Source organism: Mauremys mutica, chromosome 7 (assembly GCF_020497125.1).
Source record: "Mauremys mutica isolate MM-2020 ecotype Southern chromosome 7, ASM2049712v1, whole genome shotgun sequence".
Taxonomy (NCBI): Eukaryota; Metazoa; Chordata; order Testudines; family Geoemydidae; genus Mauremys; species Mauremys mutica.
In genome coordinates, this window is record NC_059078.1 from 63,102,332 (window position 1) to 63,172,993 (window position 70,662).

General features: G+C 50.6%; 1 protein-coding gene and 2 long non-coding RNA genes across 5 annotated transcripts in view; all 3 read left to right on the forward strand.

Moving 5' to 3' along the window:
- The first annotated feature begins 208 nt into the window (after window positions 1–208).
- On the forward strand, window positions 209–41,919 carry CALY (calcyon neuron specific vesicular protein). 3 transcript variants are annotated; one of them, XM_045024674.1, is made up of 6 exons: window positions 209–298; window positions 1,467–1,578; window positions 22,920–23,072; window positions 30,292–30,411; window positions 38,805–38,918; window positions 40,674–41,919. In XM_045024674.1, the coding sequence occupies exons 3-6, from the start codon at window positions 22,935–22,937 to the stop codon at window positions 40,875–40,877; spliced, it is 576 nt and encodes a 191-aa protein (XP_044880609.1). In that variant the 5' UTR covers window positions 209–298; window positions 1,467–1,578; window positions 22,920–22,934; the 3' UTR covers window positions 40,878–41,919. The 3 variants fall into 3 exon arrangements, with proteins under 3 accessions (XP_044880609.1, XP_044880610.1, XP_044880608.1); XM_045024675.1 differs by lacking the exon at window positions 209–298 and having other exon boundaries at window positions 1,245–1,578; window positions 22,923–23,072; XM_045024673.1 differs by lacking the exon at window positions 209–298 and having other exon boundaries at window positions 1,246–1,578.
- Window positions 41,920–49,206: 7,287 nt separating this feature from the next.
- Window positions 49,207–57,637, forward strand: LOC123373925. The gene is made up of 3 exons (XR_006580939.1): window positions 49,207–49,314; window positions 52,598–52,871; window positions 57,387–57,637. It is a non-coding gene; the product is annotated as an uncharacterized LOC123373925 (long non-coding RNA).
- A 7,658-nt stretch (window positions 57,638–65,295) lies between these two features.
- LOC123373869 overlaps window positions 65,296–70,662 on the forward strand; it is a 19,398-nt gene continuing 14,031 nt past the window's right edge. Inside the window, exons 1-2 of the long non-coding RNA XR_006580905.1 lie at window positions 65,296–65,806; window positions 69,290–69,399. This is a non-coding gene — a long non-coding RNA (uncharacterized LOC123373869). The remainder of the gene's footprint in view (window positions 65,807–69,289; window positions 69,400–70,662) is intronic.

Here is a 70,662-nt window from a genome sequence, read left to right on the forward strand (position 1 = left end):
ATCGATCCCTGAGAAATCGATTGCTACCTGCCGATACGGCCGGTAGTAAAGACGTACCCAAAGTCTCACCTCCTTGCTAGGACAGGCCAGAAGGCCCCACCCATGGACACCTGCATCCCATCCGAGCACTAATGACTGAGCTAAAGCAGGCATTTTAGTGAGCCACCCCATCTAAGCGCTGTCAGACATATTGCTAGCTAGATGATGCTAAGGTTAGCAGCATCCATTCAGTGAGCTCTGCTGAGGGCTGGAAGCTCTCCCAGCCCTACTCTCTGCCTTGCTTCCAGCTCTGTGAATGGTGAGTAGGGTTACTCTTTGGCTCAAGAGGTAGCAGTGTGTGCTGGGGTGATGAAGAGCTGGGTGTGAACCCCTTGGATAGCACAGAGAGGGGCAGTGAGAGGGGGATGAGGCCATCACACATGATGGAATTTCTTGGGGGGTTCAGTTTAGTTTTATTTTACAAATCTAGGAAATTCCCCCCAAAGAACTATGTTAAAAACATTGTTAAGGTTGCCAAGTCCGGCCCCAACTACTGCTTCCAGGGAGGTCTGGTTGCACTGCAGCCCCCAGTTCAGCCCCTGATTGAGACCCCCCAGGGGGCTTCATTTGCCCCATTTCTGGCATAGGTTCAATTTTCTTCTGAGCCCTGGGAATAAAGGGGTGACACACAGCGCGCTGGGAAGAGACAGAGCTGTATGTCCTGGCCCCAGTCACACAGCGGGGTCAATCCCTCCATCCCAGGACCAATGAGGCCCATCTCAGTGGGCCCCAGGTGCACAGTCAGCTCCCTGGGAAGCTGCGCTGCAGTAGGACCCCAGTTCAGCAAGGCAGTGGATTGTGCACTCAGCTACCAGCAACCAGTGAGCGGGGCTGCTCCTGTGCTGAGGCCCTTTGCGAGGTCGGGGGAAGAGAAGGGGACCAGGGAGCAGCATAAGCACAAAGGGCCAGAGGGCACAGTGAAGGCCCCAGGTTGGTGCTGCCGGGCAGTGAGGACTCATGTTGCCACCCTCTGGAAGCATGATGCCACCCGCAGCCTCCCTGGACCCAGGCTGAGCAGGTGCACAGAACTGTCATTCAGGCCCTGCAGTGGAACAGCCCAGCTCCTGCCCAGCCCTGTCCAGGAGAGGGCAGGCTGCACTTGCCTGTGCCAGGGGTGCACAGGGACGAGGGTGGCACTTTGTACCCGGCCCTCCTGGTCGGAGCTGCCCGGTCGTCAGTCAGAGCTACCAGAACCCTGCAGGGAAGGGCAAGAAGGTAGCATCCAGCCCTAGGGACAGCCTTGGGGTCCCTGTACCTGCCCCTGAATGATGCAGGAGACCAGTCACACCTGGGAGCGACAGCTGTTTGGGGCTTTCAAGGGCCTCATGCTTCAGGTCCTCAGCTGGCAGGGAGCCAGCAGGGGCTGTGAGCAGCTGTGCTCTTAAAGCGCCAGGCTGCTCCTTGAAGCTTTCGAATTCTTCCCACAGCCCTGGAATACATCACCTAGGTAACCAGTCTTAACCAGCCAGCCTGCCTTCACCCCAGCAGAGCATTTACAGGCAGAATCCTTGCAGGGAGAACAGCAGCGTTTTCCACCACGTAAGTGATTTCTGAATCCTTCCTAGCAGGCCGGCGGGGCTGGCGGGAATGGTCCCTGCGGAGCCGGGGCGCTGTGTCAGTTGCATGTTAATTACATAGATGGGGACTAGCCTGGTACCCCGGTGGCTTTCTCTGTCCTTTGCCTTTGCATCTAGCCGGAGGAGACAGGAGTGGTGTGTGGCTGGGTTTCAGGGCTGGGAGGGAGGCAGCAGCCCGGGCAGCATAGGCTCAGGGCTGGGGAATGATGTTGACACATCCAAGGGTTCGATAGGTGAAGTTTGGAGGAACTGCGGCACCATTGCCTCGCAAGGATTGAAGGGAATTGCCTTTCTCCAAAAGCAAGCTGCTATTGCAACAACACACGGGGACACAAGAAGGTTTGGAAATAGCCCACAGCAGAATATTTGCTCTCTCTTTCTACTGTCCTGGCTGGTGTTTTCACAGTGCCACTCCATGGGATTATAAACATGCTCTGTCAAACTTCTCTGTGCATGGGTGTCCTACACACTGTGCTCTCAGCCTCCGCCCTTGCAGAGCTCAGAGACACAAAGAGCTGGGGATGCTGGAAATTGATCAAATGAACCTGGATTTTCCTTGTCAGTGGCAGTCTACACCGAGACACCGTCTGGCTGGTATTTCTGCTATCCATGGCAGACTGCACCTCTGAGCAGCAGCCACTTTGCTACAGGCAATGAAATTGATGCTATTTGCTCCTTCTTAGCCAAAGGTTCAACCCCTCCCCCGTTTAATGGTTCTGGGATGCAGGACTGCGGCATGCGCTGGTGTGTGTGTGGCTCACTCAGGCTCTGTACGCCTAGCTGATGAAATGCAGAATGCCGACATGGGCTTTGTGTGTTTGCGCAGGAAAAGGCATTCACTTCTCTCGACTTCTACCTCTTCCCCTCTGCAATAACAGCCACTGGTGCTCTGTCCCCCGCACCAGAACGGCTAAGGCTGGAGAGCATTTTCATCGCTTCATGTCGTTATCAGCAAACCGTGATTCCTATTTTTAGGCGCTTTGCTTCCCTGCCCCTCCTTTCACTAGTGTGGTGGGTCTCAGAAATAACCCAAGCCTCGTTTGCGTCATGGGCGTGGGGCTGGGCCTTACTCACACAGCTGATGTAGGACGTTGGGCCGAAGCAGCAGATCCAGCTTGTTTCCACCCAGTCACTCACAAAGGAGTCAGTATGAGGGGTGTCTAGCCCAGGCTGCCAGCCCAAAGCAAGGTTGCCAGGAACTCTGTCTCTGTTCTGTTCCTTCACAGCCATCGTGTTAGGTTTGGACAAGTGCTTTGGTCGCATCAACTGGGAAAAAACAAGCAAGCATTGTGCAGCCAGCATTATCGCAGGTGCATGGAACTCTAGCATTATAACCGCTGCTCTCGGGGTCCCCCAGCAGTCGTGTTCTGTGCCCATTCTCACTGGCTCAGCATTGGAAGTGGGCCAGTAAGTGTTTCCCATGTGTTTTAGAGAGCACAGCCTGTATGTCTTCCAGAGGACAGATGTCACATACAGGTGGATACAAACCTTTAATGTATTCATGAGATTTTGGCCTGGCCGGAGGCTCCATGATCCAGGGTGTGTTGGATAACGGTGCATCACTGCTCACCTCTGAGCGGCCTGTGCTGGCTGGCCAATCAGATACCTGGACACGCCAGGCCCCCTGTTGCCTGGGAGCCAGCACAGCCAGAATTATTCACAAGCATGTTCCATGCACAGTGGCTGATGCCTGTCATGATGGAAAGGATGCCCCTGGGCCAGGCCTTGCCTGCTGGGACAGTTAGGGAGCAGACTTGCCTGATGCCAAAGCAACTGATCATGCTGGGCTCCTTTCTAAGGAAAGTTACTATTGGACCAATTTCATCCCAGGTGTAACTCCTTTGAAACCCACCTGTGGCTTTCCCCAGGGAGGAGGGCTTGTAGAATAGCCAAGAATATCAGCCAGGGCAGCTTTGAATTGGCTGGAAAGCATGGCAGTGCCCTAGAGAATGCCAGTTTCCCAGGGCACGTCCTCCTCTGCTCTCCCTTCCGGGGGGTTCCCAGCCCGTTGCAATCAGCTGTCTGCACTGCTGCATTACTAATGTTGCTAGCGAGCCTTAACTGGCAAAAACCAGCAGTGGTGTGGCATTTTATCTGGAACTGTACCCCTGCCTGGCCACTGTCACCTTTGCTCACCACTCACGTCCCCTCGCCTGGACGAGGGCTCTGCTGCCCTGACCCGCGGACTTTGCTGCTGCTGGGCGCCTGCACCCAGAGAAGCCGGTTGTGCCAGCCGAGCGGCGAGAGATATGAAGGGAAGCAAGGCAGTCTATATGAGACCACACAGCTTACACGCTACAGCCAATCCTGCCTCTGTCTCTCTCTCTGGCTTTGGCCTGATTACTGACCCCCCCAGTTCCTCATATATAAATGAATATGCAGGGCAGGATTTCCAATTAGGCACAGTAGGCCCATGCCTCGGGGTGCCGGCATTCTAGGGGCGCCTAAAAGTTAAAAGTGACTACATACAGCTCCCTTGTGGGCAGGCGGCCTCCTGGCATGGGCCAACTTTCTAATTGCACAAAACCAAACACCCCCGCCCCAGTTCCCACCCCTTCCCTGAGGCCCTTCCGCTGCCCCGCCCCTTCTCCAAGGCCCCACCCCTGCTCACTCCATCCCCCCTCCCTCTGTCACTCTCCCCCATCCTCACTCACTTTCACCGGGCTGGGGCAGGGAGTTGGGGGGCAAGAGGGGTGAGGACACCGGCTGGGAGTGCAGCTCTGGGGTGAGACCAGGGATGTGGGGTTTGGGGTGCAGGAGGGGGCTCTGGGCTGGGGCAAGGGGTTTGGGTGTGTTGGGGGGTGAGGGCTCCTGCTGGGGGTGTGGGCTCTGGGGTGGGGCTGGGGATGAGGGGTTTGGAGTACAGGAGGGGGCTCAGGGCTGGGGCAGAGTGTTGGGGTGTTGGGGGGATGAGGGCTCTGGGAGGGAGTTTAGGTGTGGAAGGGGACTCCGGGCTGGGTCAGGGGGTTGGGGTATGGGACAGGGTGCGAGGTGCAAGGTCCCAGCAGTGCTTACTGCGGCTCCCAGGAAGCAGCAGCCAGGTCCTTGCAGCTCCTAGGCAGAGGCGCGCCCAGGCGGCTCTCCATGGTGCTCGCTATCCTTGCCCCCACCAATGGGAGCTGTGGAGCCAGCACTAGGGGTGGGGGCAGCGGTCAAAGCCTTCCTAGATGCCCAGGCACATAGTGGCCACAGGGATCTGGAGGCCACTGCCGGGATCAGTGCAGAGCCAGGGCAGGTAGGGAGCCTGCCTTAGCCCTGGTCCCTGCTGTGCTGCTGACCAGACTTTTAATGGCCCGGAGCCTCCAGGGTCCCTTTTCGATCGGGCATTCCTGTTGAAAACCGGACACCTGGAAACTCTATGTCCGCCCAGCGTTTGGGGCTGAAACAGGGTAAGTGTCTGAGCCAGCCCACCTGGGGACACTGTGAGCCACGGCCGGGCGGGGCAGCTGCTGAAGGTGCAGGGAGCATTACAGCACCTTCCCAATCTCGACCGCCCCACTGCCTCCGCCCTGTGCCGGGGAGGGGTGTGGCTGGAACACCATTCACTTGCATGGGCAGAGTTGGGACACAGCTGCTGCGCCAGGCTGCAGGAGGGACAGAAGACACCTGGGGACCACTCACTGTGGGGTGTGGTACAGTCCCTGCCCCTTGTCCCTTGCCTGGGGTGGGTGGGCTGTGCTCCGACTTGGGCTGGGAGTGCAGTGCATGGCGGAGGGTCTCGTGCCTTCCCAGGTTATATTTCTTTTCCTTTCATTTTTTACGGAAGACACAAAAGTCAGCTGTAGGCATGGGGGGCGCTGAAGATGCTGTGCCTAGGGGTACGGAAGGTGTAAATCCAGCCCTGTCATTATGGGACATATCTGGCTACTAGATTGGGCCAGCTGAGTTGGGCGAAGGGGCTGTTTAATTGTGGTGTAGATGTTCCAGCTAGGGCTGCAGCCTGAACCCCAGGACCCTCCCGCCTGGCAGGGTCCTAGAGCCTGGACTCTAGTCTGAGCCCAAACAGCTACACTGCAATTGAACAGCCCCTTAGCCCGAGTCAACTGGCACAGGCCAGCCGCGGGTTGTTAACTGCAGTGTAGATGTACCTTGGGGGCGAAATTCCCAAAGGTCGTTTGGGCACCTGAAGACGCAGACAGGCACCGAAACACCTGTAAAAATCGGGCCCTGGGAGCCTGTCCAGTGTTCTGCCAGAAGTGATGGGAAAACCCACCTGGACCCTCAGACCAGCTCAACTCACTGCAAACATGGAGGCTGATCCTCAGAAGTTGGAAATCATCATCGCTCCATTGAAATCAATGGGCTGTGGGCATTTCAGCAGCTGAGGATTTGGTCCATGGTTTCTAACTGATCGTTGGGACTAGCTATAATAATAAATAAGGCAGGTCCCAACAGTCCTTTCTCAGAGTCAAATCAGCACCTGAATTTCTCCCAGGTTTAGCCCAGCAATGACAGCTACTGGAGAGTTCACAGACGCAATGTACCAGAGCCCATTTCTGTCCTGACTAATGCTCTGGGGAGCCCCACTGAAGTCAGAAGTGGATGGGTGGGATTTTGCTTTCAGTTTCACAGGGGTAAACCCAGGATAGTTCTACTGGGTTCTCTTCCTGAAAGAAATGCTCTAGCTCAACCACAAGATATAGGCTGGATGCAGGAATCACTGGGTGAAATTCTCTGGCTTGTGCTATGCAGGAGCCCATACGACATGACCATAAGGCTTGCTGCAGGCCTTAAATCTGCAACTTCAGTGGAGTTATTCCAGATTTGCACTAGAGAGCAAAATCTAGTGGGGTGTGCATGGAGAGAAAGCATACAGCAGTGCATGCGAGTGGATGCACCCAAACTTGCTCTGAAACAGAAGGGGTGATTTCCCATTGTACATAGCTGCTTCTCTTTGGGGGTGCTAATGGGGGGGATGAGCCATGTTCTTTGGAAATGTCAGCCAACCATTGTCAGAGGGTGGTTGCTTGGGGGGGTGTCATTGCTAAGCTGCCCCGGGGACTGCACCGCCTTGTATGGTTGATAAGGAAATCAGTCTCTCCTCTCTGGCTGGGGAGGGCCAGCCACACAGGGATGCATCATTAACAGATTGCCCTGCTCTGCACGAACAGATTAATACCCCAAGATTTAGAGGTGATGGATGGGCGCCTAATGAAGTACTTTGAGTATGAGCATGGGCACCATACAGTTAGCGCCAGTGAATGGGGAGTTACTGCTGGAATCTTTGTAATGAGCTGTGATTTCAGCACCGGTGCCCCACATCTGGAAACCCCAGGGAGGGAACTGCCTGGCCGTTACTTCCGTGGTGGCATTGAATGTTTTCAATCAATAACTGCGATCATCATTAAACATAGCTCTCTGGCCTTAGTTACACATGAATCCTGATTCCCCCAGGAGCTGGTTGCTAAAAGAGCAAGGGACGGTCACACTCATATCCTGAGACACAGGAGTGACGGTGGAATGCATTTCAGTGGTACTGTATTCAAAGTGTGCTGGGTGCTGCACAGACTAGTGTGGTGCGCCCACTGCCAGACAGCCAGTGTGCACCCACTGGCCCTCTCCGGGGGTGCCAGTGGAGGAGCCCACAGGCATCAGTGGGGTGAATGCTACACATATGTGCAGAACTGAGCCCTTGGCCATGGTCTGCCACTTACGTCCGTGCCCCCGGTGATCGGGCTGGATTCTTGCAGGCAGCCCATTGCCTCAGGACTCTGGAACCTGCTCTAGGTGCCAGATTGTCTCCAGCGGCCCAGCGGCCGGGCGCCCCGTCCTGTCATCATGCCATGGCACTGGCAGTTGGCTGGTGGATCCCAGGTCTAAGCCTAGAGCTGGCCTCTTCAGCGAAGTGTTCTCAGCAGTGCCGGTTGCTTCCCTGTGGCACTGCGCAGCCCCCCAGGGCTCTCTGCACAGCTCACCTCTGCTGGGTGGGGGTGGGCACGCACGAGAGCCTGAGCACAGAGGAGTAGCCTTGCAGAGGGGCTTTCGTGTGGTCCTTGGCCTAGTTGCCTCGTTTCTGGATAGTTTAGTAGGTTTTGTATCTGTGCCTGGACCTTTGCCTGGGCAAAGCTGAGATCAGTCCAGACAAATGAATACATAAAGAAGATCAAATGGTGCTAAGACCTCCCACAGCAGCTACTGCACTCGCTGGCCAGCACCGCACTATGTGACACCGTGCAGCCCTGGCTAATGCTTGTTACACCTACAGAATATTCTATTATTAGGAGCAAGGCTCTGTGTTCTCCCTCACCCTCCTGCACAATCCTTGGCCTCAGTGGGGCAGGTGAAATCAGAATCCAGCCCCATTCAAATGCTTTTAAGACAGAACTCTGCCCGGCTTCCAGCGCTCCCAGTGGAGATCCGTGCGCACAGGGGAAGCAGGGTTTCGGCGCTGATTTGTGCTGTGAGGAGCTGAGGGCAGAATGTGCCCACACGTCGAAGCCCTGCCCTCCAAGCGCCCCTGTCTGGGCTATCCAGCAGCAGCAGAAGGCTGCCATCACTGCTAGTGCAGCTGACTAGGAAGCCAGCTCTAAGCAGGAAGGAAGGGGTGAGTGCCCCACAGGTTATGCAGTATCTTCATCAGGATCACCAGCAGGCAGCTTTCAGCCTGAGAGTGGCTCCTGCAGCGTGCCAGCCCGCCCCCCAGTGCTGGCACAGAGCTGGCTCTCACTGCCAGGGGCCAGGTACGGGTGACTGTTTAAATGCGTCTGATAAATGCAGAGCATTGATCTGAACTGGATTTGCCTCCCGCTGCATTCAGACCACAGCCTGCTGCAGGGAGCTGGGAAAGCAGAGCTGTTCTCCACATGGGCTCAGGCTCAGTGGCTGAAGCCAAGGTTCATTTCAAGGAGGCTTTTCCGGAGCAGCCTGGGAACACAATGTAGTAAAACCGCATCCCATGGGCAAGTTAGTGAGAGGAAGCTCAGGGAGGTGTCCTTAGAACAGTAAAAATCGACACAATCATCATTTCAGTGGTGTCACCCTCTGCGGTGTGGCAGGGGAAACTCACTCCTTCCCCCCAGACCTTCTGGCTCCCAGTGCCAGGTCCTCCAGTTGGTGGAAATGTTGACAATACAATGTCATTGGAAATGGGTCCAGCTGGGTATCATGTGAAAGCCCTTTCTCCCACGAACACAGTGGTACCAAACATAACATCCTAGAACAGTTATGTAGATATGCATTTGAGAAAATGTTTAAAATCAACATTTATTTAATCGTGCTTTAACACAGGGATGTGTTGCTTCTCAAAAAAAGACACTGCTCTTTGGTAATCCTTGAGTAATTAGCCTTGACATGTAGGACTGAAAATGTGTGTTCACCAAAGTCATCATCAGTGTTGTGTTGTCTCTGGCTAGGGCACCACTGCTAAACACTCATACTGGTCCTCATCTGAGCCGAACTTGTATATTTCCATGCAAGGCAGGCTGCAGGTCAAACATTTGTAGGGTGATGAGCATCTGGTCTTTGCGCATGAGCATTTGGTTAGCTGAAGGATTGATTTGGAAACCACCATATTTCACACATAACTGATGTGATCAGTCCATCCTCCAAGCCCCATCCATGTCCAGTAGGGAAGGGTAGTTTGGTTGCAATCAGTCATCCCAGAGCCATTCCATTGCTTGATAATTTGCCCTCTTGAGAGCAGGTATAAATGCACCCCTTGCTGGTGGCAATTCTTTTCCATTTGTTTGTTTCTTGGAAAACATCCACCAGTGTAGCTTTGCAAGTGTCATACTGTTGATCTTCAAATGGTAAACTTGCCATAAGAACATCTCCAGTGCATTTATGATCTCATCCATGACTGTCCATTCCATGCACCTTCAGAGCAAGGAGAGAGACTTTGGAGGCTGAATCAAATGCCTTTCAGTAAGATAATTTGGTCTTTCCAGCCAGCCTTCCAGTGGTGTGACATCCTGAAAGAACATGGAGACCTGGCAGTGCAGTGGCTTTTAATGTCCTAAGTGATAGGAACACATCTCGGAGGGATATACAGCAATTCTGTTCCCCAGCATTAGGCACAAAAGCAGAATCGTGCAGAAGTCTTGGGTAGCATCTCACAGAGAACTCTAGAAAAACCTGTGTTTTGTGCAAAAATCCGGAGGTTAGTAGCTCCTCTCTGTGGGCACTGCTGGTTACTCATGGGAACTACGGAGAAACTCCACTGAACAGTGTATGGCAGCAGTTTCATTATAGATGCCTTCAGGCTTTTGCGGAGGAAGCAGGTGTTCTCAAAATTCATGCCATGGGACCTAGTATGAGGCAAGTCTCACCCACAACTGGCACTTGTGCCGGTATCTTCTACTTTTTCCTGACGCTCAATGCTCTTCCTCTCCAACTTTGCCAAATTCAGTTTATAGGTGCACTTCTTATTGCATCTAAGGTGCCACCAATGGTTGTGTTTAACTAGGTCCTCTGAGATGGTTTTCTCCAAAGGTTCAGCTACTAGTCAGTACTCTTTGTCTCCCTATTGATGCCTGAAAATGATCAAGCTCAAAGTAAAAATAAGGATTTTGTAGTAAATTACTTTGGGACTTTGCATTACAAAATGAATTAATGTGTGTTATGTAACCATGTGCATGCTGTTTGTGGATGGACTCCAGAAATTTCTGGCTGGATGCTGATGTTTTAACCATTTGTCTCATCACAACTCTTGGCACAATAAACAAAGCCAATAATCAATACCACTGAACCGCTTCTTTTTTTGCCAATAATGGCAAATCAACTTGAAGAGCTCCTTCCTTCCATTTATGGTAATCTGAAAGTTACAAAAATTAATCAGGTCTCATGTTCTGAGCATTAACTTGCTCCAGTCATCCCTGGCCAGTGGAGAGGCCTTTAGTGGCTTGCTCAGAGCAGCTTTGCCATCTTAACCAAATCAGTCTGGGCTGAGAGAGAGTGGAAAAGTGGCTTAGAACTGCTCCCCCTCCCCATGCCTTTCTCGGGTCCTGCAGTGAGTGCAGTTTGGCTGCACCCAGCCATTAGCCGCTGAGCCATTAGCCACTGTCTTTTTGCAATTCCTAGCAAATGGGAAAAAGATGCACATTTCTAACAGTGAGGGGAACTACCCATTATAAGAGCTCACCCTGTGACACTGTGGATTCCCCATCACTTGGAGTCTTTCAATCAAGATTGTACATGTCTTTCTAAAAAATATTCTCTAGCTCACCCAGAGGTGAGGGGGTCAGTGCAGGGATTCTGGGGTGAGGTTCTCTGCTCTGTGTTATGCAGGAGCTAGGTGATCTAATGGTCACTTCTGTCCTTAGACACGATCAAGCTCTGAATTATTCGTTGCAAACTTATCCTCCCTGTTTTGTTCTCAAACTGTTCATGAGCTGACCCCGATTTCTGAGGGGCTTGCTCGCTCCCCGCAATCCTCTGCCGAAGAGCTGAACTGCGTCATTTTCAGAGGGTCGTGAACTGTTCTCTTTGACTCTTTCTCATTTGTTACTCTGGGTGTGGGACTGATTACCTAAGTCACATGGTGGTGTTTCTGCACTTTGGAAACAGTAAACTCGTTTGAAGGAGAGAATAATGAACAAACTTGGCAGTCTCAGTCACAAAAATGTTTGCTGATCCATTTTTGTCATAGTAGACAAGCTTTAGAAATATATTTAGAAAATGTTAGGATAGTTTGGATCTTTTCCTGATCTCTTTTGCACAAAAAATAGCTTTATATTTCGCTCTATATGAGGACCGGGGTGTATGGGGTTGTCAGGGAGGGGTAGTACCTCTGATAGGGGAGCAGTCGTACTCCTAGGAGTAGCTCATCCACTTTGGTCCCCACTTGACACCCAGCTCTCACCTATGGCTCCAAGTAGCTGTCAGCATGCGACAGCGGCCACACCCTGGAAACCGTCTCGACTGGCGGGCTAAACCAGGGGAGGGTAGCCGATGAGTCTAAGACCCTCGGTGAGTTAGGGCCTGTCTACCCATTGCATGCGAAGGCTGGATCCGGCTGACTGAGGAAACCTGGTTCAATGGTCAGGAAGGCGGTGACAGCAAGCGTTGTGGAATGCTCAAGAGCACGACAAGACACATAGGCATCCTGGTCATCCACTGCGCCCTGCCCTATCTCCAGCAGTCTCGACTCTTGTCCTGCCACTGGATACAGATAGGAACTGGGAAGAGAGAGTGAGGTTGACGTTGCGCAACTCTCCCTCACTTTAATCCAATTCACGCGCAAGTCTCAACATCATATCATATCATATCACATCATATCAAGTCCTGTGGCGATGGGCGAGCGACGAAGCAGCAGGTGTGGATACACTGGGAGCTGTAGCCGCGGACCTGCACACAGGCGGCTCAGGTATAATGGTCGTTCCTCACTGACCGAAGCAGCGGTGGAGCTCGGCATCTTCTTGAGCGACTGAGCAGCCCTATTCAGGATTGCACTGCTCACCTCCATAGAATGAGGAGGGGGCTAGAAAAGGTGCCCTAAACATTGCCTGCTTCACCTTACCCTGGCCAGCATACCGTGGCTGGCAGGGATCCCATAAAAGCGGTCGAACAAAAACAAAACTTAGAGTGACACTGATCACCATTGGCACATGGAATGTGCACATGCTACTGGATAACATCACGGCAGACAGACCAGAGAGAAGAACAGCACTTGTCGCCAGAGAGCTCGCACGCTACAACATTGACATTGCAGCCCTTAGCGAAACTCGCCTTGCTAATGAAGGACAGCTGTCCGAGTCAGGCGGAGGCTATACATTCTTCTGGAGTGGCCGCAGCGGTGATGGGCGTCGCGAATCTGGAGTTGGCTTCGCCATCAAAAATCATCTTGTTCAGAAACTTGCCAGTCCCCCCAAGGGTGTGAATGATCATCTCATGACAATGCAGCTTCCGCTTCAAAATGGAAAACAAGCTACTTTGATCAGTGCATACGCTCCCGCAATGACCAACCCAGAGGATGTGAAGGATAAATTCTACGAAGAACTAGATGCTCCGCTATCATCAGTTCACCACACAGACAAGCTGATCCTGCTTGGCGATTTTAATGCAAGAGTCGGATGCGATGCCGCAGCCTGGGAAGGAGTCATCGGGAAAAATGGAGTGGGAAAGTGTAACAGCAATGGTCTGTTACTGCTGGAAACTTGTGCAGCACATGACCTTCTGATCACCAATACGGTCTTCCGCCTCCCTACCCGTAACAGGACTTCGTGGATGCATCCCTGTTCCAAGCACTGGCATCTGATTGACTATGTCATCATCAGGAGAAGGGACAGACAAGATGTCAGGGTTACAAAAGCTATGTGCGGCGCTGACTGCTGGACGGATCACAGGCTCATAGTATCTAAAATGAAGCTCCATATCATGCCGAAGAGACGACCACAAGGCTGTAAGGCTCTCAAAAGGATCAACGTGTCGAAGCTGAAGAACAGCCGCATCACTGAAAATCTAGCAGAAGACCTAGAGAACGAGCTTGCTGATCTTCGTATTGAGAATGACGCTGAGAGAGACTGGGAGCGATTCCACAACACTGTCCATACAGCTGCATCGAAGGTATTGGGGCCCTCCACACGCAGGCGGCAAGACTGGTTTGATGAAAATGATGCAGAAATCCAGGCCTTACTTGCTGAGAAGCACCGCCTGCATCGCGCATATCAGAACAATCCATCCTCAGCGGCAAAGAAGACTACCTTTATCAACGCTCGCAGAACAGTACAGAACCGACTGCGCAAAATGCGGGACTTGTGGCTGAGCGCCAAAGCAGATGAAATACAGGTGTACGCGGACAGGAACGACTATAAGCAGTTCTATGAAGCCCTCAACACGCTCTATGGTCCACAGGCTTCTGGGAGCTTTCCCCTCCTGAACTCTGATGGCACTGTGCTCCTTACAGAGAAGACGCAGATTCTCCAGAGATGGGCTGAACATTTTGAAGCAGTTCTCAACTGCCCTTCAGTCATCAATGATGAGGCCATCGACAAGATGCCCCAGGTTGCAGTCAATGACTCCAGGGATGCTTCACCAGAAGAGGACGAAGTGAAGAAAGCCATCAACCAGCTGACAAGTGGCAAATCCCCAGGGTCAGATGCCATACCAGCAGAGGTGTACAAAGTCGGTGGACCAATGCTGCTACGGAAACTCACTGAGCTGTTTCAGTCCTTCTGGAAGCAGGGATCCATTCCACAGGAATTTAGAGACGCGTCCATCGTGCACCTCTATAAGAGGAAGGGCAATCGCCAGGTATGCGACAATCACCGTGGAATCTCGCTGCTCTCTACAGCGGGGAAAGTTCTTGCACGGGTTTTGTTGAACCGACTGATCACTCACCTGGAGCAGGGCTTACTGCCAGAATCACAGTGCGGCTTCCGCAAGGGGCGTGGGACTATTGACATGATCTTCGCTGCGCGTCAGCTACAGGAGAAATGTCAAGAGCAGAACCGTGAACTCTACACAACTTTTGTGGACCTCACGAAAGCGTTCGACTCTGTCAGTCGCCAGGGCCTGTGGAGGATCATGTCGAAATTCGGCTGTCCAGACCGATTCATACAAATGGTACATCAATTTCATCACGGTATGATGGCTCGTGTCCTGGATAACAGTGAAACATCTGAGGCCTTCCCAGTCACCAACGGCGTCAAGCAAGGGTGTGTTTTAGCACCCACTTTGTTTAGCATGATAGTCTCTGCCACTCTGACTGATGCCTTTCAACACTGCACTGAAAGAGTAGGCCTGAAGTACAGAACCGATGGGAAACTATTCAATCTGAGGTGAGTGCGTGCCATCACCAAGGTGAAGGAAACTGTACTTCGAGACTTTCTCTTTGCCGATGATTGTGCTCTGAATGCTAGTACAGAGCCAGAAATGCAAGCCAGTATGGACAAGTTTTCATCTGCATGCAACAGCTTGGCCTCACCATTAACATCAAGAAGACTGAGGTCATGCACCAGCCAGCTCCCCACACTCTGTACTCAGAACCGTCCATCACTGTAAATGGACAGAGACTTCAGGCAGTGGACCACTTCACGTACCTGGGCAGTACCCTTTCTCGAGCAGTGTCAATCGATGAAGAAGTAAAGTGCAGAATTGCTAAAGCCAGCTCTGCATTTGGCCGATTGCGCTCCAACGTCTGGGAACGTCGAGGGATCAGCCTACCAACGAGGCTGAAGGTCTACCGAGCAGTGGTGCTTCCAACTCTGCTGTACGCCTGCGAGACGTGGACTGTCTATCGGAGTCATGCACGAAGGCTCAATCACTTCCACACTTCCTGTCTGCGAAAGCTTCTAAAAATCAGATGGCAGGACAAAGTGCCCGATACTGAAGTCCTTATCAGAGCCAGTCTGCCGTCAGTTCACACACTGCTGATGAAAGCCCAGACCAGATGGGCTGGACATGTCGTGAGACTGTCAGACGAGTGCATTCCTAAACAGCTCTTCTACGGAGAACTCGCCCAGGGAAAGCGCTCCCATGGAGGACAAAAGAAGTGGTTCAAGGACATGCTGAAGACCTCTCTGAAGTCCTTTGAGATTAACATCGCCACATGGGAAACCCTCGCACTGAACCGTCCAGCATGGCGCAGCCTCATTCACATAGGCAGTAATACCTCTGAGGCGAGGCGTACTGCTGAGGCTGAAAGAAAGCGTGAGCTGCGCAAGTCCAGAGCTGCCTGCACATCATCGACAGTGCCATCACATGTCTGCCCAACGTGTGACAGGACGTTCCATGCCCGAATCGGACTGATCAGTCATCTTCGGACGCACAGAGTCCGGTTATCGAAAGAATGAGTTGTTGAGGTCTTCATCGACAACGATGGACGAACATCATCATCATCATCATATGAGGACCCCAGATTTTAAAATAGCTGGGTTCCTTCCTTGCTGGTGGACAGAGAACAAATATGTATTTGCTTTCGAATAGATTTTACATTCTCTTTCCTCTTATCCCATTCCCCCCAAGGAAGTGGGTGGCGGTGGGAGGGGGAGAGTAAGGGTGGCCAGGAATCACTCCCAGCACAAGTACACCAGTTCACACATCAACACGCTCATTTGCACACACAACTGCTCATTCAGAAATGAAAGCTCCTTGCCAAATATCTGTGCAAACAGAATGTTTACAGAAAGCAACCCAAAAGGGGTCTGACAATATTCAGAGCAAATCCCTCATGGAACTGAGCAAACAGGTCTGTGATAACCCCGCCCCTCTAGTCAGCCAGCTGGAATGTATTATCCCTCGGCTTCTTCTAGTGTGGTTTCTGTTGCTGGTTTGATCCTGCAGCTGCCTGCACCTTGTTGTTGAGCAGATGTAGAATCCTCAGGCAGGGGGTAGCTTGCAAAATTGATTTCCTCTGGTTTTGTGTGTGTGTGTTCCTTTTTGCATAAAAGCTCTGCAGTCAGCGAGCAGTTCTGCCTTCACTGAGCAAAGACTTGTGGACAGCCTGAGGGACTTGCCTCATGTCTTCTCATTTCAGAGCAATTTTAGATTTGGTCTCTGCCCTCCCTGTTCAGAACTGTCATAACAGGACTAAAAAGGGTGATTTGAAAGCCAAGATCTACTATAAAAGGAGAGAGCTTAGTTGCTTGGTTTAAGTTGCTCTCAAATAGACACATATTAACCTTTGGTGCTGAAAGACACGTCTGTGCCCAGAAGACATTGTCTACATCCAAAGGCTGCACCATTTTAACTCAAATGAAGGTTTAAATTGCTGTCATGAAGCTGGTATGACCATCAGTGCAGACACACTCAGCTCAGAAACGACCAGCTCATATCCATGGAGCTTCACTTGTCCAGTTGGATTTCAGTGTGTCCAGGGATTCATCTAGGGCTGGACCTATTCCCATGGCAGGGCTGAGACACTTGCTATCAGTGCTGAGATCAGAGTCCTGCTGTGCAGATTCTTCTCTGTCCTGTTGCCACCTGTCAGTGCTGGAGGCCTCGCAGGCTGGCCTCTCTAGTGCAGGTTCTGCTGAGCCTCCAGCTCCGTCTGAGCCTTGCTGCAGGGGTAGCCTTAGCTAGGCCTCTGGGACAGGCAGCAGCTTCTCTCCTGGAGCTAGGCACTGCTCACATAGGCCCAAATTCATGAACACGTGCTTCAGTCCATCCCTAAAGAACGTAACATGTCTGCTTACAGCTAAGCACCTAGTACAGTGCTTTGCTGAATCAGGGCCCTGGTCCTGCACAGATACTAGGGCGACTGGTGCCAAGTAAATAAAAACACCAATGAAGGCTATGTGGAGTGACAGTACAGGTGGCATCAGGACTTGCCCCCAGCTGAACCCTAACAGCAAAGAAATCTTGAGGGAAGGAAAAGTCTCCTTCATTCCTTGCCATCTTCACATCCACACCCCACTGTCAATGCTGCTCACACCCAACCACACTGTCTGTGTGCCCCCACACTCCAGTCACACCTGGCAACACTGTAAGTGCTCTGACACTCTGTTCGTGCCCTGACAACACCCTGATAATGCTGTCAGCCCACTCCAACACTCCAGTCACATCCAACAACATGGGCAGGGCACTCTAACAGCCCAGTTACACCCGAACAACACTGTCAGTGCTCTGTAACACTCCATTCACATCCCAGCAACACTGTCTGTGCTCTCTGACACCCCAGTCACACCAGACAACACTGTCAGTGCTCTGTGACACTCCAGTAATGCCCCAACAGCACTGTCAGTGTTCTGTGACATTCCGGTCACACTCGACAACACTGTTAGTGATCTGTGACAACTTGGTCACACCCCAAGAATGCTGTCAGTGTTCTCTGATATTCCAGTCACACCACGACAACACTGTCAGTGCTCTGTGACAGTCCAGTCACACCCAGACCATACCGTGAATGCTGCCCATACTGCACTCACACCCAACAACATGGTCAGTGCTCGCTGGCACTCCAGTCACACTCCAACAATGCTGAGAGTGCACTTCAACACTTCAGTCTCACCTGGCAACACACAGAGCCCAACTACACTTTAAGCACTCTCTGACATTCCAATCACACCCCACAACACTGTCAGTGTCCTCTGATGGTCCAGTCATACCCCAATAATGCTATCAGTGCACTCGGACACTCCAATCACACACAGCCCACACTGTCGGTGCTCTCTGACAGTCCAGTCACACCCCAACAAGGCTGTCATTGCACTCGGACAGTCCAGTCACACTCTGAGAACACTGCAGTGTACTCAGACACTCCAACCACACGCAAACCACGCTGTCAGTGCACCCAGGCAATCCAGTCACACCCAGACAACACTGTCAGTGCTCTCTGAAATGAAAATTTGAAACATTTTGTTTCAAAAATATCACACCAAAATGTTCCAGCTTTTCCAAAATATATTTTCCTCCATTGTCATTGGGCCAAAAGTATTCACCAAATTGGACCCAAATTCACAAATAGTTCAATTTGACCAAAAAATGCATTTTTCAGGAATACTATTCACAGAAAGAAAGAAAGAAAGAAAGAAAGAACGAATATTCCCCAGCTCTGGTTGGCGAGTAGGCCTAACTGGTGGATAAAATAATGAGGTACTAGCCAAGGACCTGGGGTTTAGAACCCCAGACCGTAGAGCCTTGGGTAATGAGGGGTCCCTGCTTCCGGCGCCCCTGTCTGTGGCTGGGATCCCAGCTGGTACATACCCAGTGCTGGGTCATAGGGAGCACACATCCAGCACTTTTCAACTCTACAGAGGATGTGTGGCTTGTCGGGTCACTGCTGAGCTTCATGGGTTGGAGTAGTTCTGGGTGCTGGATGTGACCCTGGATGCTAAATAGCCGTCCCACCCATGCCCTTGTCCCACCTTCCTGTCTTGCTGTACACTAGAGCCAGCAGCTGGGATTCATTATCTAACATCCCATAAGGCCCTATAAGGAATCAGGGGGAAGGAGCATAAACAGATGAATGACTCTGCCTGGCACAAGCCGTCCTCTTTCTCCTAGAGTGGAATCTGATTCTGGACTGACCCTGTGACACTGCCCCAATCACAAAGGAGAAGGAAATTTATCAGTGGAATGGGAGGGTTGGGGGCCCTGAGCGCTGCTCAGGCAGGAGGACTATATGGAAATCGCCTATCAACAAATAACTGACAAGAGCAATTATGACAGAGCTCTGAACTGGGGCTGTTCTGTGCCTCAACCACCCCTACCCTGATCTCTTAAGCCCTTCACAGGGAGAGGGTGTGTTCTCTGGGAGTGAGGGTCTGAGAGTGCATATTAGTGGTTTAAGGATGAACACTTTCCCAGGGACGTTACAATTATTCCCTAAACAAGAATCAGAAACTCTGATCATTCAGAGCTAATCTTAAATGTGAAAGAATCTCAGAAGGTCGGGAAATGTGCGGCGAAGGTGCTCAAACGGCCATAACTGTGCCTTGCACTGGCCTCTGGTCCTCCTTTTTTTGTTCTTTTCTTATTTAAGCACTGACCCTATGACTAATGGTTTGAGCTATTGGAGGTGGGGGTGGACAGCTTTCATTTAGGGCTTTAAGAACTCGTGGATGATGGCAGGCCACAGCCTGAGGCCAGGTGTAGCCTGGAAACTTTTGTCAGTATAGTAATGATGGTCTAGCTAGTTGGTAAAAAGAAACAAAGAGTCCTGTGGCACCTTTAAGACTAACAGATGTATTGGAGCATAAGCTTTCGTGGGTGAATGCCCACTTCGTCAGACACATGGCAATACCCTCTCTAGTGTAGACAAGACCTGAGTTCGGAAAAGTCTGTTTCCAAAAAGACATGGGGGGTGGAGGGTTGGATAATCAGCTGAATACGAGCACAGTCCAATGCTGTGACCAAAAGGGCTAATGCGATCTTTGGATGCAAGAACAGGGGAATCTCGAGTAAATGTAACAGGGTTATTTTACCTCCATATTTGACACTGGTGCAACTGATGCTGGAATACTGTATCCAGTTCTGGTGTCCACAATTCAAGAAGGAGGTTGAAAAGTTGGAGAGGGTTCAGAGAAGAGCCATGAGAATGATTAAAGAATTAAAAAACCTGCATTATGGTGATAGACTCAAGGAGCTCAATCTATTTAGCTTAACAAAAAGGTTAGGGGTGATGCAATTACAGTCTATAAGTACCTACATAGGGAACAAATATTAATAATGGACTCCTCAATCTAACAGAGAAAGGCATAACGTGATCCAATGGCTGGAAGTTGGAGCTACACAAATTCAGACTGGAAATAAGGCGTACATTGTTAACAGTGAGGATAATTAACCGTTGGAACAATGTACCAAGGGTCACGGTGGATTCTCCATCACTGGCAATTTTTAAATCAAGGTGTGACGTTATTGATATTATCTGGGACCATATAGAACATGGTTGCAACCAAAGTCCTGTAGTGGCACCAAATCTTATGTAAAGGGGGTCATATAAGGTGTCTAAGACCAGGTTATGGGTTTCTGGTTATGATTATGGTGTCTATATGTATGTATCATTTTGTAGTTGAAGTTATAAGTATTGGCTCTGTACTATCTGTATTTCAAATTTGTGCTGTGTTTCTGGTGGTGTTAGCTCTGCCTAGCCTGCTTGATGGCCCATTAAGGACCATCAGCTACACAATTCACCCATGCAGAGAAGGCAGATACGCCCTGTAACTCAGCAAAGTATGCAGGGACTTGCCCAGGTGATTCCAGACTCCATTTTGCTGTAAAGCCTATAAAAGGCTGATGCCTCATCTCCATCTTGTCTTCAGTCCTGCTTCTTACCTCTAGAGGAACTTTGCTACAAACTGAAGCTCTGCACAAAGAACTGATGACCCATCCCAGCGGGGGATGTTCTCCAGAGACTTGATTTAAACCTGCAGTTTACTCCATCACTGCTACAAGCCTGAACTAAGAACTTTGCAATTACTGTATGTAATTGATTCCATTTAATCAATTCTAGCTCTCATCTCTACCTTTTTCCCTTTATGAATAAACCTTTAGATTTTAGATTCTAAAGGATTGGCAACAGCGTGATTTGTGGGTAAGATCTGATGTGTATATTGACCTGGGTCTGGGGCTTGATTCTTTGGAATCAAGAGAACCATTTTCTTTTATTGGGGTGTTGGTTTTCATAACCATACATCCCCAGGACGAGTGGGACTGGTGGTGATACTGGGAGACTGGAGTGTCTAAGGAAATTGCGTGTGTGACTTGTGGTTAGCCAGTGGGGTGAAACCGAAGTCCTTTTTGTCCGGCTGGTTTGGTTTGCCTTAGAGGTGGAAAAACCCCAGCCTTGGGCTGTAACTGCCCTGTTTAAGCAATTGGTCCTGAATTGGCACTCTCAGTTGGGTCCCATCAGAACCACATTGTCACACAAGGTTGGATGTTTTTCTAAAAGATCTGCTCTAGGAATTGTTGTGGGGCAGTTCTCTGGCGTGTGTTATGCAGGAGGTCAGACTAGATGGTCACAGTGGTCCCTTATAGCCTTGGAATCTAGGAATAATTGTCCCATGACCCAGCCCCTCCCAGCCTCATCTTCTCTTTGACACTTTTTGTCACCATGTCTCTCAGGTGTTTGCATCCTAGGGCTGAAAAAGTCAGGTGTTTTGAAAGAGCTCTTTGGGGCTGATCTTCAGTCCCTTTGAGCTGCTCACATTCCTGAACGACGTCATAAAACCATGCTGAAAATACAGCCGACACTTGCAAAGCACAATGCCTAAAGTCAGGCTCCGAAGCCCACTGTTGCTTAGACCCATATCTAGGCACCTGGGGCCAGATTTTCAAAGAGTTCAGCATCTGACAGCTCCTATTTAAAGCACCTAAATGAAGCAGACAGATTTTTTAAAGTGACCAACCCTCAGAAGAGTATATGAAGAATAACAGGAGAGGCTGAGCAGCCTGCAAGCCTGGCCTCTGTATTTAAGTGCTGAAGAGCTTGTGCTTACTAGTCTTTTGCATATCCCATGAACTGAATCTCAAAATACTTAACATCTCCGTATGGGCTGGTTCTGATCTAGGGGCCTGGCAATGCCCTCAGAGCACCTGCTAAACTCCTGCCGAAATCCATGGACTTCCCATCCTGCCAACTTTGGGAATTTTGTCACAAGTCTTGCAGTAGTTGTTGCTTTTCGTAAAGCCCCAGCTCCTGGAGTCAGAGGAATCTCAGCTTTCATTTTAAAAAAAGTTTTAGCCCTTCTGATTGCGGAGGAAAGCATAACCCAAGTGTTTTCCTAAGGACAACGAAAACAAACCCAGCATTGACTACTAAACAAAGCTCCTGGTTTTAACCCACTCTCCTGACTTTGGGACTTGACTGATGGGTTTTGAACACTTGGCCTTGGAGACACTGGCGCATGCATGAGCCCTTGCTCCAGTCAGGGTGGTTCTGAGCTGTAGTTTGTCTCTGGCTAGTTCAGGAGAACTGGGAGCTGGGCTCAGGCTGTGCTGTGTGTGTTTTTATGGCTTTGAGAGAGATTTTGGGAGGCCGGGGCAGCTGACCAGTAGCACATTCATAATGTTATGGCAGGAATCACCGGAGGTGCTGTTACATACAGCCTGCAATTTCTTGTTCGCCTGCCAGCTGTGTTCAGTCTTGGAAGGAAGGCTGTGTAGTCATTCCATCAGTGGTGCAGTTTCTTTGTAGGGGAGCTGTGCAAGCAGCAAGGGGCAGAGGGATTGCTCTGTCCCAGTCACTCTGACTAGACCCCTTCCGTGGGCCACGGTTGCTCCCCAGGCGCAGCTAGGGGTCTGGGAAGGGGAGGCTGGTGGTGCGTGGAGTCCTCTTACTGCAGTTTGGATATGCAATAGGGTGACTAGATATCCCGATTTTATAGGGACAGTCCCGATCTTGTGGACTTTATGGTATATAGGCACCTATTATCCCCCACCCCTGTCCTGATTTTTCACACTTGCGATCTGGTCACCCTAATATGCAAACAGCTGGCAACAGGCATGGTACAAAGTCCCTGATCCACCCAGCTCTGAGCCTGGTGGCACCGAGCCCAAATCTGAACATGAGGCCCAGCCTCTCTGTGGGAACACTGCGGTGGAGGGGGCGGCATCTACAGCTGAGAGACCAGCTGAGAGCAGAGGAGTTGGGGGTGAGGGACGGGACAGTTTAATCCATTTCTTAGTGAAGGTAGTTGGAAGGGCTGCACAGTGGGATTTCCAGCGGGGAACAGCTTGCACAGCTCCCTTGGATCAGTGAAGGGGCCTCGCCAGCACCTCTCCGGGCAGTCCCAGCCACGGCCATGCCAGCATGCAGCCAACACCCCAGCAGCCCCGTCTGGGGCTCTGGGACTGAGTTAGCTCAGCACAGAGGGATGCTGCAGTGATCACGGCCCGAGAAAACGGGATTCTGGGTAACCCGCGGCTGTCTCTGGAAACCAAGCAACTGTCTGACCTATTGACTCTCCCTCCCTCCCTCCCTCTCAGCAGCATTATCTGACCATGGTGAAACTGGGCAGCAATCTCTGTGAGAAGCTGGACAAGGAGCAGGGCACCGGCAGCGGTGATGACAGCTTTGACAACATCCCTTTGATAACGCCGCTGGACGTCAACCAGCTACAGCAGCCCTTCCCTGACAAGGTAATACCAGCGGTGCCCCTTGGTGGCCAACACCAAGTGCAAGTCCTCTCTGCCCCTGCTGGCCCCCTCACCCTGTCTGATGGGGCAGCAGTGGCGCTTTGCTGCCTCATTTGCCCCTCAGGAGCTATTAACCACTTTCCGGGTCTCCCGGGACCCTGTGCCATGTGTGAAACCAGCAGCCAAGCCCAGCATGCCCCCTGTTCCCACAATCCCGCTGCTGGGGCTGGGTTTGCTCAAGGGGAATTGGAGTGTGCCAGCCGGGATGGGTGCGGCCATGCTCCAACGCGTTCAGGGGAACTCAACGATAGTCAGCGCAGCAGAATCCGCCCGGGCCATAGTTTCCTTCGTGAGTGAAAATTACCTCACACCATTTTTTTTCGAAAAGGAAAAAAACAATGAAGTGAATAAAATTGAGTTTCTTCTGGATTCGGTTATGTGGAGGCATGATTAGCCAGGGGCACCTCATCTTTTCCTATAGTAGAGCCAGGCTATCAGATAGTGTAAATTGGGGTCTTTGTGCCAGCTGGGAACCTGGCCCAGAATTGCTCTCTGGCCATGGTGTCTGTGCCTCTTTATTTGCTGGTTTGAGAACATGGACAGACACCGTGCTTAGCCCGTAGCTAAACTTTGAGACTAAAGCTAACGTTCAGACCTGACAGCACGCTGATAGCAGCTGCATCACCCCCTCACCACAGGCCCCTCGCTCTCCCAAGGTAGGTTCCTTTCCCTGGGGCTCACTGAGCAAACATGCCATCTGCATGTTAGCTAGTCAGTGTGCAAGCCAAAGTGTGCAAATAGGTCTCTGGTTCTGTGCAACACTTTTGTTTCCCAGGAATGAGGGATGGACACTTTTGCAGAAACAAGCCAGTTCAGGGAAATACAAAGTTCTTTGTGAACAGTTGGCAAACACAACACTGGGCTAGAGCCACCAAACAAGCCATCGGTTGTGGCAGAGGTGAGCAGCCCATCTTTGCCTGGGAAACACGAGGAACAAGAAGTCTTGAAGGCCCTGGGCCTGATTCTCGTTTGCACTAAGGCCGCTATACGTTGGTGTGCCACTGTAAAGGGGCCTTACAGTGTGCACATGTACCCTGCCAGAGCACGTGGTGGAAAGGAGCATTGGTGTGAATGAGACTCCGCCCCATGTGTTTGCTGGGGCCTCTGGGGAGGGCTGGAGGACAAGGCTGGAGTGAGGCAGGAAGGCAGGAAGCAGGAACAGGTGGAAAGGCAGGGTTCAGCAGTCAGGCAAGTAGGCAGGGTCCATAGTAGCAGCTAGTCAAGATTCCTCTATTTGCTCAGACAACTTCCTGTGTCTCTTTCTGGTTTATATAGAGCTTCCCAGCCAATCAGTGGGGCTGGACATCTCCCCTAGTCAGGAGCTTTTTGGGTGGGGCCCTTTGTGAGGTAGAGCTTTACTGGCCCCCTTCTCCAGTCATTCAGGTGAATTGCTGGGTAGTGGCCATGGTCTGAATACTGTCTGGGGATGCCCGGGTTCGAGGCCTGCCATCCTTCACATGATCCCCTCTCTTAGGGCACCCTTTGTGGGAGGGGCAGTTGGGAGTGATGAGGGAATTGGTCCTGAATGTGGGTTGGAACATCCATGAGTGTCTGCCAGGAATGCATGTTAAACAGTCTTTGACCAGAATAAACCAGATGGGACTCAGGCTCCCATATCGGCCTTATCAAAATGCTCATGCAGTTGGCTTTTTCCAACCAAAAAACATTGTCGGAAAAATTGCCAACCAGCTGTTGGCTGAGCACCCTCTGCCCAATAGCAGAGTTGGGGCCCTTGGGTTGGGGACTTGGAGCTGCCCCATGTGATGCTGTCTCTGTGGTCTCTCTCCTTCAGCCCAATTTCTCAGCTCTGTGTTTTGGATGGACAGTCTTTGCTCCTCTCTGCTAACCTGGGGTCAGTCACTGGGGGGAGCAAGTGTCTCTGCATTTCAGTCTCCCCTGGCCCTGGCTCCTCCATCATTCCTCTTGCTTTGTGCTTTGTGGCCCCCATTCTCCGCTGCATCAGAGCAGTGCTTGGGCATAGCGAAGAGTGGGAGTGCAAAGAGCCAGTGGCAGCTTCCTGCCCCTTGGCTGCCCAGCCCTGGAGAAGGTTAGACCAGAGGGGACTTACTGTAATGTCACCAGAATAAGCCTGGGCCAACAACACCCTGGCCTGCCCCCTCCTCCCATTGGTGTGGGGAGAGGGTGTGGAAAGTGGCTATGCGATCAGAGAGTCCACAGTATGGGGAGCTCTGCTGGGAATTTCTAGCTGCTCCACGCTGCATAAGAGGCTGTATCAGACCAGAGAATCTGGCCCAGTGTCTCCAGTGTCCCACTTCTCCCTTGGCCTATGGTGAGAGTTTCGCTTGGCTTTGCACACATCTCTGTTGGTGGTACGATGCCAGGCTGCCAGTTGTGGGCAGGGAGCCATGGTTTGCTGTTGCCTTGTCTCTGTTGGTGCCAGTCACTCATGTACTGGTCTCCAGTGTCATTGGTTCTGGAGATGGAGAGGAGGCGAGTTTTGGGGTGCGACTGTATAGAAATGAATGAGGCCTTGCTCCGGAGTGAGCAAGTGGCTTTGGGTTGGGGGGTGTTTGCTGCTGGGGTGGTACCAAGGGGCTGGTGTCCTCATGCAGTGTTGGTCGGGGATCACAGCTGTTATTACCGCGAGTTCAGGGCACAGATTTTGTTGGCACAGTTGCTTTTGGGAGTTTTCTCCCAGTCAAGATGATCGGCTGTTACCATTGGGCCCAGACCTCACTCCTTATCGGAGAAGGAGTTGGGTGACGCTGCAGAAGGTCATTAACCAAGGGCTGTGTTCATCCAGTGGTTTCTTTATGGCACAGGAGGTCTGTAGGGCTTCTCTGGCACTGTAACAGAAAGTCTGCAGCTCCTCGGCCACATCCACACTACAAAATTGTGAAGACCTAACTTATGTCACATACAGCCTCCGCGGTTATTAAATCGCTTGTGTGTGCACACTCAGCTTCTTGTGTCAGCCGTGTGCATCCTCACCAGGAGTGCTTGTGTCGATTGCATTGTCAGCGTGAGGCATTGTGGGATGGCTGCAGGAGGCCAGTAACAATCGAGATAAGCAACACAGCATCTACACTGACACCACATAAACTGAATGACATTGACTGTGACTCCGTGCAGCTCGGAGAGGTGGCGTTACTAAATCGGTGTCGAGAGGCACTGACGTGGGCGGGAGCCAAATTGAAGTGAAGACACTTCCACAGCTAGGTCAATGCAAGGCAGTGTACGCCGACCTAAACGTGTAACGTAGACCAGGCCTCCATCCGTCTGGTGAAGTGTGCATGTAGCACACATTGTGTTCAGCTGCTGATGGGTGCCTGCCGGCAGAGAGGACTTTGGTCAGGACATGGGGACCCTTCAGGGCTTGACTCTGAAATATCCTGGGGTTTATTTTCCAGGTTATCCCTCGTTGGCACATTCTCCTGTGGGCTGTCATGAGAGGACACTAGTGTAGCCTGCTGGGGAGTGGGTGTGACAGATCCCCACCGTGCTGATCTGCAGAGGCTATGTGCCTGTTACAGCCCCAGCTACGCAGCCTTGTGTTTTTTGCCCTGGAGGTCCCCACTTCAATCCACAGGGTGATGACTGTCACAACAGCAGGACCCTGTCACCAGCATCCTGCAGACACTGTGGCCCCAGTGCTCGGCTGCCTGGTTCCCCGAGTGAAGGGAGGGTAGAGTGCTCACCCCTAGTTCGTGCTGGGGTTTGACCACCTCAGGTGCAGGGAAGGCTTTTGGGCTGGTTTCTAAGCTCCACTCCACCCCATTTACATTGCTCCTGCAGAGCTTTAGGGACAGAAAACTGCCCTGACAGGCCAGCAGGCTATTCCCTTTGCACAGTGACTCCCTGGCAGGTGTGGACCTGGGTGTGCCAGACGTATCTCATTTCCTCTTGGCCTTCCTAGAAATAAGGTGCACGTTTTTAACAGCAAGGATAATTAACCATTGGATCAACTGACCAAATGTCGTGGTGGATTCTCCATCACTGTCAATTTTTAAATCAGACTTGGATGTTTTCCTACAAGATCTGCTCTAGGGGCAGGGGCAGGTCTCCAGCCTGTGCTGCATGGGTGATCAGACTAGATGATCACAGTGATCCCTTCTGGCCTTGGGATCGATGACACTGTGAACATGAATCCCCTGGTTGTGACGCAGTGCCCAGGGCTGTCAGCCTATGCAGGCTCTGCTGTGCCTCTGCAAGCTAGCGATGGGCACGCTCCAGCCACTGAGCCCTCCAAACATCCCCTGGAGTGTCCAGCCCCTGGTCCACTGGACACTCACAGTATTCACAGATACACTGCTCCCAAAGGAACAGTGACTCCAGCCTACCAGTTCCATCCCAGATCACAGTTCTGCTTAACACACACCACCTAGATCTGACTATCGTGAAAACAAGTACAAGTGTATTGAACAAGGTGTAGAGAGTCAAGCAGCAGCGAGCCAAAGTATTGGAAAGAAATGGTTACATGTAAAATCAAATCAAAACACACCTCTAGAGTTCAGATTGAATTAACAAGATGCTGTCCTATCTAATTCATTGTACCTCACAAAGTCTTTGCAGCATTTCCCAGCCTGGCTGGCTCTGACCCCCACTCCTCTTTCCTAAGATGGAAGATGCTGAGCTCCTTAGCAAAGGATACTGGCTGTACCTCAGTACTCCTAGTTACACCCCAAGAATCCATTGTCTTTGCTTGTTAACAGGTCACCCCCTGCTGGTTTTGTATTTTCCTGCAGCGTTCCTCTCCTAGGTTTTGCACTCTTTTGATTAGCATCAGGCTCGGTAATGCAGGGAGGCCTCCATTGTGATACATACAATGCATGGGACACACCTGACCAGCCAGAGAGATAAGTGTCTTTTGCCCCTGCCTGAACAGAATCTGTCCAAGCCCTGTCACTTCCTGGTGGCCTGCTTTTAATGTCGAGGCTTTAAGGACATCATTCCCACTATAAATGCATAACTTCTTAACTATTACCCATATGTGCTTTTCACTATGACTAGGAGGACCAGTGGGCTACTGGTTCTCTGAAAAGACCTCACATGCCACTCTTGGTGAATTATTAGGGATGTATCTCACCCAGGGGATCCCTGTAAAGCTCCATGCATCCCCTCTGCCAGCTGGCATCAAGAGGCGCCTGGGTCACTCTTGGTAGAGGGAACATCCACCATTAAACTCTTCTGTTGGTGTCTCGCTACTTGCATCATATCCTAGTATTTTTGAAGTGTGTGGGAGAGGCATGGGGCCTTGTGCTCCAGTCATCACCACCCAGTGGCATGGTCCCTAGAAGGCTGTTACCACTGTGTAAATAGCAATCACAGGGCTCTCTAATTTATGCTGTGCTCCTGGCAACCCCTAGGACAAAGGGGGATGGCTTAAAGCCACCTTTGCTCCCTTTCCTCCAGTTCTGAGCCAAGCACAGCTCAGCCAGAACTGTGATTCTGGCCCTTTAAATTTGAGTTGTTTAGCAGGGGCCCAGGCAGAGGAATCTGTTCCATGAGGGTCAGTCAAGTCTCAGTGTACGTAGTGGAAAGAGCAGGGCTGAGGTTAGCTCCCTGACTGGTGTGCATGGTTTATGTTTGCACCATACCGTTCTGGATCGGTTCATGAATTTAATCAGCTCGTATGTTTTCCCACAGATTCAATGTTGTAGTGGTTTAAGATTCAGGTTTCGGTGCCGGAATGACTCCCTCCTGCTGGAGCAGGGTGCTGTGTTGTAGTGAGCCTATCCAGTGGCTCTCCCTGCTGGAGGGTTCCAAGGTTTTCTTCATCTGTGGCAGTGTCTAAACAATCATTTTACCATTCAAAGCATGAGCCTTCCTCACTGGCTGTGTGGCTGGGGATTGCCTGGCTGCTCCGCTGGGGACTCTGTGTTGCTATAAGGTGCCTTGTGCCCTAGTTTGCATTCAGAAAGGTCTTTTGGGTGCCCGGTTTTAGATGTGAATTGCTACCCCTCCACACCACGGGCTGCAGTCATGGCTGTGAGGGACTCCCTACTCCCTGCTCCCCACAGAACTACACCCCTTGCACTGGGGGCCTTGCAGAGAAGGGGGTAGGGCATTCAGTTGTTACTTCTGGTGCAGTGGTGCGTCAACATCAAGAGATTGTACTCACGGCTGGCAGGCCCATTGTGTTCCCACTGGCGCCGCTCGCTAACCATCCCTCTCCATTGATGATTTCCAGGTCATTCTCACTCAGCCGGCAAGTACAGAAAGGATGGTCCAAGATTGCACAGGTGACTAATCACTCTGAGTGCCTCCCTTCTGGGGCCTGGAGATGCCTTGCAGAGACCTGATTTCCGGAGAGCTACTGCTCAGAATTTGCTGAAAACCAGGCCCTCTGAAAGGGCCTCAAGTCAGGCTCCCCAAGTCATCTGTGACAATAATGACCATGGTTTCTGTCTCCTGCTAGCCCCAGCTCAGCCTGGCTCCTGATGGCCACAGTATGTTTTCTCTGCACCACATACCATGTCTGCAGCCAACCACAGCTCGCACTGTGGAATCTGAACGTAGGCCGGCACTGGCAAACATAGGGACCAGAATTTAGGCTCCTAGATCCACACCCAGTCATGTGAGTCAGAGATTGTCAGCGACACTGAATAACTGGCTCCTGCGGGCTTCATTCGGTAGGAGCAGGGGGTACGCAGCACCTCTGACATTCAGACAGCTTATGGAGTTAGGTGCCTAGCTTTAGGCATACATGCTAGCAAATGGTGACCTGCCCTGCATTGCTGCATAAATCCGGCTGGAGGTCAGGTTGCTTTTTCGCTATTGGCCTCACTACCAAATGAGCAGGACTCTTGGGAGGCCACTTATTGTGGTGCCACTGGGAGCAGAACTCCCTTCTGAAATATGCGGAGCCCTCCTGGCATTGCCAGCAGCTCTGGGATGGGGGGATTAGGGCAAGAGGAGGCTACAGGTTACTCTCTCTTGGTAAGAGCTTTGTTGCCTTACTACTTTTTCTGCCCTTGGCCCCCAAGCAGCTGTGATGATCCATTAGGAAAGCCCCAAACATGGTGTTGGCAAGTCGCTACTTGAGTGGCCCAGGCCCACATTCCCCCAGGCCCTGGGAGCTCAAATACCAGGCATCTTCCAGCAAAGAGTCTGCTCTGCTTTTTGCCTATCTGAGCAGTTGTTCCACGCAACCTTGTCTGGCCATATACAGGTCACCGCTCACTGATTCCTCTCCTCACAGGTGATCGTCAAGACCAGAACAGAGTACCAGCTACAGCAGAAGAAGAAGAGAAAGTTACATGTCCCTGGAATTAAAAAGCTGAACATAAACCTATACGATGAAGTATCAGAAAAGGTCAAGGTAAAGCATTCTCCTGCCCACACCCGCCTGCCTCAGCAGGGATTGTTGTTTGAAGGATTATCTCTCACATTGACACTGAAATGGGAAAAGTGAATAATCCAGATTAACTCAGACCAGGCCTGTTTTAGCCAGGAGAGGGGCCAGCGTGTCACCTCCCACTCTCTGCCCTCAGAGGAGAAGCCAGCAACCTGAAACTGGAGCAAGTCAATTTACATTCCTTACAGAACAGTGCATGGGCCGGTTTGTGCTCTCCACAGGCAGGAGGCTGGTGGAGATGCCGCCTCTCTCAAGGCCGCTGTGAGGGGGAAAGGGCAGAAGAGAAGGAGGGGTAAGGGGGGGCCTGAGGCTGTAGAACGGTCTGTGCCTGGGGCTGCTTCCTCTGCTGGAGAGTGGAAATGGTTAACAGTCCTACAGACAGGCCCAGAGGAGATGGCTAGCATGGGATTCCCTGGGGATGGCCAGGAGGCCCTGGTGCTGACCGGCCCCCCAGGAGGTCACTGCAGTGAGTGTGTCAGGAAGGTGCCCTAGTCCAACAGCACAGGTGGAGTGTGGGGGCTGCTCCCTGGAACAGGATCTGGTTTTCTTCAGGAGAAGCCACCCCTCTGCATCCCACGGAGGCTCAGGTGGCAATGGAAGAGGGAGAGGGAAATGGGGCCTGCTGGGAAAGGGCTTGTTCGAGGGACGGCAGGGGCTTGGGGCTGTGGGTGAGGGGCAGACTCAGACAAACTGGGTTTGAATTTTCAGTGCTTGGCCGAACCAAGGGCCAAAGCTGGGGCGTTTGCCCATCCCTTGTACCTCTCCACCTTGGGGTCCGTGGGCATATGGCAGGGCCATGAGCCTGGACACTGCGGGTCCCTGTAGTTCATTTACCTTCGGCTCAGAGGAGAGACAGGATGGAGCCCGGGGACGAGGGGTTTGTAGCCATTTCAGCACAACGGCGTGGCTATTTGGTCACTGCTGCTGTTCCCGCCCCACAGGCTCACACACCCCCTGGCTCTTACATGCACTTGGCAGGGACATCTGCAGTGAACACCATGTGGACTGGGCAATGACAGCAGACTCCCTTCCACATGGCTGACGTGGATTGGCATAATATGCTCCATATGAGCCGGTCTCACTGCTACTGGGCTAATTGGCTGTCCGGTGTCTTCTGCCTCCAGACATGCAGATTGTTTGGGGGGCCCAAGGCCAAACGTTCTGCAGTGTCTCGATTTTCCTGGTGCGCTTTATCTCCAGTCCCTTGAGAAGTCACACTGGCTGTTTCTTGTTCCTCTGATTTTCCAGGGTCATTGTCCTTAGCTGCATGTTCTTTAGGGCCCGTTTTAGGACTAATGTGCATAAATGTAGGGTGACTGCACAGCATCTCTGCAGAGCCGAGTTAAGGTTGTTTGGATGCTTTTCCATATCCTATTACAATGGTAGGATTTCTGTTAAGTTAAATTTTCCCTCTGAATTTCCTGGGTTTATAACACTTATTTGGGGGATAATTGCACCATCCCTATAATGTTTTTACCCTAAATTACTGATGTACTCTTAGACTTAACTCCATCTTGGGATATCTTTTGGTCTGCAAAAAATCACAACAATCTGATACATCATCAATAACTATGTTTAATTATAACCTAATTTCTTCAAATGGAGCCTATGCACTAGATTTCAGTGAATTTTACCTACATGAGAAGTCTGAAGAGGCTGGGCTGTTCTAATAAGGCCATTTGGGACAAGAACATGTCAGATGCAGTATGCTCCATTTCCTAAAGGACTCATTTGTAGTTTAATTTTAACTTCTAAACTAATGAATGGGCACACTTGTAAATTCCCAGGCAATCCGTTCGATACTCAAAGGCTGAGCGCTGAGGATATGGTGTGCTCTTCCAAAGAGGATGTGTCCCTGGTATGAGTGCAAATCTCAACTCAGCCTTAACTCTGGTGTCCTCACCAGCATCTCCCTGGTGTACTGGTGTATTCTGTCCATTGGCCTGGTTCCAGAGGCCCAGTTCTCCCCCAGGGTCCCGGGAGATATGGAAAACTCCCTCTGGCATTATAAAAACCAGGACCAGGACCTAGCCCCTCTTCCCCTTCTCTTTAATAAGTCATGTACCTGAGTGCAGCATGTGCTGGTAGTGGGGAATTCCTGCTTCCCGCACAGAGCTCTGCAACACATCTCAGCATCAAGGCGAAATAAACAGCCATGAGATCCATGTAGCACTCACCTAGCATTACCTAGGAATCACAATGAAGGGAGTGGGTTGCCTGGCCGCTCCCTGGAGAGACAGAAGGGGCTGGGTTAGAATCCATTGGGTCTGCCGGAGAAGCAAGAGAGGAGCTGGGTCTATTAGGGAGTGGTGGGGCGTGGGGGAAGCCCAAGTCGTCTTCAGAAGCTGTGTGACCCTCACAAAGTTTCTCCTGGCTCTGAGCTCCAGCTGTGAGTTCCTCATACATCTGGGAGCTGCAGAACATCCCCGCTCAGAGCAGGGGCGGGGGGTCGGTCTCAGAGCTGGGTGAAAATTTCCGGCCAGAATTATTTTACTGAAAAAGGCAGATTTAGATCAACCAAAACATTCTGTGAAAATGAAACAAAACATTTAGTTGGACTCAAAAGCATTTTTTGGGGAACATTTTGGTTAGGGCAGCGAACTGGAAAATCAGGTGTTTGCAGAGCTCTGACCATGCCCCCATCTACACTGTACAACCTCTGTGGGATCAGGGAGTTTGCACTGGTGCAGGTGATGGAGAGGCCAGAGGCTGAGCCGCCCACAGAGGCTGGCTCTGCACAAGTGACACAATCTGGAATGGGCAGAGATGACCCAAGAGATCCCTGTCTTTGCTGTCTGACTCACACCTGGGCCCTGGTGCTTTAATGCAGCTGTAAATAGCAGCTCTCACACTATAGCCTGGTCTACACTAGGCGTTTAAATCGGTTTTAGGAGCGTAAAACCGATTTAACGCCACAACCGTCCACACTAGGAGGCACCTTATATCGATTTTAATGGCTCTTTAAACCGGTTTCTGTACTCCTCCCTAACGAGAGGAGTAACGCTAGTATCGGTATTACCATATCGGATTAGGGTTAGTGTGGCCGCTGATCGACGGTATTGGCCTCCGGGCGGTATCCCACAGTGCACCAGTGACCACTCTGGACAGCATTCTGAACTCGGATGCACTGGCCAGGTAGACAGGAAAAGCCCCGCGAAGTTTTGAAATTCATTTCCTGCTTCCCCAGCGTGGAGATCTCATCAGCACAGGTGACCACGCACAGCTCATCAGCACAGTTAACAATGCAGTCTCCTGAGAATTGTAAAAGAGCCCCAGCATGGACTGCACGGGAGGTACTGGATCTGATCGCTATCTGGGGAGAGGATTCAGTGCTAACAGAACTGCGTTCCAAAAGACGAAATGAAAAAGTATTTGAAAGAATTTCTAAGGCTATGACGGATAAAGGCCACAGCAGGGACTCAGTGCAGTGCAGAGTGAAAGTTAAGGAGCTCAGACAAGCCTACCAGAAAACCAAAGAAGCAAACGGAAGGTCCGGGGCAGGTCGAAAAACATGCCGCTTCTATGCTGAGCTGCATGCAATTTTAGGGGGCTGCGCCACAAGTACCCCACCCCTGATCGTGGATTCCGAGGTGGGGGTTGTAATCTCTGCCATGGCTGAGGATTATGCAGACGGGGAAGATGAAGATGAAGAAGAGGAGGAAGACCTAGCAGAGAGCACACAGCACTCCGTGAGCCCCAGCAGCCAGGAGCTTTTTCTCACCCTGACGGAATTACCGTCCTCCCAGCCCTCACAAGCCACTATCCCAGACAATGACGCCATGGAAGGGAGCTCTGGTGAGTGTACCTTTGAAAATAGCAAACATTGTTTTTTAAGCAAGCCTTTTTTAATGATTGATTTGCCCTGAGGACTTGGGATGCATTCGCAGACAGTATAGTTACTTAGAAAAGTTTGTTAACATGTCCGGGGATTGAGAGGAAATCCTCCAGGGACATCTCGATGAAGCGCTCCTGAAGGTACTCCAGAAGCCTTTGCAGAAGGTTTCTGGGCAAGGCAGCCTTGTTCCGCCCACCATGGTAGGACACTTTACCACGCCATGCATGTAGCAAGTAATCAGGTATCATTGCGTGGCAAAGCATAGCAGCGTATGGTCCCAGTGACTGCTGGCATTCAAGAAGCATCCGCTCTTTATCTTGTTCTGTTATCCTCAGCAAAGTGATATCGTTCAGGATAACCTGGTTAAAAATCAGGAATTTAAGTAAGGGGGGTGGCCATTTTTCTACTGGGTTCGTGGACTGCAGCAGCTTAAAAAAAAAACTTTCCTGCACGTAGCGAAGCGGGGGGAGGGGAGGAGTGAAATGCCGATGATCTTTTCTGTGTTTGGTCACCGGCGATCTTCCCCAAGCTACCAGACACGCAGTGGGTGGGGGGGTGGGAAGGTTGTTGATTAGCAGGGAGCTAGCGTGGTATTAGCCATGCGTTGGGGGGGAGGGGTAAATCACTACAGAAGCCGAAAGACAGTGGCTTACCATGGCCGCATGCAAGCTGAATTCTGATGCCTGGACCTGTGTCTGTGAGATCTGTAACTCCAGAGCTGCAAGCACTCACTATTAAGATGAAAAATGCGACCTTGTAGGGAAATCACATGTGCTAGGTGAATAGTGCTGTTCACTGTGAAAGAGTATAACCATTGTTCTGTAAAATGTATCTTTCTAAATATTTATCTCCCTCATGCAGCTGCAAATTTTTCAACCATCCCTCCTCCATCCCAAAGGCTAGCACAGATAAGGCGGAGGAAAAAGAAGACGCGAGATGAGATGTTCTCGGATATTATGGAAGTTACACGCAATGAAAGAGCTCATCTGAATGAGTGGAAGGACGTGGTATCAAATTACAGGAAAGAGGCCAGTGAACGTGAGGACAGGAGGGATGAACGTGAGGACAGGAGGGACAACCGAGATGAGAGGTGGCGGCAGGAAGACCGGCAGGAAAATCAGCGGTGGCGGCAGGAAGATCAGCGGTGGCGGGATGCAACTCTGGGGCTGCTGCGTGATCAAACTGACATGCTCCGGCGTCTTGTGGAGCTTCAGGAACGGCAGCAGGATCACAGAGTGCCGCTGCAGTCCTTGTATAACCACCCTCAACCCTCACCATGTTCCACATCCTCCTCACCCAGATGTGTAAGAACGCGTGGGGGGAGGCTCCGTGCACCCGCCCACTCCACCCCCGTGGACAGCCCAACCAGAAGGATGTCGTTACTGTGAATTTTTTTTAATGGCCTTCTCCATCCCTCCTATCCTCCTTCCAAACCACACCCTTACTTCTCTCCCTCTTTTTATAATGAATCAATAAAGAATTCATGCTTTTTAAATGACAGTGACTTTATTTGCATAAGTAAGCTGTACTCGAAGGGGGAGGGGAAGTTGCTTACAGGGACTGAGTCAATCAAGGGGGTTGGGTGTTCATCAACAAACACAGCAGTCACACTGTACCCTGGCCATTGATGAAGCTCGTTTTCAAAGCTTCTCTGATGCGCACCGCTTCCTGGTGTGCTCTTCTAATTTCCCTGGTGTCTGGCTGCGCGTAATCAGCGGCCAGGTGATTTGCCTCAGCCTCCCACCCCGCCATAAAGGTCTCCCCCTTACTCTCACAGAGATTGTGGAGAATACAGCAAGCAGTAATAACATAGGGGACATTGGTTTGGCTGAGGTCTGAGCGAGTCAGTAATGTCCGCCAGCGCGCCTTTAAACGGCCAAATGCACATTCCACCACCATTCTGCACTTGCTCAGCCTGTAATTGAACAGATCCTGACCACTGTCCAGGCTGCCTGTGTATGGCTTCATGAGCCATGGCATCAAGGGGTAGGCTGGGTCCCCCAGGATAACGACAGGCATTTCAACATCCCCAACTGTTATTTTCTGGTCTGGGAAGTAATTCCCTTGCTGCAGCCGTTTAAACAGAGTAGTGCTTCTGAAGACGTGAGCGTCATGAACCCTCCCTGGCCATCCCACGTGGATGTTTGTGAAACGTCCCTTGTGATCTACCAGTGCTTGCAGCACCATTGAAAAGTACCCCTTCCGGTTTACGTACTGGGTGCCCTGGCGCTGCAGTGCCAAGATAGGGATATGGGTTCCATCTATCGCCCCCCCACAGTTAGGGAATCCCAGTGCAGCAAAGCCATCCACTATGGCCTGCACGTTTCCCAGAGTCACAACCTTTCGTAGCAGCAGCTTAGTGATTGCTTTGGCTACTTGCATCACAGCAGCCCCCACAGTAGATTTTCCAACTCCAAATTGATTCCCGACTGACCGATAGCTGTCTGGCATTGCAAGCTTCCACAGGGCTATCGCCACTCGCTTCTCTACTGTGAGGGCTGCTCTCATCTTGGTATTATGGCGTTTCAGGGCAGGGGCAAGCAAGTCACAAAGTTCCATGAAAGTGCCCTTACGCATGCGAAAGTTTCGCAGCCACTGGGAATCGTCCCACACCTGCAACACAATGCGGTCCCACCAGTCAGTGCTTGTTTCCCAGGCCCAAAATCGGCGTTCAATGGATAGAATCTGCCCCATTACCATCAGGATCTCCAAAGCGCAGGGGCCCGCGGTTTGAGAGAATTCTGTGTCTACGTCCTCATCACTGTCATCGCCGCGCTGCCGTATCCGCCTCCTCCTCGCCTCGGATTGAAGGTCCTGGTTCACCATAGACTGCACGAGAGTGCGTGAGGTGTTTAAAACATTCACGATTGCGGTATTGAGCTGAGCAGGGTCCATGCTTGCTGTGCTATGGCGTCTGCACAGTTCACCAAGCAAAAAAGGCGCGAAACGGTTGTCTGCTGCTCAGGGAGGGAGGGGTGAGGCTGTACCCAGAACCACCCGCGACAATGATTTTTGCCCCATCAGGCACTGGGATCTCAACCCGGAAATGCCAAGGGGCGGGGGAGGCTGCGGGAACTATGGGATAGCTACGGGATAGCTACCCACAGTGCAACGCTCCAGAAATCGACGCTAGCCTCGGACCATGGACGCACACCACCGATTTAATGTGTTTAGTGTGGCCGCGCGCACTCGATTTTATACAATCTGTTTTACAAAACCGGTTTATGCAAATTCGGAATAGTCCCGTAGTGTAGACGTACCCTATGAGTCACAGCCAAAAATAGAACTTCAGAACCAACAAGCCAGCCCTCCCCCCGGAAGCTTTCTGTTGGAGGAAGCTGGGAGAGCTGTTTGGAGCCACTGGGTATAAGACAAATAACATCAGGCCTTGTGCCACCCAGAGCCAGCCAGGCAAGGTCTGGAAGTGAAAGTGAGCCTTCCCTTGCTGACTTTCTTTCTTCATATCCATGCAGACTGGGTGCCTGGCCTCAGCCGGTGTGCCTGAGCTGGGCACCGTGACACTACCCATGCTCTGCAGCACCAGCGGGCATTTCCATACCACGCTGTGGAAGGAGAAGCGGCTTTATTGAGCGATTTATAAATGATGTCACACACGTTCTGTCAGGGCCAGTTCCTGGGGCCCGTTTCTCTCCCACCAGGGTATGAGTAACTTGCCAATGACATCACTCTATCTACTTATCTTGGGCCTAGATGTATTCCCCGCCCCACGGCTGCAGCTGCAATGGCCATTTGCTTCCCTCTGGAATCCATAGAGTCATAGAGGCCAGAAGGGACAGTTCCAACCATCCAGTCTGTCCTCCTGCCCACCACAGGCTAGCGAGCCCCCCACCTGCCAGTGACTCCTGCAGGCAGCCCAGAACATACAGTGGAGTTAGAGCAAATCCCTTAGAGAGAGATATTCTTTCCAGACTCCAAGTGACAGAGAACCCTCCATGTCTCTTGGTGAGCTATTCCAAGGGCTAACTAACCTCCATTTAAAATGTGCTCCTTATTTCAAGTTTGTCCAGCATTAGCTTCCACCCACTGGATCTTGTTCTGCCCTTTTCTGCAAGATTAAACAACCTTCTATTATTGGAAATTTCTGCCCCAAGGAGATGCTTGTAGACCATGATCAAGTCACTTCTTAACCTTCTCCTAGATAAATGAAACAGACTTTCTTTAATCTTTCACCGCAAGGCAGGTTTCCAGACCTGAATCATTCATATCGCTCTCTTCCAAATCCTTTCCAGTTGGTCCAGTTGATTAGAAATGCAGACACCAGACCTGGACGTGGTATCCAGTGATGGTCCCACCAGTGCCATATACAGAGCTAACACCGCCCCTCTCATAGTAAGGTCTGTGTGGGCACCTGGCCTGGATACGGTGACAGTCTCATCAAGGCAGGGTACCCTCTCTCATTGTTTGTCGATGTCTTCAGGTTTGGGGATTTTTGCGAAAAACACACAAAATGTCTTCATCTGGGCTCATGCCAGTTGTTCTGTTTTGTTCCCTTTCCTTCCAGCTGACGGGGTTGATTCTCATCACGATGGCCTTCCTGGCCTGCCTGCTCATGCTGGTCATGTACAAGGCACTGTGGTACGACCAGCTAAGCTGCCCTGAGGGCTTTGTGTTTAAGGTAAGATGACCCCTGTCTCCCTCCAGCCTGTCTCAGTTATCACCTTACTGATGGTGGTGCTGGGAAAGGAAGGACGCTGCCATCTCCTCAGTGTCAAATGTTTGCATTATGCTGTGCCCTGGCTTGCATTTGTGGAGCTGGGTCCCCGGACCCTCAATATTGCTGCAGCCAGGAGGAGGAGTCAGAGAGGGAGAGAATGCTCCATTTTCTTGCCGGTACGCTACTGCACCTTTTCTTACCGGTCCTCTGTACCGGCCCATACCGGCTTACTTTCATCTCTGGTCACAGCCCTGATTATTGGCAGTGCTGGGTGCCTTGGCTGCAGTGACCAATCACATGCCTGTTACAAACAAAGGAATTGATAGCTTGCTGGAGAGGCTCCCCCACAAGTGACACCACTGTTGGGGCAGAGGTGAGGCAGAAGGTCCCCCCATCCTTCCTTCACCTTATAGCCCCCCTTCCCTTCCCCCATCTACCACCCAGACCATGTTGCCTCCCACGCTGACACCGCTGAAACTAATAATCTAGGTTTACCCCACTCAGGCAGGCAGGATTTGGCCCATCTAGCACATTAAGGACATCTGAGGCCTTTCCCCACTAGGATAAAAGGCAAGTTTTAAAGACATGCTCCCTAGCAGACTTAACTAATATGTTCTCAAACCCTAGGGCAGCCGGGGTAGGCTGCAGTTAGGATTAGCTGGTCAAGGTGAACCCTAGCGGGGAGACACCAGCAGACATGGGTTAAAATACAATCTGCCCTGCCTGCACAAGGGTTTTAAGGGTTTGTTCAAAGGGGCTAGCTGTTGTGTTTAAGCATACGCTTGTCATCCTGGCATGGAAAGGCCCTATCAGATGTAGGACAGCAGCCGGGATCCTGCTACTAAATCATTTAGAGGCTTTTGAAATTCCCCACCCAGCACCTTCCCAGGGTGGGCCCAGCCTTTCTCTTGTCCTAACTGTGTGCGCTTCCTGTGGGGAGAGCGGCTCCACAAGACTGGGGACCCTTCAGCAGCTGGAACCAGATCTGCATGAGATGTTTGCGTTAAACTCCAAACTCAGGGGAAAACACCTGGCTTCAGGAGTTTGGCATGGTCAAAAATTCTCAGTTGAAATGATTTTTGACAGAAAATGGGGGTTTGGACTTTTCATGAAAAGTGCCTGTTTTCTGTGGAAAAAAACAGATACTCCCAAAATGAATATTTCAGTCTGGGGATCCTGATGCAGGGCCTCATGAGAGTTGTAGGTCAGATGCCTCAGGTCCCGACTGCTTCATGTCCTCTATGGGCCGGGCTTCCTGACCAGATGATATCTCCCATAATGCAATGCAGCCACAAACTCCCATGATGTGACTGCCTCCCAGCACCAAGAGGGGGAGCATGGGGGATGTAGGCAGGCCAGGGAACCCAGCACATATAGGGGAATGGTCACTGAGGCAGAACTCGAAGCCCCTGTTTCCCAGCTCGGACAATTGGACAGGGAGCAGAATTCTGCTTCCTGATGCGAATCCAGAGGAACCCGTGTTGTCAGTGGAGTTATATCAGTGTAAAGAGACACCGCCCCAGGGAGTGGATCAGCAGGCACTGCAGGGGTTCGAGTTATCTGCATCCTTTCTCTTGCCGCATGGAAGAGCATGACCCAGCACAGTTATTGGTTACAAGGGAGCTTGGGGCCCAGCCAGTGTCACTGCTCCCTCTGCTTTCTAACCAAGGCCTGCAGGTCTCTTTTGCTCATGGTGTTTTCTGTTCTTTTCCCCAGCACAAGCACTGCACTCCCTCCGCGCTGGAGATGTACTATTCAGAGCAGGAAGTGGGACCCCAAGGAAGTCTCTACACAGCCATTAACCACTTAAATCAAGGCAAGAAAACCATCCCTGAACTGCCTTCCCCTTGGTTACCGGTCATTAATGCCTTGAAGAAATCTGAGAAAGGCAAAGAGGATCTGGCTGGCATTCAGCAGTAAGGGACAGGAGCCAGACACACCTGGGCTGTGGTTCCGGGAGTGCGTGTATTAACTTCAAGGAGAGTATTAACCCATTCAAAGCTAGTTTTGTGTCCCAAATCAACCAACAAAAAGACAATGCTGAAAGGGCGCCTAGAGCAGGAACAAATTGTTTTCTTTCTAGCACAGAGAAGAGATTTTGCTCCATTCTGAGAGATGCCCCTCCCCCCAATCTCTTGAGCATAAAAACGTCCAACGGTTATTCTTTGCTTTTCTTTATTTCTGTATTTATAATGGGGGCTGCCAGGGGAATCTGTCGGGGCAGCTGCCGAGTAGCCATTAGAACGCCATGCCACGCCAAGGCTGAGATAGTGTTTTTCTGCACTTCCATGGATAATTTGCGATGGACTGAAGTAATACTCTTCTTAGTGCTATACAGGGGTTAGCTTTTGTCTGCACACATTGCATTAACCCCAGAAGGACCTTTTGGTCCCTGTCCAGTAGTGTTTCGTTAATGGTTTTTCGACACGGTGGTTGCTGAGTGCCCATGGCCTTCTTCATGTCAGGAGGGAAGAAAATAGGCTATGGGCAGACCACAAAAATAGCAACCTTTTAGAGCAGCTAAGTGCTTCAGTGTTACTATCCAGTGCTGTATGGAGGCAAATGTTAACACGCATTGCACTTTAATTTGAGTAAGCTTTTAAATGTCATTTATGCTTCGCTAGTCTCAGTTGCAATTTGATTGCTAATTACCAGGCTAAATCTGACACCATTTAATTACATTGCTACTGGCTAGGGTACCTTTTTTGTTTCGTCATTAACATAAAGTCTGTAGGATCTGGTTGGTGTGAAATCACTGTGCCACTCTCGTTTGCACCGTGTGTTTGTGTGTGTGTGTGTGTACTGCTTTTAGGCCCTCGCGTTGTGGAACATCGGCGATTTTACACCACTTTGTACATTTTTATAGAGATTGTGATTTGTCACCTTGCAGCAAAGCACTTCCAAGTGTCTCCAAGTGCCAAAATGAATGTGGTGATCAGCAGCTTTTCTGTAAGTAAAAATAAATGTACATCTTCACCATGGCTTATTCATTCTTCTCCTGGTTGTAATTGGTTTTGGGGTTTTTTTGGTCTTTCTTTGCAAGAGCTCAGCAATGCTGACAGCTGTGCCAAGTCCAGCCACCTAACACGGAAGTGTAAAAAGTGATAATCAAATTCACCGTCACTGGAGCACAGTCGTGCGTCAGGAGCCCAATGCAGTAATAGCTCCAGCATGGGGAAAAGTGTCACGGAATTTAATAGCTTTAGAGTCCTAGATGTTGAGGCCAGATGGGACCATTCTGATCACTCAGACTGACCTCCTGTATAGCACAGGGCAGAGAGCCTAACCCAGCAACTCTTGCAGCCAGCCCAGAACTCCTGGTTGAGCTAGGGCATGTCTGATTTCAAGGAATGCCCCACACAATTGACCTCCTTGTTGAAACATCTGTGCTGTTAAATATTTCATTTGCATCCACAGCTCTAAGCTCGCCCCCAGGATCTTGGTTTTGGGTTCGAAGGAAATCTGAAAAGGGCCAATTTTGCTCATTTGGAGTCTGAACCCAGACTCTGTCCAGACTGAGCCTCAAAATCAGAGCCTAGACCTTGGCCTAATCTAGATTCAAACACTTCCTTACTCCCTTTCTGCTGTGGGAGTTGCTTGTAAAACAGAATGGTTGGGAAAAGGCCCAAAGAGAACCAACCTCTGCAGCCTTTCTGCAATAGCAACAGGCTCTTGGCACCTCTGTGGCTGCCAGACACCATAGAGAAGGTTCACAATACTGCAGGGTTGTCAAGGTTTTTCAGTGTGTGCCGCCGTGTGGGCTGTCTCTCTCACTAACCTCTGGCTTCGTTCGTTATTTTCCACATTTGGCACTAGGACAAAAGTCATCCGTGACTGCGACACACTCCTGGCTCTGATGCTGCACAGCACTGTACAAAGGAGCCCAGTATTGTCACCCTGTTTCACAGAGATGGGATGTGGCAGAGTTAGAACTCGAACCGACGTCTCCTGCCTTAGCCACTGGCCCATATGCTGCCCGTGTTATCTGGCTGTTCCCTGGAGCAATGGAGAACCCCTAGCTCCATGGCGCTGACTCATGTAACAGCTAATGCAATAACATAAGACCTTTCCAATCATCAGTGTGCCCTCTCGGGCCTAGTACAGTATGGCAGGAAAAGAACAAACACTCCCTCAGCCAGCTGCTAAAGTCACTTCCTGCACCTTTGGAGTTTGTCGGTGGGTTCTCCGTCTGGTTTTCTTCCTTTGCCAAAGACGACAGACCAATCCAATTGCAATCTCTCCCCATGCGCAGACGGAAAGGCTTTGAGCTGTACTTGGCAGAGAGACTTTCCGAGTCTTGGTAAAAGAGCCCAGCTTCTTGGATCTGCTTTTGATTTTGCATGTTTTCATTGGTCCTTCCATATGGTAACCTAGAAGAGAGTCCCTCATCATCTTGCCCTGGGCTTGCAGCCAGGGAGAGCCCACTCTGGGCTTCTGGGCCCGTCATTCACCTGTGGGGGAGACACCCCACTCTCTACAGTGATGAGTGAAGATCAGGATTCCCTGAGAGGATCTCTGGTCTGCCAGCTGCCTTGGATGTCCCTCCCCAACAGGGTTTGGTATTTTTCATGTTTACATGGATAACCCTGCTCCCAGCATCTGCTGAACTCCTTGTCCCCAAAGCAGAGTTCAGCGTGCTTGTGCCAAATGCTGGCTGAGCTGGTACAGTCATGCAGAAGTTGGGAGCAGGGGGGTTTCAGGCAGGTGGGAGATATGCACAGCTTGCAGAAGTCTCCACTTCTTACTCTGTGAAGAGCATCATGCAGGTGCCGTGAGAAGGGCTGTGACTAGGAAGTAGCTCCCCTTTGGAGTTCCAGGCACAATCCACATGAGTCTGTGCTCTGTCCTCTGGGCTGGCTGGTGAATGAGGAGTTTTCTGCACTGGATACAGATAATCTTGCTGAACCTCAGGGCTGGTGGAGAACCAAGAAGTGATGAATGCTGCTAGCTGCATTTTGTCCTGTATGCAGAGATTATAGCTACAATTCCCAGCAATCTCCCCTTCTTTTTCTCTTCTGCAGAAATTCCATGGACTTGCACAAATTTCAGGCCTTCATAAATAAATAATTCACAGTGGAGAGAGCTAAATAGCAGGGTCCCCCAAGGATCTGTACTGGGACCAGGGCTGTTCACCGTATTCGTAAGTGATCTGGAAAAAGGGGTAAACAGTGACGTGGCAAAGTTTGTAGCTGTCCAAAGCAGACTGTGAAGAGTTACAAAGGGGTCTCATAAAACTGGGTGACTAGACAACAAAGTGGCAGATGAATCACTCGATAAATTGCCCTGTTCTGTTCACTCCCTCTGAAGCCTCTGGCACCAGCCACTATCAGAAGACAGGATACTGGGCTAGACGGACCATTGGTCTGACTCAGTCTGGCTGTTCTTATGTTCCTATTTCTTTCTATGTACAGTTACATTTACATGTAAATAGACAGGAAATAGCAATAGGTACCTGATACTCCATGTAATGACATGAGTGCAGTAAGAAACCAATTTGAAGTACTCTGCTCAGAAATATTCACTGACAGAATACAATTATAGATGTGAGTACACGGCTCAGTCAGGAATTAGACAGGAACAAAGGTTCACTTTCAACTGCTGTATATTTCCAAGGGGGCCTTGTAACACTTAAACATCAGGCCTTTTCCCAGAGTTGTTTTTCTATCTGTGCCCAGGACCACGTCTTTACAAAGGAAATTGAAGTATCTGCCTGGGAATTCCATGTCAGTCTAGGAAAGTGTGGTGGGAGGGTGATTAACAGGCATTGTCTGCCATGAACCAAGTTAAGCCATGGGGTCAAACTTTGGTTTGTAGGATTTTGCGATAAATACATGTATCAAAAAGAATAACTCAGCAGTAATTACCCTTTGGCTGCCATGTAGGTAATGTACCAGGATTCTTACAAATATGTGTTCAATGTGAGACCAAAGGGGTAACATTAAGTAATTCAGGCATTAAAGTGACGTTTCTTGTTATGTGCAATAGTGTTAATTACAGGTATCAAAAATTAGAACCACCCTGAATTACAAAGAAACTGTACTGTGATCAGTGCCCCTGTATTTCATGGAGCTAAATAATAAAGTCACTACTCCAAAGAGCTTAGAGCACTGGAGTTACAGGCATTATTATTCACCTTGTACTCAGATATCTACCGATTCTTTTCTTTGGGAAAATGCTGGGTTTTAAGAAGAAAACATACTCCGAACAGACAAAGTAGATCCAGTCCCTTATAGCTGAAGAGCCATGCACTGCAGCTGAGCTCTCCATCATGCAGTTCTTACACTTCCTTCCCTCTCCAGAAAACAGGGACGTTAACACGGAACACTATTCACTTTTCGAGTATGGGGCTCCTCCCTCTCTGAGCATCACCCTGTTATACACAGGCTCTGTCCCACCCACCCCACAGAATGTTGTAAGAATGGGGATCACATACGAAAGCCTTCCAGCTGCATATGCATGTAGTCCATGCTTCCATGAGCTGTCTCTAGGGTTGCCAAGCGAATGGCACACCCGGTCGAAAAGGGACCCTGGCGGCTCTGGTCAGAACTGCCGACTGGGCCGTTAAAAGTTTGGTTGGTGGCACAGCGAGGCTAAGGCAGAGTCCCAACCTGTCCTGGCATCACGCTGCGCCCCAGAAGCAGCCAGCAACAGGGCTGGCTCCAGACCCAAGCGCGCGCTTGGGGCGGCATTTTGCCAGGAGGGCGGCAGGCGGCTCCGGCGGACCTTCCGCAGTCATGCCTGCGGGATGTCCACTGGAGCTGCGGGACCAGTGGACCTCCTGCAGGCATGACTGCGGAGGGTCCGCTGGTCCCGCAGCTCAGGTGGACCTCCCGCAGGCATGCCTGTGGATGCTCCACCGGAGCCGCGGGACCAGCGGACCCTCCGCAGGCACGTCTGCAAGAGGTCCCCTGGAGTCGCGGGACCGGCAACCGGCAGCGCGCCCCCTGCGGCGTGCCGCTGTGCTTGGGGCGGCCAAATTCCTAGAGCCGCCCCTGGCCAGCAGGTCTGGCTCCTGAGTGGGGGGGTGGGGGCAGGGTGCTCTGCGCGCTGCTCCCACCCCGAACACCAGCTCCGCACTCCCATTGGCTAGGAACCGCGGCCAATAGGAACTTGGGGGGGGCCTGTGGGTGAAAGCAGCGAGCGGAGCCTCCTAGCCACCCCTTGCCTAGGAGCCGGATCTGCTGGCTGCTTCTGGGGCGCAGTGCAGAGCCAGGATAGGCAGGGACCCTGCCTTAGCCCCACTGTGCCGCTGACCAGGAGCCACCCTAGGTAAGCCCACGACCAAGCCCCTGCCCCAGCCATGAGATCCCCCCAAACCCAGAGCCCCCTCCTGCATGCCAAAACCCTCATCCCTGGCCCCACCCCAGAGCCTGCACCCCCAGATGGATCCTTCATCCCCCCAGTACCCCAACCCCTGAACCCAGCCCAGAGCCTCCTCCCACACCCTGAAATGCCCATCCCCAGCCCAGAGCCTGTACCCCTCCTGCACCCCAACCCCCTGCCTCAACCTGAAGCCCTCCACTCCAAATCCCTTGGCCCCACCCCCCAGCCTGGAGCCCCCTCCTGCACTCCAAATCCTTCATTCCCAACCCTACCCCAGAGCCGGCACCCACAGTTAGCCCTCACCCCCTCCAGCACCCCAACCCCTGTCCCAGCCCAGTGAAAGTGAGTGAGGGTGAAGGAGAGCCAGCCACCAAGGGAGGGGGAATGTAGAGGTGGGGCCTCTGGGGGGCGTGGCAGGGGACAGGGCCTTAGGGCAGGGGCAGGGCTAGGGGGTTGTTTTGTGTGATTAGAAAGTTGGCAACCTTAGCTGTCCCACTAGGCCAATGAAATGAGTAAGAACTGCCTGGCAGAGTAAGGAGTACAGGGTCAGGCACAAATTAATCTGAAAAGTTCACTGGGGAAAATCAGTTAAGGTGTAGGCTGCATAGCAGAATAAACAGACCCTTCAAGTGCCGAGGAGAACTCACTTCTCCATGTGCATCACACAGCCATGCTGGACTGAGCTAGAGGGGACATGCTCAGGGCTCGGTTTAGCACGGTGTGTAGATATTCCAAGAGGTGGAGCTCAATGCTGCTGAGAAGGCAGGCTGTTAGATTTACAATGCAAGGAAGAGGCCGAGGCACAGGAAAAATCAATTTGAAATGGTGCATTTGCAATACAAGCAAACATTGGCTACTCTTTGAACTACTGCTGAAGGAGGCCACAAGGGAAAGTTCTGACTTTGGCACATCTGGCTTAGCTACACCAGCCCACCTTTACTGGTTAATCCTCAGGGTTCATAATGACTGAGAGCTGAACAATGAAGAGCATGGGTCAGCTGTTTAAATATTTAATTTAACACTGGCCAAACATCAGGAAGCCTCTGGCCATTTCACATAAGACCCTCATTGTTCCTATAATCATCAGATGGAAAACCAACCACACCTTCACAGCTTCTGTTGTCTGAGATTTCTGAGGCCAGGTCTACACTACAAAGTATTTTTATCATGGCTACCTCGGTCAGGGGTGTGAAAAAAATCACACACCCCTAGCCATTATATCTATGCCATCAAAAACCTCCACATAGATGCAGCTGTGCCAACAGAAAAGGGCTTCTGTCAGCATAGCCAATGTCATAAGAATGGTGTTATTATGCTGGGCAAAACCACCTCCTGTTGGCATGAGCTGTCTCTACACTAGAGGACTCTGCCAGTACAGCTAGTATAGATGATAGCTGGACTGGCAAAAGAATTTGTTGTAGACAAGGCCTGAGACTCTAGCTGCATCAGATCTTGAAACACATTCATAGAGCTGCCTGGAAAGCAGGAATTTTTCCCATGGGGATTTTTTCAAGATTTTCTGATTGTGAGTTTCCAAGTCTTACACAGGAGAATTTGAAAAAGTAAGAAAGAGGAATCAAACCTACATTTTCTTACTGCTTTGCAACCGTAACCAGTTGGAAATCAGTCAGAAAGTGGAAGAAAATGGGTTGCCCACACTTTCTCTCACTGGGGAGTTTTCCTGCTGGAATTCCAATTTTCCCACGGGAAACTGTGTTTTTGATGAAACCATATTTTCCATCAGAAACGTTTTCTGCACAGAAAATTCTGACCAGTACTCCAAATTGGGGGTAGGGAGTAGATGACTAAAGAGAACAGTGAGCTAATGCTAATGGAATCAGAGTAAATGCTCTAAGGGTATGTCTACACAGCAAAGAAAAACCCGCGGCTGACCCAGCGCAGCGAACTCACACTCACAGGGCTTTGGCAGCAGGACTGTTTCATTTCTGTGCAGACTTCAGGGCTCAGGTTGGAGCCCGAGCTCTGGGAGCCTCCCACCCCTGCAGCATCCTAGAGCCCTGTCTCCAGCCTGAGCCTGGAAGTCCACCCTAACAGCCCCTCAGCCCAAGCCCCGCAAGCCCGAGTCAGCTGCTATTGACCCGGGTTTTTCTTTGCTGTGTAGACATACCATAAAGGGCCACATTTTCAAAAGAGCCTCAATTCTGCTGCTTCTATGACTGCACCTGCAATTTTGCACAAGTAACTATTTATGGCTGTGATTTTGCACATACAGTCACATATGCAAATGACAGGATACAGGGAAGAGATTTACAAAGCTGCCTAAGGGTAGGAATTAATAGAAACTGGGCACCTAAATCCCCTAGGTGTCTTTGGAAATCCCAGCCAGGATGTCTAGCTAGCTGGTATAAAAGAGCAATTAGTAGTTAGAAGCCTCACTTTGAATATTTGCACCTACCTTCAAATGACCGTGCCTGCAAAAATTGCCACCAGCAGGAATTGTAAAAGTGCAGCTGCAGGAGCAATCTTAGAGGATGTCTTTGGAAATGGCTCTCTCTAGGCCTTTTCCCACTGCTAACTTTGATGATTCTAGGACACTTTACTACAGTGAAAGAATGGACCGTCCAAGAGCCAAGTGAGATCAATAAATATGAACCGGGACAATACGAAAGCAAATGCTTGTGGAAACTCAGGGCCTGGCAGGGTGTGACTATACTGCATGGTAAGTCTGATGCATCTGTGTGCTGGGAAATTAGCTCAGGCTTCAGACTCATTCATGACTCAGGGATGTCCTTCTTGACAACCCCCTGACAGCAGTGGAAGTTCACACTGAAGGGAGAGAAGCAAATGCTGCCTACAGTGGTGAGGTGGGACACAGCCAATCAGAGCAGCTGCAGGTAGCAGCCAATCTGGGCCCGGCAGGCCCCTATAAAAGGAGCTGCAGGAGAGTGGATGGTATGCTGGCTGGCTGGCGGAGCTATAGGACCTGAGAGAGAGCAGTGCTGGCAGAGGCCAGGGAGGGACCTGAAGGCGCTCTGGGCTGGCTGCTGGGACTCAACCAGGACAAGGCCCTGAGGTAAGGGTGAAGAATGTGCTGGGCCCATGGGGAAATGGCCCAGGGAATTGTAGCAGTGATGCTGTTTATTTAAAGACACATGGTGGGTGGTTGCTGTCTATAGGGTTCCTGGGCTGGGACCCAGAGTAGAGGGCAGGCCTAGGTCCTCCCCACTGGCCACTGGGAAAGTGGCCTGGAATTTGAAGCACCCCAGAAGGGGAATTGAACTCTCTTAGTGGCATAGCTGAAGAGCTGAGGCCAAAAAGGCCCAAACAGGTGAAGAGTTTCCAGGGAGGGAGCTGTGGTGGATGTGGCCCCACCCCAGGGCTGGGACTGCTTGCAGAGCAAGGACAATTTGAGAGATCCCAGAAGGGGCTGAGAAACAGTTCAGACCAGGATACTGTGCTGGACTGACTGAGGAGTGAGCCCAAAGATAGGGCTGAAGATTGAGGGACCTTATAGAGGGTGCTGAAATAGGACCCCTGTCATAGGTTTATTCCCCACTTTGAACTTTAGCGTCCAAAAGATGGGGACCTGCATGGATCCTTCTAAGCTTAAATCCTAGCTTAGATCTGGTACTTGCTGCCACCAGCCAGGTTTCAGTGTCTGGCACACTCTCTGTTCCCCCAAAACTTTCCCTGGGAACACAGATCCAAACTCTTTGGATCTTAACACAAAGGGAAATAAACCATTCCCCCACCTCTCCTCCCCCTCCCCTAGTCGTTGGGAGAGATTACCTTGATTCAACTCCTTGAATCTAAACAAAGAGGGATTCACCTCTCCCCCCCTGTCCCTGGTGAGTCAAACTAATCCCCTGAGGTTTCAAACAAGGGAAAAAATCAATCAGGTTCTTAAAAAGAAAAGCTTTTAATTAAAAAAATAAAAAACTATCTCTGTAAAATCAGGATGGAAGTTTACAGGGTACAGCTTACAAAAACAAAAGGGACTCCCTCCCCCCTAGCTTAAGTACAAGTTACAGCAAACAAAAAATAAAATATGGTTCCAGCAAACACACATTTGCAAATACAGAAATTAATCAAAAAGACTAATCCGCCTTTCTAATACTCACTATACTGAATAGAAGAGAATACTTCAGGAAGCTTGGAGAGCCTGGATTTATGTCTGGCCCCTCTTAGATCCAAAGAGAGAACAGCCCCCAAAACAAAGAACACAAACAAAGACTTCCCTCCACAGAGATTTGAAATTATCTTGTCCCTTGATTGGTCCTCTGGTCAGGTGTCCATCAGGTTTACTGAGCTTGTTAACCCTTTACAAGTAAAAGAGACCTTAACCCTTAACTATCTGTTTATGACACCCCCTATTGGATGTATATCCTGGAAGGGGTTTGATTTTTAACTCACATTCAGATTGTGTGACTTGTCTGGAGGGCTGAGTCATCAAAGACCCACCACAAACAGAGAGAGAGAGTGCAGGTGCACACACTGAGATGGGGTGCTTGTGAGAGGGGAGTGTACCCCATTACACCACCTAGGTGTGTATTATGATAGTCACTCTTCTTGTCCTATAATTGCATAGGTGTTAATGGGCCACTCTGCCTGGAATGGTCCCTTACAATGTGTGCTAACTATTTATGCTAGACAATCTTTTCCACTTTGTACTCCTGGGGGAATTCTGCACACAATATTTGAAATTCTGCAAATTTTATTTGTTAAAATAACACTATATAATCACACCAGTTTCAATTATTTTGGTAATTTATTTCAAAATACCTGTCAGCAAGTATGTCTGTAGCAATATAGACACACAAATTCCCTGCAAGAGTAGAGTTAAAGAAAGTCCTATGACAACCCAATTCCTGTTTCTCTGCCCCCCTTACCTCTCCAAGCCCAGCCAGGGGGCCAGACACCTGCCCCCATCCCTCCCAGAGCCCAGCCACAGGGGACCCCCAGCCAATGCACCCCCTCCTGCCCCAGAGACCAGGGATCCAGACGAAGAAACAGCCTGATGCTCGGTGCCAGGCTTGCATGGAGTTTCCTGCATGCCGTCCTATCCTTCCCTCAGGGAATGCTGGGAACTGCAGTGGCCAGGAACCCTAGCTCCCCCCACTCCCCCGGCAGTGTCTTCTATGTGTGAGCTGGGATCTGCTGGGTCCAGTGGCCCCTAGTGGTGGCCAGCAACACTGCAGCCCATTTCTGTGGGGGAAGGAAATTCTGCATGCACAGCATTAATTTCTGCAAAATTCTGCATTGCACAGTGGCGCAGAATTCCCCCAGGAGTAACCTTGCTTTTTGCAGAGAAGCTAGGCGTTCCTTTCCCAGACCAAAGAAGAGCTATGTGATTAGAAAGCTTGTCTCTCTCACCAACAGAAGCTGGTCCAATAAAAGATATTACCTCACCCACCTTGTCTCTTTCATACCTTGGGACTAACATGGCTACAACTACACTGCATACAACAATCACATACTGTTTTTTTCCACGGGACCCCTGCTTCATTCAGTGCACAGGGTGGATGGTGCTCACTTACAGAGCAGCTATTCAACATTTTGTTTTATTCTTATTGTTCAGTGTATGATTCTAGGCCATATTTACTGCTCACTATTCAAACCCTGCTCTGAAGACAGATATATTAATTTCTTCATGAGAGTCTACTTAGTAGGAAGACATTTTACATTAGAAATTGATTGTCTGCCCATTTTGGGCCTCTATCATTGACCTGCTGAGTGTGATGCTGCAGTGGTGGATTATTCAGTTATAAAATATGCATAAATATGCTGGTGCAAAAGGCCAAGCAAACGAGACCAGATTATAGTGCTTGAGCACGGCTGTAGTATACTATGTTAACTCAGGTACCCTATGAAATTGCAGAACTAGGGCTGCCTCGCAAGCTATTCTTCCAGAGCAGACTCTACTGTACAACTAGCTTGGACTGTGAGGAATAATTCAATAAAACCTCTAAACAAGGGAAAACGCTTCCAGCTTTTTCAAAGGTTCAGTGTTTTTCTTGGTTCATTTCCTGGCTCAAGCTGTTAGCGTTTTCATAATCCCCAGGAGCTATCTTCCTGCAGGCCAGATAACGAACAGGCCTCTGTGCACTATGAAAGATGATGATTGTGTGAAATGCTTTAGCACCCCTACAATTTACAGAGCTGCACTGTTACGTATATGGATTTCAGAACTCAAAAGATCAATCATTTACTTCATCTTCTGGCTCTCCTGAGGAGATCCACGCTTTGCTGGCAGCCTCTCTGTTCCATACAAATGCTACCTTTAGGTTTCCTAAGTATAATGCCTCATTTTAAGGTGCAAGGTTTTGAATACTGAGCTTTATAAATCTGTCTCACAGCATGGACCTCTGCAGCGGAGAGAGCTACAGTTCTCATCTGTTCCAAATGGCAGAATATTTGTCCCTGGATTGCCGTTGCTGTTACTTGGGTTGCTGCTCATTGAAAGAGACCGGAACAACCCTTGCCCAGCCAGTATTTATGGAGCATGTCACAAGCCAAGGATTTCAGACAAACGACACCCAGAAAATTCAGGGCCAGGCGCTGGAGCAGAAGAAATGGGTGGCTGTCAGGAAGCCAGTCACAGGCAAGCTCTGCCTGGTCTCAGCCCCATGTGTAGGTGAAAGCAGCCTGATATTCACTTGTTAACCCACTTGAAATTTAACATATTCAGGATAAGATGCAGATAGGAACAGCTGGCCTAAGGGGTTCATGGGGCTGATCGCCTTCCCCCACCTGCCTGAAACATCCCAGCTGTGTAGAGGCCTGATCTACTGCAGGGTGCACTGCTACCTGCTGCCCCAGGGCAGGAGTGGGAGCTCTCAGACTGCAGCAGAGAGAGGAAGCACAGGGCAGTGAATGCCACTCTAAGGGCTGATTCAGGGCATGGGACACTCTGTTCCCATAAACCCTCCCAGCCACCTCTGCTTCTGTTTCAGATCTAGCACCCAGGCATGGAGAGGCTCTGCAAGAGGGAGGGGTGTGTGCAAAGTGGGGTGTCCTGGGCAGCTGGTTGGATCAGGGTCCAGGGCTGGGCCTACCTGCAGCCCCATCAGTGCTTTTTGGCTCAGCTATTGCTGGAGGCAAAAAGCGGTCCCCCAAGAACCTCAGGGTCACATGCCCTAGCCTGTATGCAGGGGCCATCGACTGGAGTCACAACCCAGGATTGACCGTTCCAGGTCGGGGTCAGATCCCACATGAGATGCAGCTTGCAGAAAGAACCAGTCAGAGCTGATCAATCCCACCATGGCAGCTAGTCAGTGAGGGTTCCCCCCCACAGTCATCGTGGCGGGGCCAATGACTCCTGCCAGCTGCTTCAAGGATAACATCATCCAATCCAGATGGAGCCTACTGCTTGGCCTAAAGTCAATGTTCATGCAGAAACCTCAGGTGGAGAGTCAAGGGCTGCCTGCGGGCTCCCCAGCAGAGGGGGCCTGTTCTGGAGGGGGATCCAGTATGCCATGACTGCAGAGGGAGGCAAAAAAGGGACTGGTATTTGGGACACCATGGAAATCAAATGCTGCCTTGTCATAGATCCTTCCCCTGACAGGAGCTTGGAATGGAGGAGTGAGCACTAGAACTAGAGATTTGCAGAAATCAGGGCAGATTGGCAGACAACTTGTGAACAGAAAATTGGCTTGAATTTATAACCAATATTGGGCCTGACTCATCTGTTACTCACTAAATTTCAGTGCAGTTGCATAGGTGTAAAACTGAAGTAACACACAGTGGTGAATCACAATGAATAATTTAGCCCGCCCCCCAAAAAATATTCTCATTGACTGTCTATTGCCACCCCCACACACAATCAGCAGAATTCCTATGCCATAATAACAGATGCTTTAAATATCTTAATATAGCCTTAAAATTACTAAAAAATTGGAAAACTGGACTAACCCCACAGTTTGGATTAGTTCATGTAACTTTGTTATTGTGATTGCATTTACATACACATTTGAGTCAAACATGTTAGTCTAAGTGTCTTAACCAGTCAATAGCTGAGGGAAGGGTGTGATGGAGTAGGGGCTGTCTGTGTGGGGGTTGGGAGAGCCAGGGAGGATTTTAGGTGAGGGACAGGACCTGAGCCTGTAACCTGAGCCAGGCAGGGGGGAGGGGAGGTCAACACCTTTGCCCGGGAATCTAAAAAAGGCAGGGAGCCGGCTGGAGTGGGTCGGGTCAGTTTCGGTTTGGGGCTGGGGGGTGAGAGTTCAGGGAATCCTATGCTGGGATCCAAGCACCCTGAACCCCCAGAAGGACTCGATTGAGGGGACCTGGTTGTGCTGTAGCCTGTATTCCTGTTGTCCAATAAACCTTCTGTTTTACTGGCTGGCTGAGAGTCACTGTGAGTCCCAGGAAGAGGGGGTGCAGGGCCAAACTCGAAGGGTATTGTGCAAATCATGAAGGAATCTTGCCGATATGTGCAGCCTGCAAGAATGTGGCCTATATCTTCTAACCAGGCACAGCAACAAAGGGGAGAATCACGAAAGTCCCACTTAGAGTCATTTGTCATACCTATGATCACTCTACATCTGAAGTGATTGATCTTTGTCCACAGATGGCGTGCAAGGTCAAAACCTGGGGGCTGGACTATCGGGCCTGTCCGAGATAGGCATTGGCTATGTTTGAAGCTTGTTCTTGTCACCTAGTACACCATCTGGGGGTGACTTGAAAACTCTTTACAGGAATTATCCAAATGGAGTGTCTTGTGCTAAGATGGTAGATCAGTGGGTTAGACACATCTATAAACTAGGGTACATGTGGCATGTCCTGTACCTTAAGGAACAGATTCTGCAAGGTTACTTGTCACCTGATGTGAGAAGGGGCAATGTTGGACAGGACTAGCAGCCAGGCCAGGTTCATCAGTCTCTTGGTAACCAAAATGGCTAAGGCATAAAATGAGTTGTATCTAGTGAGGGACACAAAAGGCAATAAGATATTCTTTAAATACATTTGAAGCAAAAGAAAGCTGAAGAAACATGTAGGACCTCTACTTATCAGGAAAGGAGAGCTAATAATGGATGACATCAAGAAGGCTCAGGTGTTTAATGCCTGTTTTGCTTCAATCTTCATTTAAAAATTGTGACCAGATACTCAACATAATTAATATTAACAACAAGGGGGAAGGAATGCAAGCCAAAACATGGAAAGAACAGGCTAAAGAACTTTTAGGTAAGTTAGATGTATTCACGTCAGCAGAGCCTGATGAAATTCATCCTGCGGTACTTTAAGAAGTAGCTGGTGTAATCTTAGAACCATTAGCAATTATCATTGAGAAATCAAGGAAGATGAGTGAGGGCCCAGAGGACTGGAAAAGGGCAAACATAGTACTTACCTTTAAAAGGGGAACAAAGAGGACCCAGTGAATTATAGGCCAGTCAGCCTAACTTTGATATCTGGAAAGATACTGGAACAAATTATTAAAAAATTAGTTTGCAAGCACCTAGATGATGATGATAAGGTGTTAAATAATAGCCAATATGGATTTGTCAAGAACCAATCATGTCAAACCAACCTATTTTTCTTCTTTGACAGGTTTACTGGCCTAGTGGATAGGTGAGAAGCAGTAGATGTGATCTATCTAATTTTTAGTGAGGCATTTGACCACAGTCCCACATGATATTCTCATGAGCAAAATAAGGAATTGTGATCTAATTACTATAAAGTGAGTGCAACACAGAGGTCAATTGGTGATTCATTACTCTGTCAGCAACTCTTGTCAGGCCTGGCACGCGATCTACACTTAACACGCTGTTGTCATGATATATATATCAAAAGATGGCCTGTAATATATCACTAGAAAATTAATAACTCACTGATAATTAATATTCTTGTGTGGGATGTGTACAAAGTTATGGATCTGTGCTGGAGGCCTCAGGGTCCTGCCACACCTGTCCCACGAAGAGAGTAGAAGAGTCCTCCAAGCTTCATAGAGAGTCTGCGTGGGAAGCGGACAATCAGAGGCTGCAGGGAGCAGCCAATCTTGGCCAAGCATGGCCATATAAAAGGAGCCAGAGTCAGGCAGTTGCTGCTTGGAGCCTGAGGAGTAAAGACAGTGCTACTAGTGGGCTGGAGGACTTCAACACCATGGACAGCTCAATGCTGGCAGGGACTGGGGGAGTGAGAGAGCTCCTGGCTCTCTGCTGGGCCTGAATGTAGAACAGCCCTGAGGTAAGGATGAAGCATTGGTGAAGGTTGGAGCCACAGGGGAGTGGCCAGGGAACTGAAAGCAGTTGAGTTAAAGGTACATGGTGGCATGTGGCTGCTATTCTTAGGGTCCCTGCACTGGTGGAGTAGTGGGCAGGCCCAGGTTCCTCCCATAAGCCACTGGGGAAATGGCTTACAATTGGCCAGTGATAAACCCCCAAAGGTGATCTGAACTGGTAAGAGGCCCAGGTGGAGAGCTGGGGCCAGAACAGGCCAGAGTGGGCAAAAAGTCTCCAGGGAGGAAGCCCTGGGAGCAAAGCCCCCTACCAGGGTCAGCAGTGCTTAAAGACTTTGAACTAATACCCCAGAAGGGGTCTGTTTGGGTTGTGTTCTATACAGACTATGTGTGACTCGGCCAGAGGGCTGAGACACGAGAAACTGCCAGAAGGGTTCACCATAAACTGAAAGAGGTGCAGACACATACCCAAATAAGGGGGCACTTGCAAGAGGTGGGTGCCACCTCATTACAATGCCCCTGTTAAGAGAATGTGTATTTGCTTGTCTGACCAGCCTGGTCATCAGGCAGAGACCATGAAGGTGGCATTTACATAAAAGGTAAACGAAGCCATCAAGCTAACTGGGGAGGAGGTAATCACTCAGCTGTTACTAGCGGGGAAGGAACTAGTGTGAAGTCTTCACCAGACCACATGACATCTCTTCCTAGCAGGAGAAAAGGAACTTTATTTGAGGATACATTTCAAAGGTTTACTGGCCTATAAAGCCAGGGGGTCTGGACTGCAGAGAATAAGCAATTGAATCAACTGATTATATATAATAAACTGTAGTAAAGTGTTTCAAATAACATCTTTTTCTGAAAGCTGGTGACACACTGGTGATAAATATCTGTGAAATATCAATTTTTAATACTTTCAGAGGAATTTTTGAAAAGCATTGACATTATGCTTTGAAATCTGTGACCAAATACAGGTTTCTCCCAGACAGGTGTGGAAGGTAGCATGGTGGAATCAGAGAAGTGGAAACCCCATTTACATGTGAATCAGCAGGAGGATGGGAAGCCCACAGGAAGGGAAGAACACCAGGAGGTCCTCACACCTCTTCAGACAAGTTCAATGAAATCTCAGAGAGATAAGGGGAAACAGAGTCATTTTGGCATCTTTCATCTAGGAAGACCAGAGAAACCAGCACCTGGTACTTCTGTGGATGGTCCCATGTGAGAGAGAGACAGTGATGGCTGGAAAGAAAAAAGTTGGTAAGGAATCTACCTTGAATCAGACTGTAGCCTGAGTTAAGTCTTAGCCATTAGGAAGCATATTTTCACTTTTATTTGCTTGTAACCATTTTTTCTTTATCCCTTGTACTTAAATACACTTAAAACCTCTCGCTTTTGTTAATGGACGTTTTACTTTTAATCTAAACCACCCCAGTGCTGTTTGAATTGACGTGATTGTTAACTCCAAGCTTTGGTCTCTTTAACGCTTGTTACTTCTCTGAGTGTTCCAGAAGGAGGCTGGACACAGCAGGAAATATGGTTTTGAGGAAATTCAGGACTGGGGATATGTTGGGGTCACCCACAAGTAGAAACCCAGGTTGGTGGAGAGCAAGGTGGGGCTGTTGTGTTGTAGGCAGGCTGCTGGGGTCGGAGCGCTGCACAGCCCACAGACACTCAAGAAACTGCATGCTCGTCTGCTGGCTGTTGGTGTCCAGGCTGTGAACCACAGAAGCAGAGCTTTTCAGGCACCAATGTTTACAGGGCAAACAGTGCCACAACCTCACACTGGTCTGGGTTGAACCCTAAAATGTCAGTGGGTGCACAACTAACTGAAAAAACCATACTCAGAGTAGTTATCAATGGTTTGCTGTCAAACTGGGAAGGCGTATCTGGTGGGATTTTGCAGGGGTCTGTCCTGGGTCTGGTCAATATTTTCATGAACAACCTGGATAATGGAGTGGAGAGTAGGCTTATAAAATTCCCAGATAACACCAAGCTGGGTGGAGTGTGGTTTGCAAGCATTTTGGAGGACAAGATTAATTCAAAATGATCTTGACAAATTTAGTGAATTGGTCTGAAATTAATGAGATGAAATTCAACAGATGTGCAAAATACTATACTTAAGAAGGAAAAATCAAATGCACAACTACACAATGGGGATTAACTAGCTAGATGGTAGTACTGTTGAAAAGGATTTGGATGTTATAGTGCAAAACAAATTGAATATGAGTCAATAGTGTGGTGAAGGTGCACAAAAGTCTAATATCTTGGTGTTTATTAACAGGAGTGTTATATATAAGACACAGGAGGTAGTTGTCGTGCTCTAGCTGGCACTGGAGAGGCCCAAACAGGAGGACTGAGTCCAGTCCTGAGCACCACACTTTAGGAAAGATGTGGATAAATTGGAGAGAGTGCAGAGGAAAGTAACAATTGGAGAGGGTTCAGAGAAGAGCTATGAGACTGACTGAAGGATTAGAAAACCTGCCTTAGACTCCAAGAGCTTAATCACTCTAGCTATTTAGTTTAACAAAGAAAGTCCAAGGGTGACTTGCTCAGTCTAGAAGTAACTTCAATGTTCAATAGGGAACAAATAGTTGATGATGGACCCTTTAATCTAGCAGAGAAAGATATTACATGATCCAATGGCCGGAAGTTGAAGTTACACAAATCTAGACTGGAACTAAGGTATAAATTTCTACAGGGAGGGTAACTAACCTTCAGAACAATTTACTCAGGGTCACGGTGCATTCTCTGTCACTGACAATTTTCAATCACGATTCAGTGGGTTTTTTTCTAAATAAATCTGCTCTAGGAATTATTTGTGGGAGTTCTGTGGCCTGTGCTTTACAAGGAGTCTGACTAGATGACTGCAGTGGTCCTTTCTGGCCTAGGAATCTGTGAATCTTTGAACAAAAATGATAAAAGGTTTTAAAAACCAGACCTGTGAGGAAAGTTTTTTTTTAAAAGGGGCAGTTTAGTCTCAAGAAAAGAAGATGAGGGGGAGGGGAGGAGGAGCTGATAAGTCTTCAGATATATTAAGGACTATTAAAAAGAGGATAGTTCAATGGTTCCCTACCCTGCTGTGCACCAGACCGTCTGCAGAGAGCTGCTCTGGGCAAGGACTGCAGAACCAGCTGTCATCCTGGCAGGTGTAGCCCCAGGTTCCTTAACCCTGACTCATGGTCTTCCTCCGCTGGCAGGCTCTGAGCAAGGCCTGCCCAGAGAACATAGATGACAAGCTTTAGATCCTGCTGACAGCACAGACAAACTCCAGCACATCTTGGAGGTGAGCAGAATGGGGAGGAGCAGCAGGGGTTTTACCTTAGCCTTGGGGGGAGGGATAGCTCAGTGGTTTGAGCATTGGCCTGCTAAACCCAGGGTTGTGAGTTCAATCCTTGAGGAGGCCACTTAGGAATCTGGGGCAAAAATTGGTCCTGCTAGTGAAGGCAGGGGGCTGGACTCGATGACCTTTCGAGGTCCCTTCTAGTTCTAGGAGATTGGTATAGCTCCAATTATTACCTAGCCCTGGGGACTCCTAGAAAGAAGAGACTGGAAAATCCATGTTTCTCTTGGATCCTTCCGAGTATGCATTTGTGAGATAAACTCACTGGTGACCTTGGGGTTAAGTCACTTCCTCCTTATGGCATCAGTCTTCTCCACTATCAAATCTACCCTGGGGAAGAAGGACATAAGCCCTGACAATCACCTTCACCTGTGGGTGTCTGGCCCTGGGAGCCTAAACCAGCAGGACTATCTGCTCCATCACCTAAACTGCCCTTACTTTCCCTCCCAGGGCCTTGTCCTAAGTGCTCAGCCTGGCCCCTTCCCAGCTTGTATCTGACCTTTAAAGGACTCTCCAAGCCCCTCCCATGCCTGCTTCCCTTGGGGTCTCTCTCCTGGCTGAGCACAGGCCTGGGTCCCAGTCACATGCTGCTTCTTATCACATGACCCCCACACTTATTCCCTCCATCCTAGGGACGTGCATAACCTGGGCTATGTGCAGTTGAGCTCCAACCCCTTTCCTGGCCATCTCACCCTGGGACAGGTTGAAACTGGAAATCTGCAGGCTAACAGTAACTGTTTGCTCTCAAAGGTGCTGAAGACACAATGGAAGAGGAAATTCTTTGACCTGGATTTAAATTATTCCAACTGAAAGTGAATGAGAGAAAATAGGTCCAGAGTTATCTTCCTAGCAGCAGAAAATGTATAGATTGATGTTCAGGTCAGAAAGGACTATTATGTGCATCTAGTCGCACCTCCTGTATAACTCAGGCCCTAGAATGTCACCAAGTGGTTCCTTCAGTCAACCATAACATGGACTGAGCCAGAGCATGTCTTTTGGAACGACATCCACATGCATTAGAGCCAGCTGACTAACAGAAAATCTTTCTTCTGCAGTGATTGGGGATTAAGGGACATGGAGGAAAAGACATGGAGACTGTGACTAAAGTTAGAGTAGCGAGGCCAGGATAACCGGGGCTAGGTCCCAGGATTGGCTATCAGAAAACCTGCCATTTTCTATTCCTGGCTTTGGGACCATGAGCGAGTCTCTTCACAGCTGGGTGCCTTGGTTTCCCCGACTATCAAATAGAGCTAATCAAGGTTTTGTTTGTTCTCCCCATTTTCCAGGGTGGGAAACCAAGACACAGTTGGGACCTATCTACACTACAGGTCTGTAGAACATTTGTAAGCTGCTGACCCCCACATGTTGTTCAAAGCCTATGGACAGCACAGCTCCTAAATATGTGTGTGTTATGTGCTTATCCTCTATGTACCAGCAGGGCTGGACGGCCTTTTCTCACTGTGCTGTGGGGAGCAGGTCCTGGGTACTAAGGGTCTGAAGAAGCTCTCAAGGACTAATTTTTTTAAATAATTTGTGTCAATGAATGGGGAGAAAACATACAATCACTGCTGATAAGATTGGTGAGTGACAAACTACTGGCAGAGTGGTAATTACTGATGAGGAGAGGGCAGTGATACAGAGTGAGTGGCTTATTCGGCAAGCTGGGCCCATCCAAAGAAAACAAGTTTGACCAGAGCCAAATGCAAGGTCCTATACCTAGCAACAAGGTATGCTGGCCATACCTACAGAATGAGGAAGTGTATCCAGGAAAGCAGTGACTCTGAAAAGGATTTAGGGGCCATAGTGGAGAAGCCACTCAACATGAGCTCCCAGTGTGATGCTGTGGTGAACAGGGCTAAAGCCATCATTAGACATGTGAGCAGAGCCATGAGTAGGATAGGGAGGTGACACAGCATCAGTGAGACTGATATTGGAATACTGCACCCAGTTTTGGTATCTTCATTTGAAAAAGATGTGAGAAATTGGAGCTGGGGCAGCAAAGAGCCACCAAATGTTCTGAGGGCTGGAGAAAAATGCCTTCTAGTGAGCTATTGAAAGAGCTCAACCTGTTTAGCTTATCAAAAGAAGATTGAAAGGTGACTTCATTGAAATGTTGAAGTGCCTTAATGGAGAGAAAATTTGGGATATTAAAGGGCTCTTTAATCTAGCAGAGAAAAGCATAACAAGACCCAATAGTTGGAAGTTGAAGAGACAAATTCATATTACAGATAAGGCACAAATATTCAACAGCGAGGATGATTCACCACAGGAACAAGCTACCAAAGGAAGTAGATGGAGAATCCACCTCTTGATGTCATTTAATGAAGACTAGATGCCTTTCTGGAATGTTTACCCAAAAAGTAGCTATTGTGGTATACAGGAGGCCTGTGATATGCAGGGGGTCAGATTAGATGCTCTAATGGTCTCTTCTGGCCATAAAGTCTACTAATTTCTGAAAAACTGAGTGTGGCATTGGGAACAGCCTCTGATGTTTTACTGTCTAGCCGGCTTGCTTCCTAGAATGAACACTCATTGAGTGAGGTGATTCACAGGGAGTAGCTCAGACCTCCAAAGTGTCTGTCCAGCAGCAGGACATTAGCACTGCAGGGGAGGGGTGGGTGTGGCAGTGACATCACAAAGGCCTTTTGCAGGACCTCAGCCTGTTGGTCAGAGGTGGTGGGGAGATGGTGACCTCACAGAGAGATGCTGACATCAGCCAGGCAGGACAGGGGTGCAGGGCCAGGGAAACCTCAGAGACCCCTGTGGCTTTGCTTCAGCAAGTCTCCTTCTCAAGGCCTCTCTTTGAGGACTGAGAGTATATGTGAGTGCGAGGAGGAACCTCTTTCGAGTTTTCTCCTTTCCCTTTACTGATTTTATTAGAAAACAGACGTCCCTGTTTAGAAGGTAAGAGACTCCGAGAGGTTTGGAACGTGTTCAGTCTGATCCATCTGGTGCCAGCTGAATTCTAGGCATGGAAAACAGTAGCTTAAGGTGGCAGAATTTTATTCCCCACCTAGGATTTTGTCCCTTAGACTCACTAGGGACATTAGGGTTTGTCCTTTTTGTTTTACCTTTTCCTCCATCCCTCCCTCCTTTTTCTCATCTCTTACTTCTTTTGTCCTTTATCCTGTTTCCCTCCCACCACCAGGAGAGGTGTGTGTGTGTGTCGTGGGGGTGGGGGTGTGTGCTCTGCAGCTCCTGTTGTGGGAGGTCTACCCAAAATGTGGGGCTGAAATAGTGCTCGGACAGTGATCCCCACCAGTGACCTGGGCCATCCTTTGGGCTCTCTGGTGAGAACCCTCAGCCTCCCGCCCCTCAGTCTCTACCCTGATTGGCTGAGCAGGGGGTTATTGACAGGGAGGAGACTCAGTTCCTTGTTCTTTTTTAAGACCAAGTAAATAAGTCATAACCAGTCATATGTTTGACGAAATTTGCTGCTTCTCTGCATTAATTGTCTCTGAGCAGTTCATGATTCTCTCTAACATTCCAGTTCTCCTAACATACTTGCTGAATACTTACTATGAACTGTTGTTGGTCTAGAGCTCATTTGAGAGCACTTTATTCAGGTCATTCAATGTATGAAATTCAAGATCCGATGGTTAGTTTGAAAGTCAGGGCTCTTGGGTCCTATTCCCAACTTTGCCACTGACTGTGTGACCTAAGACAAGTCAATTCTCCTTTCTCAGCCTTAGCTTCTCCCTCTTTCAAGTAGGGATAACAATCCGCTCCTATCTACCTCACGGGTGGAAGATGGGGATCCATTGGAGAGTGTCACTAGGAGCAGTGCATAATATGAGGTGTCTTATCACCGTTACTCAGATCAGATTATGACATAATAGAATAGCTGAAATATTCTATTTTATTTTTTGAAATTGTTAAGAGCAGGAACTACTTAGCTCAGACTGAAGCATCTTATCTAATTTTCGAGATCTAAGTGTCTCCTCTTTGTGTGCAATGAGACAATTGAACACACTGTGACAAACAGGAAATGCTTTTGTTTTGCAACAAAATATTTTTGCAAAGAATTTTCATCCCACTTGTTATGATTTCAAGAAACCAACTGGTTTAGTCTGAATGGGATTTTCTGACAGAACCAGTTTCAATGAAATTTCCCCACCATCTCGATTCCTGGGCTCTATCCCTACCTCTGGGGGGTTTGTTGTCTGTTAGAACAAGAGTCAGGACTGGTGGCTTCTCTCTCTGGCTCTGCCCCTGCCTTGCTGTGTAGGCCTGTGGGTAGGTCATTTCCCTTCTCTGTACCTCAAGCTCCCCATCTGTCCAATGGGAACAGGGACAATTCTCAAACTCTGGGCAGTCATGAGCCTGGGTGAGATAAAGGGCGTTAAAGCCCTTTGTGAAGGAAAAGGGGGAGTTTCACGGTGTTGAGCATCAAGGAATTCTAAACTTTGCTAAAATGTCTAGTCTGCGGAAACAAGAAATGGCCGGGACCAAATGTTAACTATTGTCTTTTTTAAAGCCCATTCAGAGATGTGAGTCTCACTCTTTCAGATACCTGGGGTTCTTTGCCAGGAGGAGAGAAGAGGTTCCTGCCTCCATTTTTGTGGCCTTAACAAACCAGGTGCTGTGTACCAGTTCTCATCTGAGATCCCCGAAAAAGAACATCTTCCCATCCATTAACAAGACAGTACCTTGTAAAAGGGGAACAAAGAGAACCCAGGGACTTACAGACTAGCTAGCCTCACTTCCATACCTAGAAAGATACTGGAACACATTATTAAACAATCAGTTTGTGAGCACCTACAGGATAATTTGGTTCTTAGGACTAGTGAGCGTGAATTTGTCAAGAACAAATCATTCCAAACCAATCCTATTTCCTTCTTCGACAGGGTTATGGGCCTAGTGGAGGTGGGTAAACAGTAGATGTGATTCATCTTAGTGTTAATAAGGCTTTTGACCCAGTCCCATAGGACATTCTCACAAGCAAACTAAGGAAACGTGGTCTAGATGCAATTAGTATAATGTAGGTGCACAGCTGGTTGAAAGCCCGTACTCCAAGAGTCCTTCTCCATGTTTGGCTGTCCAGCTGAGAGGGTGTACCTAGTGGGTCCAGCAGGGATCAGTCCTGGGTCCGGTACTATTCAATATTTTTATTAATGATTTGGAAGATGGAGTGGAGTGTATGCTTCTAAAATTTGCAGATGACACCAAGCACTTTGGAGCACAGGATTGGAATTCAAAACACCCTTAACAAATTGGAGAATTGGTCTTCTTGAGCCAAACTCAATGGCTGGGCCCCTCTCTATAGACTGGACTGAAGTGAAACCCCACTCCGACCTTTAGCAGCTCTGCTTAGCACTGTCAAAGCAGCTTTTGCTGGGGGATTCTCCCAGCACTTTCCAATAGTGGGAAAGTATTAAATCCCCATTTGACTGCTGGGGACAGAGCTATACAGGGGGGAGCAACTTGCCCAAAGTCCCAGAGGTCAATAGGAAAACCAGCAATGGAACCCAGGAGTCCTGACTCCCAATCCCCTGGTCCAGTCACTACAGCAGAGCACACTCCCTCTCAAAGGCAGGGGGACCGGACATAAGGGCTGGTTGTAATTACCAGCTGTGGGAGGGAGTGTGCAGCAGTGGTTAGTGAAGGGGCCTGGAAATAAGGACTGCTGGGTCCCATCCATGGCTCTGACACTTGGTGTGACCCTGAGCCAGTAGCTTCCCCTCCCCAGGCCTGTTTCTCATCGGTAGGGTTGGGGTCGCAGTCCCTACAGCCCAGGGGGGTTGGGAGGCTCCAGGAAGGTGTGTAAAGTGCTGGGATGTCAGGCGCTGGGAGGCACTGCCACCCCCACATTAGGGCAGTGTTCTGCACCCCCTGCTGCTGGCTGAGTTTCTCTATCCCTTGGCAATAAGACAGACGCTTGTTTTCACAGCCAGTTGATCGCCCAGTGTCATCACCCTGCCTGCTGGCTGGGCAGGGTAACTCCTCAGGTCACCACCTCTTAAGCCTGCCTTAGGCTTGGAGAGTGAGGAGGAGGGCGAGAGACAGCTGGCGACCCTGAACATCCGCCATCCATCACTCCATCACCAAGAGCAAGTGAGTGGCATTAGGGTTCCTCTGTGGCATCCCCTGTCTGTCTGGGGAGAGGCAGAAAGAAAGGGAGAGAATCTCTCCCAAAGGAGATTGGATTTGCAAACTGCCCCCAGGAGCCCTTCGCTCTCAGACCGGGGAGGGGCTTCTCCAGAATCATCTCCAGTGTGTTTGGAAAGGTCACCGCAATGGGGCTCCCAACCCTTCCCTTGTGGGAGACTGTTCCCTGGGGCGAGAGTCTCTGAGCTGGGCCAGACCCTGTGAGCTGCTGAGCATGGCAATCAATGGGAAACAAGGGGGCCCTAGGCTTGCTATGCCTAGGGACTTTGACATGGGGAATGGTTTCCCAGGAGAAGTCCAGACTCCTGGGTTCTGTTCCTTCTCTAGCTTGGGGGGAAGTGTGGCCTAGGATGGCAGGCGGGAGCTGCTTGTCCAAAGTGACCAATGGTCTTTGTGACTGACCCCAGTGCTTGAAAAGGAGGAGACTCCCCGGGTATTGTAGCACCAGGGATGACAAGGGGGAACATTGGGAGCAGATCATACGATGAACTCCTGCCAGTTGTGGAGATTGCACTCCTTGCACCCCTGTGCGGGGAGGAGGAGCTGCTCTGGCTGGGACAGGGATGGGGAGGGACCAAAAAGGCTGGCTAGTGAAAGGCTGCCTTGACCCCAGACTCGCGCCTGCTCCCCGCTCGGTTCCAGGATGGCCGGGCTCCTGAGGATGTTCAGGAAGAAGGTTCTGCAGGTGGCCCCAGAGTCTGAGGGAAGCAGCTGCCATCTTCCCCAGGAGCAGAGTGGCCCCTCTGTCCCCACTGGTGGGGAAGGAGCTCCCGGCCGGGCCAAGTGATGGAAGTGCCCAGCCTTCTGGCAGAGGAAACCCGCTCCCGGCTCAGGCGCCGAGGTGGGAGAGGCACTGGCCAGGCTGAAATGGAGCTGGCCCAGGATGCGGTTGGGCAGGCAGGACCCAGCCCAGGAGGGGAGCTGGGCAGGGTGGCTCTGGGGCTTATTGTATGGGAAGCACCGGCCCCAGGAGCCCAGCCCTGATTCCCAGCAGGAGCAGGGCTGGTTCTACCATTAAAGCAAACTAGGCGGTTGTCTAGGGTGCCAAGATTTGGGGGCGCCAAAAAGCGGTGCCCTCAATTTTTTTTTACAGCATTCCTGGGCTGGGCTGCCGGCGGCGCACTGACACATGTGGCTCAGACTCCCTCTCCCAGCGCAGTGGCCACTCCATGCAATTATTGTCATTGCCGGCGGGGGCGGCGTGCTCAGGGAGGGGGCGTAGCAGAGGTGAGCTGGGGTGGGGAGCCCTGCGGCAGCTCCCCTGGTCTGAGGCACCCCCCCACCCCACGGCAGCTCCCCACCCACCCCAGCCCGCGGAGCCATGCAGCAGCTCCCCACCCCAGCTCATCTCTGCTACGCCCCCTCCCCGAGCGCACGGTCGCTGCTCCACTTCTCCCACCTCCCAGGCTTGTAGCGCCAATCAGCTGTTTGGCGCCGCAAGCCTGGGAGGGGAGGAGAATTAGAGCGGGGGCAGCGTGGTGGTGAGGAGGCAGAGCAGAGGTGAGCTGGGGTGGGGAGCTGCCGCACGGCTCCCCGGGGGGGGCGAGCTGCCGCAAGGGGGCTCCTCAGGGCGGGGGGGCCCAAGGTGGAAGTTTCGCCTAAGGCATGAAACTTCCTTGCACCGGCCCTGAGGAAGAGGCATCGCCCTGCCCGGCAGGGGCGGCTCTAGACCCCAGCGCGCCAAGCAGGCGCGTGGGGTGGCCCTTTCCCGGGGGGGCGGCATTTGGCTCCGGTGGACCTGCCGCAGGCATGCCTGCGGGAGCTCAACCGGAGCCCGGGACGAGCGGACCTGCCGCAGGCATGACTGCGGCGGGTGCCGTGGTCCCGCGGCTCCGGTTGAGCTCCCGCAGGCATGCCTGCGGCAGGTCCGCTCGTCCCGGGCTCCGGTGGACCTGCCGCAGGCATGCCTGCGGGAGCTCAACCGGAGCCATGGGAAGAGGGGACCCGCCGCGGGACCGGGAAAGGGCGGCGCAGCGCACTGCGCTGCTTGGGGCAGCCTGATTTCTAGAGCCGCCCCTGCTGCCCGGTCACTGAGGACCTTCCAGCCTCCCCAGGGCAGGCAGGAGGTGGAGGATCCCTGTCCCAACACCAGCAGCTTGGCCCACTCCCCATAGGGCAGCAGCAGTGCCTCAGACTTGGGCAGCAGTGAGGCCGATGGGCGTTGCTGCTTTGTTCCAGGTGAGGAGCCAGGCTGGGCTCAGGGAGGGGTAAGAAGGGGGCTGTGAACACCCTGGGCCCAGGCACTCAACCAGTGCTATGGGGTAGGTCCCCAGCCCAGGTGTCTGGCCTGAGCCACGTGAACCCCACTGGCACTAGATGCTGCCACTTTGGTCCGTAATGCTCCAGTTGGGGGGTGGGGGCAGGCACCTCCCAGGAAGTCCAGGACAGTGTGGGTGGGGGGGGTCTCTTTGCTATGGGCTCCTGAAGGAGTTGGGGGCTGAAGGCATCACTGAGAAGGGGGAGTGTGGGGCCTGATGTGCCCTGGGTCCTGGAGGTGGGAAGGGGGCATGTTGCCCCACCATGCCCCTGTCCTTTCCCTGCGTGGCAGCAGGTGTCACCCTGTCCCCTTCTCTCCCTGGTGCAGGGACCCCCAGAGACTCAGAGGATGAGGAGGAGGAATGGGTGGACATGGCCACAGAGGAGGCTGCTCTCAAGAACATCCGAGAGCAGCTCCGGGGACTAGAAAAGTTACAAACATTCCCCAGCTGTGCTGGAACTGAGATTGTCCTGCCCCTTCCCAGCACCCTGACTAGTGGCGTAGCCAGGTGGAGGGAACAGGGGGCGCGCTCACACCCGCTGCAGCGCTTTTACTCACCCGGCGGCGCTCCAGGTCTTCGGCGGCAGGCCCTTCACTCGCTTTGAGTGTCTTCGGCGGCACTGAAGGACCCGCTGCCGAAATGCCGCTGAAGACCTGCGGAGCGAGTGAAGGTCCCGCCGCCGAAGTGCCGCCGAAGACCCCGGCGCACCTCTGGCTGAGTGAAATAAAAGCACCGCAGCGGGTGGCGCCTTTTTTTTTTTTAATCGCTCTCCCGGGTGAGTAAAAAGATGCCAAGAAATTGACCAAGCGCCACTTGTGCTCAGTGGGGGAGCAGCCGCTGCCCCGCTCCCCCCTAGGTACGCTACTGACCCTGACCCCCTGCAGAGAGTCTTGTCTCTGATGATCCACCAGCCCTAATGGGGACCTTCCTCCTCCAGGATCTGGGACCCCCCAAGATGTGAGTGTTTGTCACACACCAGCCGGGGTCTCCTCCCCACACAGGCACTGTCCCAGTTCCTGACCCTGCTTGTGTAGGAGTCGTGGGTGATTTGGACAATGGGCGGGTCCCCACTCTCCCCCATTCAGGCCTGAGTCCTGCAGCTGGTGTGGGTGGGGCTGGGAGGTCCCTGGCTAACTGGCTCTCTCTCCCCTTGCATTTGGCTGTATTAAAGCACCTTTTGTTGGAGTGGCCCCAGCTCCCCAAGTGATCCAGATCGCTGTGTGCAACTGCCCTGTCCTCATGTGGCTCGCTACAAGCTCTCACACAGCCCTGTCACGAGAGGTAAGGAATAAGGTCCTGCCTCCCACAGCTGCTTAGGGGAATCCTCCCAGAGCAATCAATGTAGGGCTTTATGCATCTCTACAAACTGATCACTTTCCATGGTCTGTCAAGAATCTGCACACCCCTTGGCAGCTTTTTTAGAGCACTAGTAACTCCCACAGGGATTTCTCTTCTAATGATCCAGCCCTGAGGGAAGGATTCTGTGGAAAACAGGCCTTTCCGTTGCTCCAATCCAGGCTCTGCTGTTCTGATGCTGCAGAGCTGATAGGGAAGGCTCGAGGGTTCCTGGAGAGCATGCTGCAATGCCAGCAATCCCATGCTGCTGCAGCCATGGGCACACGTTGGCTTTCTCCCATGGCACCTTCCAATGGAGGAAAGAACAGGACACGAGGTGGTGTCTCTCCCTGGCTTACAGATAATCCATCCTGCAGTAACCCAAGTGTGGACTCAGGGGAAAGCTATGCTGCGGTGTATGTGCCCTGCAAGATATCACTCGTGAGGGAAGCATCACTGGGCAATAAGGAAGAGCACAACTTCCTTATTGAGTTGGAAATTCTCATTGAGAAGGGGAAATGGGGAAATCTGATGGGACAATGTGTATGACTGGAATGTTAGTGTTGCTGGTTACAATCCGTTGAGGTCGCTGGTTACAATCCATGGAGGGTAAAAGTGGTGGGCAGGGTGGCACTTTATATTCCATCAGGTCTCAAACTGTGGGTCACCAGGGCTGACTTAGACTTGCTGGGGCCTGGGAATCAAAGCTGAAACCCGAGGCCTCCCCCCCAAGCCCCACCGCCCCAAGCCAAAGCCTGGGGACTCAGGTTGCAGGTTCCCCTGGCTGCAGATGAAGCCATTGGGGTTAGATTTTTAGCCTCTCCACCCAGGGCAGTGGGGCTTGGGCTTTGCCCCCCCCCCCCCACCACCATGGGCGGTGGGGCTCGGGCAGGCTCAGGCTTCGGTTCCCCCCTCCTGGGGTTCTGTAGTCAGTTTTGTTGTCAGAAGGGGGTCGGAGTGCAATGAAGTTTGAGAACTCGTGGTCTTGGTTTTCTTGTTCCTACCTCAGCACAGGGGGCTTGACTTGACTTCTCAAGGTCCCTTCCAGCCTGACATTTCTAGGATTCTTTGGTCCCAGTTATTCTACACACAGTTTCATTCAGCTGAGTGTCCACTAGACCTGTGGAAGGGGAGCTTAACCCCACATGGGGAGAAACGAGTCCAACTAAGCTTGTCGATTTTAAGAGGACTTAGCGAGGCCAAGCTTTA

Bases quoted from the DNA above. Each gene is read 5' to 3' on its own strand.
- CALY (XM_045024674.1), top strand. From the start codon at position 22,935: ATGGTGAAACTGGGCAGCAATCTCTGTGAGAAGCTGGACAAGGAGCAG. The intron at 23,073-30,291 runs GTAATACCAGCG...CTCTCCTCACAG, and splicing joins AGCAGCCCTTCCCTGACAAG to GTGATCGTCAAGACCAGAAC. The intron at 38,919-40,673 runs GTAAGATGACCC...TCTTTTCCCCAG, and splicing joins CTGAGGGCTTTGTGTTTAAG to CACAAGCACTGCACTCCCTC.